This window comes from Elaeis guineensis, chromosome 6, assembly GCF_000442705.2.
Source record: "Elaeis guineensis isolate ETL-2024a chromosome 6, EG11, whole genome shotgun sequence".
Classification (NCBI taxonomy): Eukaryota; Viridiplantae; Streptophyta; class Magnoliopsida; order Arecales; family Arecaceae; genus Elaeis; species Elaeis guineensis.
Genome location: NC_025998.2, coordinates 8,242,640 through 8,314,728, shown reverse-complemented (window position 1 = coordinate 8,314,728; position 72,089 = coordinate 8,242,640). Strand labels below are relative to the sequence as shown.

General features: G+C 38.3%; 3 protein-coding genes and 1 non-coding gene across 7 annotated transcripts in view; 3 read left to right on the top strand and 1 right to left on the bottom strand.

Moving 5' to 3' along the window:
* Positions 1-4,366, top strand: part of LOC105047282 (protein KINESIN LIGHT CHAIN-RELATED 1) — a 6,964-nt gene extending 2,598 nt beyond the window's left edge. Inside the window, exons 2-3 of the mRNA XM_010926143.4 lie at positions 1-352; positions 3,863-4,366. The exon at positions 1-352 is cut by the window's left edge and continues 557 nt beyond it. Coding sequence (XP_010924445.2) covers positions 1-352; positions 3,863-4,094 — 584 coding nt within the window. The 3' untranslated portion in view covers positions 4,095-4,366. The remainder of the gene's footprint in view (positions 353-3,862) is intronic.
* A 24,511-nt stretch (positions 4,367-28,877) lies between these two features.
* Positions 28,878-41,934, top strand: LOC105047281 (hexokinase-2). Of its 4 annotated transcripts, none has more exons than XR_003801161.2 (10): positions 28,878-29,629; positions 34,696-34,846; positions 34,943-35,125; positions 36,575-36,649; positions 36,837-36,992; positions 37,282-37,380; positions 37,459-37,589; positions 40,605-40,645; positions 40,725-40,962; positions 41,093-41,160. XR_003801161.2 is itself a non-coding variant. In XM_029265192.2 (10 exons), exons 1-9 carry the CDS (start codon positions 29,358-29,360, stop codon positions 40,862-40,864), a joined length of 1,248 nt encoding a protein of 415 aa, XP_029121025.1. In that variant the 5' UTR covers positions 28,878-29,357; the 3' UTR covers positions 40,865-40,879; positions 41,093-41,161. The 4 variants fall into 4 exon arrangements, 3 of the variants coding, with proteins under 3 accessions (XP_029121025.1, XP_010924444.1, XP_010924442.1); XM_029265192.2 differs by having other exon boundaries at positions 40,725-40,879; positions 41,093-41,161; XM_010926142.4 differs by lacking the exons at positions 40,605-40,645; positions 40,725-40,962 and adding an exon at positions 41,282-41,934 and having other exon boundaries at positions 41,093-41,174.
* Positions 41,935-42,682: 748 nt separating this feature from the next.
* LOC105036648 (uncharacterized) lies at positions 42,683-46,284 on the bottom strand. The gene is given in 5 exon segments (XM_010912398.4): positions 42,683-43,177; positions 43,673-43,966; positions 43,969-44,073; positions 44,076-44,717; positions 44,720-46,284. Coding segments are annotated over 5 exon segments (2,874 nt in total). The 5' UTR covers positions 46,209-46,284; the 3' UTR covers positions 42,683-42,833.
* A 10,563-nt stretch (positions 46,285-56,847) lies between these two features.
* On the top strand, positions 56,848-56,954 carry LOC140858913 (small nucleolar RNA R71). Its single transcript, XR_012142317.1, has one exon. It is a non-coding gene; the product is annotated as a small nucleolar RNA R71 (small nucleolar RNA).
* The last annotated feature ends 15,135 nt before the right edge of the window (positions 56,955-72,089 follow it).

Genomic DNA, 72,089 nt, shown 5'->3' with positions numbered 1-72,089 from the left:
TGCAGAAGGCACTGATGCTGCTGGAGGATTCGCCGGGGCAGTGGAGCACTGTTGCAGGGATTGAGGCCCAGATGGGGGTGATGTATTACATGGCTGGGAGGTATGGAGAGTCTTGGAGCTCTTTCGAGAGTGCTGTGGCCAAGCTGAGGGCCAGTGGTGAGAAAAAATCGGCCTTCTTTGGGATTGTGGTGAATCAGATGGGGCTGGCATGTGTGCAGCTGTTTAAGATTAATGAGGCAGCAGAGTTGTTTGAGGAAGCTAGGGCAATTTTGGAACAGGAAAGTGGGTCAAGCCATCCAGATACTCTCGGGGTGTATAGCAATCTAGCTGCAACATATGATGCCCTGGGAAGGTAACATAACTTCTGCACTTATTTGATCCTCATGTTTAGTCGCTCTTTTTCTAGAAACTACATCTATGGTTCTTAATCATTACTCAACCTTCTGTATGTAGCTTGCAAGTTGATTTTTTTGTTCTGTTGCTATTTTCATGCCTTTCTCTATTTGTTCTTTAATTTTACTCTTAAGAGCTCATTTAGTTCATTTTGTAAATGGTTTGTTGTTTTAAAACAAGGAACAAATGGATGGCACATTCCTTTCAGATATAGATCCTTATTTTCTTTACGAGAAATAATTAGTTACTTCCCAGCAATTCAGTTCAAAAGGGCTATGAAATCTTAAATTTTCTGAGTCCCCATTACACTAAATTTCTTCTTGAGTCAACTATGTTATAACTTGGAAAGCCTGATATAGCATTGACATAGCCATGCTTTCCAGCAATCAACCAAAAAATTAATACTTGCTGTGTCATTCTAGGGAAATGACAAGCTCGAACCCATGTAATATCTAGAGAATTACTGAACTATTCTATTCTTATATTTCTTGTATCTTAAAAAGGCTGTTGCACTGCAATTCCACAAACTAAACTAGTCAGTACTGGTCATTAACACCTATTGCTTCCCCTAGTTTTAGCACCATAATTTGTAGTAACCTCGTCCACACTTTTTGAAGTTTTCCCTTTCTTAAAAAGGATAAAGTGTAGCTTAAGTCTTCCTGTTCCTGTATTATATTCTATTGCACCAACAGCTTATTTTGAATGTTCAACGGCATTTACATGTAGATCTGCATAGTGGGTCAATCATTACATCATTAACTGTAAATAAAGAATTTTAAAAAACATAATTAATTGGTTTTTTAATAGAAAAAAACTTAGGCTTTACATGAGTCAAATGCCATGCATTTTATGTGATTCTTAAGTTATGCATGTCATCTGTTTTTCATTTCAAATATATAGATGCCCATGTTTCTAGTTGAATGATATATATATATATATAAGAGCCACTCAAGGAGCATGTAGTGACTCCTCAAAATATGGAATCAACTTGGGGAACAATCGACCATGGAGAATGGGGTTAACCAATTGCAGACTTAAGACAAGCCCCAACAAACTTGATCCTTGCTTGTTGTTCTGAAAGATTTTTCTTGGTCAGATATATGGGACACGATAGTTTATTAAAGTTGGATTTAGTTATTTCTAATAAGATGTGGTTATATTGCAAGGTGAAAAGCATAATTTTTAGCTTTCTTGATTGTGAGGTTAATGGAGAACAGATTTCATGAAGAACACAATGTTTTTTCCTATTGGTCTTTTATATGGACAACTTACTTCTTGCATGACCTTTTGGGTTTCATCTTTGGAATTGCGTTCAATATTTTATTTGAATAGGGTCCTGACTTCTAAGGTCCAAAAGTCACTTTGTACCCCTACAAATGAATTTGGAGGAGATGGAGTGTTTTATTTTATTTTATTTTATTTTATTTTATTTATGCAATTTCTTGTTTGGGTGTTGGTTTGTGGGGATTGGAGTTGTGGTAGGTGCATGGCCTGCTATAATTTCATGAGCTGTGAGTGGTAGCCCTTTGTTCGATAAACAGAGTCTAAATTTAAGCTATTTGGTGGTTGGTTGATTTAATGTGAGTTTGAGGGCTTAGATAAAATGTGTCCTATGTAAAGAATGTTAGTTTGGGAAGTCATCTTTAGAAGATTTTGGACATCCCCTTGAGTTGTAATATATGCTGATATGCCTAGATGCCCAACATTTATTATATATTGCAAGCTTTGAGAATCTTCTACATTGTTTTAGCTTTATTCTCTCAAAATTCCTTCAAATATTTTAATGCCAAAGGCTCCAACAGCTTCCATGATTGCTCAGATTTATTTCTTTCTCTTGGTAATAATTATCCTCCGTCATTCAGCTAGCATATTGCTTGCCAGTTCAAATTGCCTTAGCTTATCATCTTTGGCACGGTAGGGAGATATGATCTTCATCTTGAGGAAATACAAGAAACATGTGCTTGCCAACTCTGGTTATGTCCTATAGGAGTTCTTTTTCTTTTGAGTGCTTCTTCATGACATGATGTCTGAAGGATATCTTGCTAGTTTAAAGCAAAAATAGGGATACCAAATCCTACCATCTTTCTTGTACAAGAAGGAGGAGCTCATCAAATTGCCCTTACTTTTGCACTTGCATTACCTTGTTCCTCAGCAATCTATCAGATATATCATCAAGATGATTTTGACTTTTCAAGGTTTCTCCTCATAGCTGCATTCCATATTATTATTCTACTTCAGACCCTGCTACCAAGTTCCTTCAGTGAAGCCATGGAAGGAAAACATTTGGTCAGCAGAGCATCCAAATGCAACAAGCTACCTCTGGATGCAGGTAACTTTTTTAAAATAGCATGTTGCTGGTTGAACTTAGTATGTAGTAAAGGACCTCCTTGAACAGTATGTCACCTAAGCTATCGGTAATCAAACTTATCATGTTGTCCTTTGTGGTCAATTGGAAACTCATAGAAAAAAATTTCTAATTTCGAGGAGATGGTATGTAAGCTCGTATAATAATTAAAGAAAATTCTGGCAAATCTGGAGAGAGGTGATCATGGCAAGATGAGTTTGTTAATTTTCTTCTGACACAAATGCAAAAAAAAAAAAAAAAAAAAAAAAGGAAGAAAAAATCGCTTGGTTCTTTGCCTTCGTCAGTCAGAAATGGTGCTATGCTTGTTATCTCATATTTGACAATATAATATAATTTCTATCAGGGCCAGGTAAGTGATGTGACCGGTCCAACGCCATTTATTTTGGATGCATAAGTTCATCTGTTGTGACCTTGATCTTCACAACAATGGTCTCAATTTATCTAACAGATTGATCAACACAAGCCGGGGTAAACCAGCTGAGCTGGCGCAAGCTAGCATAACTCATGTTAAACTAATTTTATTTCGAGCTGACCTAGATGCGTTTATGAATTTTCAAGATATCTGGTGAAAGCTGAGCTGAGCTAGCTACTAGCCAAGTGTCAATCTAGCTCGAACTGTTTACTAATTGAGCGTCAAATTCTAGCAGAATTTCAAGCTGAACACAACCTGCTTATTAACAACAGCTCTTCCATTTGAAAGCCCTGGCTGCAATATAGCACGTCACTTTCGTCTTTCTTCTATTCATTGTTGTCATCAGATATTGCATATATTGCATCTTTACGGTTAATAATGGAACTTATTCTTCACATTAGTGAAGAGAATTTTTGGTAGATTTACTGTTTTGGGCCTTGGTGGCATCTTAATTATGAGAATATGCATTCCTATACTATTGCATCACCGTTATGATTCAGGTATTGTGATAAACATGTTCTGGCTTAACCAATCGCAATTCCATAGAGTTGGAAGCTTGGAATTGTCAAGCCTACTGATGATCCAGATGAAGCCTCTAAGCATATGAGCTGTTTAGCACAAAATATAATATGTTATAACTCAGGATCAAAAATGTTTATGTCATGCACCCTTTTGCGCTTGTTTTATGACAGGGCCGAAAATGCAATTGAAATCCTCGAATATGTACTTAAGGTGAGGGAGGAGAAACTTGGAACAGCAAACCCTGATGTTGAAGATGAGAGGAAAAGGCTCGCTGAGCTCTTAAAAGAAGCAGGTAGAGTCAGAAATAGGGAGCCAAAGTCCCTAGAAAATCTTATGGTTACTAATTCGCAGAGGGTCAAGGAGGGCACAAAGAGGTGGTCAGGCCTGGGTTTCAAGACTTGATGGAGAACCGTGTAACATCAGAATGCATGTGTGAAGAGATCAAAATAGGAATTCGGTGGTTTCTTGTTGTTTGAACTCTTTAGTTTTCCATTTTTTGTTATTTTCTGTTTCTTGAAATGTTTACGTCTTCCTACTGTTGATTTACTGTGTATTTATGATGTGAGTGAAGCTGTCTGATGTTGGGCTTCTTGCATGATGGTGAATATATACGAGTGTTGTAAATGATATCCAATATTTTTTGATATTATATATAAATTTTTTTCTTACAATTATTTACAAATCGATTAAGATAAATTTCATCTCTTCTATAGTGAATACCTTGAGTTAATTTTACCATGACACATTGATGGATGACCGTTTGTTTAAGCATTTGGGCAGGGCTGTTGCAAGTCAGAGGATGAAGTTACTCTTGGCTCTTCCCTCGGCTCTCTCGATCGTCTAGAGCACCTTGAGCCTGGAACACCCTGCGGCCATTCATGCTCTCCTCTACCACATAATAATATGCAAGAACAAGTTTAGAGCAGGGTGGAGGATCTTGTGGGATTAGAGACTCCCCATTGCTAGTGATGGAACTGGAATTGATCACATGGGAAGCAGGTCTCTATCATGATTTGAAGTGAAGCAAATAAGAGAAAGAGTGAACAGGCTGTTTATATCTACCTGAAAGGCTGCTTGATGAGATGTGTTCTCAAATCGATATGCAAAATACGTTCAAGGTTTGGCTTTTAGAAGGGAAGAGAAACAAGCCATCTGACATAGCCAGCTCATGCAACGTCCTCCCTCTAGAGGTGGATGGTGAAAACCAAGCTAAGTTGGCCTGCCAAGATCCCAGCTAAGTTTGGACGTGTTGATGGGCTAAGTTGGGTCTAGGCCTAAGTTTAGCCTCCTGTTGAAGAGAAATTTTTTGTTCACCATCCTGATAGAGAAAAAGTATACTACTTCACCGAATTGACCTATATAGTGCAATAATGCGGCAGATAGTTAATGTAGCTAATTTTTTTTTTGAAAAAAATATATTTTTTTTAAAATACTGAAAGTTATAATAATCAACAGAATATCATTTAGTAAGCCATATATATATATATATATATATAGTTTAGAATATCATAGGATGTCATACTATTCTTATGATGTATTGTTATTTTTTATGACATCCAGTTGATTGCTATAATGTTCTATTATTATTTATAATATCTTGGCCAAATATGAACAACATAGAGTAGAAGATGGCGTTTTTGAAGGAAAGAGCATTTTGGTCAGAAAAAATTTGAGAAAGAAGCTGAATTATATTAAATACCTACTCCGTTATTAATTACACTATATGGTTTAATTGGATGAAGTGGTATACTTTTTCTCCACCAGAGACAGTGGACAAAGAATTTCTCTTTGTTGAAAGGCTGGTCTAGCCCAACTGAGACCCACATTTGCTTTCTCAACGTGTTGGAATAGAGTAATTCTTTGTGCACCACCTGCGGTATAGAAAATCCAACATAGAGTGCACTGCTTCTTTCAATTGGATCATATAGTCATCGCTTTCCGATGTATATTTAATACCTGCAGATTACTTTTTTTATTTAAAAATTTTATATGATGAAAATATCTCTGTCCAAAATTATGACATTTCTTCGTAAAAAGCCCTTTATGACTTTCTGATTCTTTGTATGGCTTCCTGTGAGTGATTTCTTATGAATATATATGACTTCTTGTGAATATATATGATTTTCTGTGACTTTCTGTGATTTTCTATAAACGAATATGATTTTCTGTGAATATATATGACTTCTTATGAATATATATAACTTTTTGTGAATATATATGACTTCCTGTGACTTCCTGTGAATATATATGACTTCCTGTGAACATATATGATTTTCTATGAATATATATAACTTTCTGTTAACATATATGACTTCCTATGAATATATATATATATGTTCACAAGGACTCATATATATTCACAGAAAGTCATATATATTGACAGAAAGTCACAGAAAGTCATATATATTCATAGGAAGTCATATATATTGACAGTAAGTCATATATATTCACAGGAAGTTATATATATTCATAGAAAGTCATATATGTTCACAAAAAGTCATATATATTCACACAAAGTCATATGACAGGAAGTTATATATATTCACAGGAAGTCATACAAGGTATCAGAAAATTATGAAGGATATTTTTGTCATATAAAATTTTTAAATGAAAAAACTAACCTGCAGGCATTAAATATGCGTCGGAAAGCGGTGGCTACGTAGTCCAATTGGAGAAAGCGGTGCACTCCACATCGGATTTTCTATACCATAGGCGGTGCACAAAGAATTTCTCCATTGGAATAAGTAGAACCAAGCTTGCTTCGATTGGCTCACGTGCGGAGTTGGAAGATAAAAAAATATTTTTTTTTACATATCGTGTCTCGGTCCCATGTATGAGCCAATCACTGCGGGCAGTGCATGCATTCTGCACCGCCCGCGGTGCACAAAGAATTTCTCCCCTAGCTTAGGCATGGACTTTCAGGTCTGGCCCATCCAGATCCTAGGCTAAGATAGTTGAATTGTTTAAAGTTCAAATAAACACTGGTGACACTAAAAAGGAGTACGAAATCAAATTTAACCAAAACAAAGCCAACAATAAACAGTGTATGTATGGGTCCAAATGTTATACTTGATATGAGGTTTAAGTCATGTAAGTTTGAGCTAAGACTTCACCAGTAGCCTTAAAAGAGTGTTTGTTCCAGAAGAACATAAATAATACATATATATAATTATAATGAAACATAGTATATGTTTTTTGTTAGTTTGAATGAGAATTTTTTCGTTTTTCTTTTATGTCACATATTTTTGTTGTTTCTACCTCCCGGTCTCGATCGTTTCCACCTTGCTGGAGGAATGGCCCTTCAAGGGATGTGATGTATGAGGTTAAAACATCCTTGGATGACTCCTCGGTATGTTTGTGCACTTTTCTTCCTTTGTGCATGCATTCTTACAGCAAGGTTTTGTGCAGAATCCAGAGACATCGATCATTAGACCGGTTTGGAAGTTCAAAACTTCATGGTGACACGCACAGCAAGAAGGGAGCCATGGAAATCATAGAAATTTAGACTCTCCACTTGGAAACTATCTTGTTCCTGTAATACCAACTCATGCCGACTTGTTTGATTAGAAAATTAACTATTACTTCTTGGTTAGTATATATATTTTTTTAATGGAATATGAAGCAAGGTACTTCCCCCACTCAAATTAATTAATTTAAAGTAAATATGTGCGCAAAAGAAAGAAACCTGAAGAGATACATAGGAAAAGAAAAAAAATTAAGGTGAAGATAAAGAGGATACACGAGTCCACATTTAACGATATCTTTCAATCATTTTTCTCACCACCAAATATTCCCATAGCGGAGGATCTTTTATAGAACTGAAAAAATGGATACTTGCCGATAGCAGAAACTTTTTTTATTCCTTTTAAGCCGAATATGCTAAAATATAGATAACAACTGGCCCATGCATGCTTTTCTTAAGGTTAGTTAAATATGTCTTTTTCTCCAAGATGGCCGCAAAGAGCAAAGATTAGGTGGTCATCCTATAACATTTAGATAAGATTTTAAAGTAGTCCAATACTTCTAGTGAATAGATATTTAATGAGAAAATGAGAAATAGATTCCACCTTACAACCATAATGAGGGCATCCTGTACTCATAGCCCATTCCTTCTTGGCAAGGATCTTGTCTGTACGAAGTTTGTTCTTCAAATCTAGCCAAAGAAACATCTTGACTTTCTCCGGCACTGCTGCTGCTTGCATTGGTTTTGAATGGGAAAATGCATTGCCAATAGTTCTGCTGATTCTGCATCAGATTTCTTTATCCAAAGCTGGGGCAGAAACCAACTACTCTTATTGCATTGCTTCCAAAATGCTATTAAATTTAATTAGTAGTTGGGTAGTCTTGCAAAGTAATCATTTTCAAACGGCTAAACCTGGAGGTAGGATAAATAAGGGATCTCGTCGACTAAAAGTAACGTTTGAATAGGATGCTTTGAGAAAAGTTATAGTCTATATAATCCTGATAAGTTTTTTATGATTCTATAGGTTTCATATGGCAGCTATTAGTTTGTTTCTTCCAGGCAATGGTTGAATTGAGATTCAAAATGAAGCTTTACCTGTCTCCAATGTCTATGCAGTCTAAATGGAAGCATTTTGACTACCACTTAAGCATCAGATGTAAAAAGCTGATTGATCTAAAAGAAAAACCCTTTTTTGTGCCTCCAACATGACAGATTGAGTGGTAATCTACTGAGGGAGACAAAAAATAAGAATGACTCCGGAGATAAACCTTTCAAATACTCAAGCTTTAACAAAGAGCCTAAAAATATTACACCTTCAATTAATGGCTTAAAATTTATATCAATTATACAATTTTGTGGGTTGTATTTGATCTAATTATAATTAGCTTCTGCGGTTTTCTTTTGGTAAGATTTCTTTTTTTTTTTTCCCACCTGACTTTTAGTTATGAAAAGTATCCTATCACAGCATAAACAAAGCTTTAATACAGCTTTCCAGATAGCTTGGTTTTGGTACTTTGTCCAGAAATGCCTACATTGTTTACAACTTCGTCATCAGAATACTTGCGAAGTACATATGATGTATCTTTACTAAAAATACGAAGAACCTTCGAACTACTTTCTTCGAGTTGTATTTATTGCATAGGATCCGATACCACTCAGTGTAATAGAAAAAAAGAAGAAATAAAATAAAAAATATAATATAAATACATAAATCGGTCTCAAACTACCTCCACGGGATATGCAAGCTTCACTATGAGAGAATAAAACAAAACCAATATAAGAGGAACTCACCACTCAATCTTTGTATAAGAGTCTCTCAACAAGAAGCTTCAAAATTTTTACAAAATCTCTTTGAAACCTCTCTCAAAGCCTTTTTCCATCTCCAAAACGTCACCAGCTCTCCAACACAATAAATGGCTCGTCAATCGGAGCTATATAGACTCCAGAATCTCAAAAATACAGAAGGAATACAAAGTTTAAATCAACTCAAGAACCATCCATGGCCGTCCGATCGTGATCACTCGCACCAGAGCCATCCGATCGTACAAAATAGCCTTTGATCATGCCTGATCACGTCCGAAATCATCCTCAGCCATCTGATCATGATCGACTGCGATTTGGACAGTCGGATCGTGCAAAAACTCTCCTAGATCGTGCGTGGACCACGTGTTCAGTCCATGCGGCCCCATGGACCACCCAGCACCCTGCGATGCATGGTGGATCACGCAGGGTGCTGGGCCTAGGCATCTGTGCGTGCTGGGCCGGCCCACATGCTCGCCCATGCTGGGCCCACCCACGCGCTCGGTCGTGCGTGCCTGCATGCAAGCGTCTCTGTTAGGCTCGACCGCGTCGTGCATATCTTCACCATCTGAATTCCGTTTGGACTGTTTTTGGGCTCTGTGGACTTCGTTTGTCATCTTGGACCTCACTGTAGGCTCAATATGGATCGAATCTTGAGACATCAAATCTCAACAATTTTTACCTCGACTAGATATTCGACCTCCACCTATCTCTGAGAGTCTATAATCCGTCTCACCCCCACACCCTGGGGTATGCTTGCTGTCTCATGGATGGCAAATATGGGAGTCGAGTCAAACTGCTTAATCCCACTTCCGTCATGGTCTGTGTCCACTCTGACCAAAGATCTGTTCGGGGGATCATCCTGCGGTAATAGGAACTTCACTCTGCGATGTTGCCTCTCGTCCTCCCGAGTCTTCCGTCTAGTGCTCGATCCACCTTTATTTCGCTCTGGGCTCCTTCTGGCTCTTGAAGCTCCATCTCGCATTGGGCTCCTTCTGGCTCCTAAAGCTTTACCTCGCACTAGGCTCCTTGCTAAGTAGTAATGTTCTCTCGTCTTCTTCTTCTCCTCCAGAATAATCCTATCGCCATGCAACACCTTCAAGATTTCTCCATTAGCTACTGTCCTATAGCATCTCGAATTCAGTCTGCTCAATGAGATAAGATTCCGTCTGAAATCAAGTATGTATCGAACCTCCCCGAATCTTTTCACTATACCATCATGTATCCTCCAGCTGATCGTCCCGATGCCTCTGATCGCACAGCTCGATCCATCCGTGGTGCGGACACCAGAGCCATCAAAAATCAGCAACATAATTTAAGTTCGATTTGGATCGAAGAAGCCTCATTAAATTGATTCTACTTCAGTTATTTATTTTAATGCATTTGGCTTTGGGTCCATAGGGCCATACTTGGATTTGTCCACGTCACCTTTGGAGCCACCACTCTCCACATGCCAAGAGAAGAAATATGCATGCCAGCATGTGCCGTGCTCATGCCAAGTTGTGTCAAGCATCAAGCACCCACATGGAGTTCATTTCTTCCTTAGAATTCTTAAGAGTTCTTGGCTACTTACTTATTTTGTTGAAGGCTGATTTCTTTCCTATGGTAGATTATAATGCTTTACTTTTTTGTGGAGGGTTGATTTCTTTCTTGTAAAGATAAGAGATTCTTAAACAAATATGACCCTTAGAGTCCTATATAAATCCTTGTATCTTTCATGAAAAAAAACAATGAATGATTTTACAAACTCCACAAATACTTGTGTCAATCGCTCCGAGAGGGAGAGGGTGTGAGACCCAAAATTGCCCCACAAGGGGAGGGTGTGAGGCCCACTTTCTATCCTATTCCTTCTACTTAAGATTCAGTGTTCCTACGACTTTGATCGACTCCACCATCTACCCACGCAAGCCTATTCCGTCAAGAAAAGATCTGTCTCCTCCAGAATTTTCATCTGTCGTGCTGAGAGAAGGAGTGATTTCTTATTCTACAGATCATATGCTGTCAAGGACCTTCGTTCCTTAACAGTTGATCTTTGATTTTTTTTTTTAATCCGATGTTGGTAAAGACCTAGTTCTTTATCGATGGATCTGTTTGGTTAAAAGATTAAGAGCCCTAATCAGAGTAGTTTCTTAACTACCACGATCCGGATTCTTATCATCTTCTTGGATTTTCTCACGGGTTTAATATTTTATTTTCTCTCGTTCCATTCTTATTTCTTTTTTTGCATTTACTCGTGAGCATGTTTAATTTCTGCTATCTGTTTATGAAATTTTTATTGCTAATTGTTTACTGATCTCTCGAATGGCATTCGTCTGTATCATTTAGATTGATCTCGCTTTAGTCTCGTATCAATCAATCACGCCTCCTGAGCAGAGTATAGGCAACTATACGTCTGTCCTGAGAATAATGAGCCCCTGGCCGGACGTGATTTGTTGTTGATGAACAGAAGAGAGCTTGATTATTAGGATTGATTTTCTTTTTAGGATTGTCTCGCATCAATTTGGTATCAGAGCCAGGTTGATTAGGGCTTTAGTTTAAATTCAGCAATTTAAATTTTCGCAAGTTAAATTTTGCACTCTAAATTTCGTACTTTACTTTCAAGCATTTTAATTTTTTATTGCACCTTATTTCTGCATCTTAGAGTTGCATGACCACTAAATCAGGTACCTGGTACCAACATCCTACTTCCCCACCCAACACCAATATGGATCCCAATATAGCAGCCATCATTAATGCTCAGACTGAAAAGTTTGATGACATGAAAAATTTTATGAAAGCCATGGATGAGAGAATAGTGGTATTAGAAGAAGCTAGGCAGAAACAACCTGAACCTGAGTCTCCCCGACTACCTATAGGACAAAGAGGTAGGAATCTAGAACTTGATCGACCTATAGGGGCACGTCCGTACCATAACCAGTTCGATCAAGATGAGCATATTCTTAGGAATGTGAAAGTCGAAGCCCCAAGTTTTGATGGTTGTCTAGATCCGAGAGAGTACCTAGATTGAAAATCAGGTATGGACCACTATTTTGGATGGTACGAAATATCTGAAGCAAGGAGAGTTAGGTTTGCTAGGATGAAATTGGTGAGGCAAGCCCGACTTTATTGAGAAAGTGTTGAGTATCTTCTCAATCAGAGAAGACAAGATCCGATAGAAACCTGGGATGAGATGAAAGAAAAACTCAGAGAGAAGTACCTCCCCACCTCTTACCAACAAAGACTTTTAGATCAATGGCAGAGGCTTACTCAAGGGAATAGATCAGTCACCGAGTATATCACGAGATTTGATGAATACCTCATGAGATGTGGAGTAGCCGAAGATAGAGTTGTTACCTTATCTAGATTTAGAGCTGGATTACGAGAGGATATTCAGCGTGAGCTCTTTCTGCGAGAGGTAACCACGTTGGAACAAGCTTATCAACTTGCCTTAGATTTTGAAAAATTTTTTAATATTCGACTCCCCATCGTCCTGAACCCAACCGAGTAACCCCTTCTGGATCGAGATCTAATATTAATCAAACTCCTAGTAACAGACCTCCACTTACAAATCCTATTGGGAGAAAAGAAGATAAAGAAAAGGAGCTATAGGAGAGTTATCAAAAGGAAGTAGTTCTCGATCTCATTGCTTCAAGTGCCATGGTTACGGTCACTTTGCTACACAATGCCCCAACCGATCATTATTCGTAGAAGAATTAGAAGGAGAAACTCTAGAAAATATTGAGGAGAAAGTTTATGAAGCTGATCCAGATTTAGCCGAGCAATTTGAGAGTACTGAGGACATCCTAGGTTATGCCACACCTGAGTCAGACCTTAGGCTTGGAGTCGTTAGGTATGTCCTAGCCAAACTAAGAAAAGTGAAGACTGGCGTAGGACCTCTATTTTCCATACCTTCATAAAATTTGGCGATAAAATTTGTAAGGTGATCATTGATAGCGGTAGCTGTATCAACGCCATCTCCACCGACACGGTTAAGCGATTAGAATTAACTCCTGTAGATCATCCTAGTCCATACCGTGTGTCTTGGATTGATTCCTCCTCTATTCCCATCAAATTTAGATGCCGTGTGCCCATCCAGCTTCATTCCTATCAGGATCATGTGTGGTGCGATGTTTTACCCATGGAAGTCGGAAGTATCATATTAGGTCGCCTTGGCTATTCGACAATGATGTTACATTTATGGCCATACCAACTCCTGCAGCTTTACTCATCAGGGTAAGAAGATCACGATTAATCCTTCCCCACCTAAGGCTACTAATAGAAAGATAGGCGATGGACCAAAAGAAAATCTTAAGAAGAAAAGTCTCAATCTGATAGGTGCTAAAGAATTAGAGACGATCATGAGTGAAGGATCACCAGTTTGGATGCTTGTTGCTAGAGAAGTTCGTGAGGATTCTAAGGTGGATTATCCTAAGGAAGTAGCTAGCCTTCTTACTGAGTTTCATGATGTCTTTCCTGAGGATCTTCCAGATTACTTACCGCCTATGAGAAACATTCAACATGCCATTGATTTAGTTCCTGAATCTACCCTACCAACTTGCCCCACTATAGGTTGAACCCTAATGAGCATGCCGAGCTACAAAGACAAGTTGGAGCGTTGATAAAAAAAGATTTGTGAGGGAGAGTTTGAGTCCTTGCGCAGTTCCTGCACTACTGACTCCAAAGAAGGATGGTACATGGAGGATGTGCATAGATAGTCGTGCCATTAATAAGATCATCATTAAGTACCGCTTTCCCATCCCTAGTTAGATGACATGTTAGATATGATGGTCGGATCCACTATCTTTTCTAAGATCGATCTTAAGAGTGGTTACCATCAAGTAAGAATTAGACCGGAAGATGAGTGGAAAACTGCTTTCAAGACAAAAAATAATTTATATGAGTGGATGGTGATGCCATTTGGATTATCTAATGCCCTTAGTACCTTCATGAGATTGATGACCCAAGTACTATGACCATTTATAGGAGTATTTGTAGTCGTATATTTTGATGACATTTTGATCTATAGTCGAACTAGGGAAGACCATTTAGATCACCTCCAAAGAGTGTGTCAAGTTCTTAAAACAGAAAGCTTGTATGCTAATCCTAAGAAGTGCGCTTTTATGACAGACCATATCATCTTTTTAGGTTTTGTTGTTATCCCCAATGGTGTATCTGTTGATCCTGAAAAGATTAGAGCAATAGTTGAGTGGCCGGTGCCCAAGAGTGTGCATGACGTGTGGAGTTTTCATGGATTAGCAACCTTTTATCGTAGGTTCATAAAAGGGTTTAGCACCATAATCGCTCCCATCACTGACTGCATTAGAAAGAAAAATTTTGAATGGACTAGGGCAGCCAATAGAGCCTTTCTAGACATTAAGGACAAGATGACTCATGCCCCAATCTTACGTCTCCCTGATTTTTCTAAGATTTTTGAAGTAGCGTGCGATGCGTCAGGAGTTGGGATTGGTGGTGTCCTTAGTCAAGAAGGTCATCGGTAGCATACTTTAGCGAGAAACTTAACGATTCTAAACTCAAGTATTCTACCTATGATAAGGAGTTTTATGCGGTAATTCAAGCTTTAAGATATTGGAGGCATTACCTACTACCACAAGAATTTATTTTGTACTCTGACCATGAGGCCCTTAGATTCCTGAATTCTCAAAAAAATTGAATCATAGACACGGTAGGTGGGTCGAGATTTTGCAAGCCTATACTTTTATTTTGAAACACCGTGCAGGTGTAGAGAATCGTGTTGCTGATGTCCTGAGTCGTCATCATACTTTGCTGTCCATCGTTAGTATAGAAGCTGTTGGTTTTGATAAGGTTAAAGAAAATTATGAGGAGTATCCAGATTTTGGTGACATACTTACCGCTTTACGTAAGGGGCCATTTAGAGAACGTAGTGAATATACCCTTCAGGATGGTTACCTATTTAGAGAAACTAGGCTGTGTATCCCCCGTACATCTTTGAGAAATTTTTTAGTTTGGAAATTACATGCTGGAGGATTAGCTGGACACTTTGGTAGGAATAAAACTATAGAGTTGGTAGAAGCCCAGTTCTTTTGGCCAAGCTTGAAAAGAGATGTCGTCCGAATTGTTGCCCAATGTAGAACATGTGCCGTGGCCAAGCAGAGAAAACAAAACACCGATTTATATACACCCTTACCTATACCAGACTGTCCTTGGCAAGATGTTAGTATGGATTTTATTTTGGGATTATTTAGGACAGCTAGGAAGCATGATTCTATTCTAGTGGTTGTAGATAGATTTTCAAAAATGGCCATTTCTTGCCCTGTTGCCAAACGTCTGATGCGTCGAAAGTTGTAAGGATATACTTTGATGAGATTGTTAGACTACATGGATTGCCTAAAATCATTGTTTCTGATAGGGATGTCAGATTTATGAGCTACTTTTGGAAAACCCTATGGCATCTTTTAGGCACAAAACTAAAGTTTTCTTCTGCCTATCATCCGCAAACAGACGGTCAGACCGAAGTGGTTAATAAGAATCTTGAAAATCTTTTGTGTTGCTTGATTGGGGAACATATGGGTTACTGGGATCTTTTGCTGTCCCGAGCCGAATTTGCATATAATAGCTCTGTTAATAGATCCATTGACATGAGTCCTTTTGAAGTAGTTCATGGATATCAACCTAGAAAACCAATAGACCTCATCCCACTACCCATGCATGCTAGGATTTTCGAATCTGCAGAGTCATTTGCACAGCATGTCAAGAGTCTGCATAAAGAGATCAGTAAAAAAATTAGTATGAGTAATAAAGTTTATAAACAAAATGCAGATTCTCATCGACGTGTTCAAGAGTTTGCAGAGGAAGACTATATGATGGTTCGATTGAGGCCTGAACGGTTTCCCCCGGAACCGTGAAGAAGTTACATGCCCGAGGAGCAGGTCCGTTTAAGATCATAAAGAAAATCGGATCAAATGCGTATGTTGTGGACCTACCTTCTGATTTTGGAATTAGCTCTACTTTTAACATTACAGATCTTGTCGCCTATAAAAAACTAACTCGGATACCTAGTGAGCCATTTGAGCTTGAACCAACATTTGAGAGCGAACCTATCCCTGAGTGTCCACCAGCCAAAATGTCAGCAAAACACTTTCAGATTGAGAGAATTTTGGATGAGCAGATCCTTTCCACCCGGAGTCGAGGCTATCAGCGGTATCTGGTCAGATGGTGAGGTCGATCGGAGTCTGAAGATATCTGGATCACTCGAGAAGAGCTACAACGCAGTGATCCTGATCTACTTGAGCGTCACCAGAGCAGAATCGATCCACACTCGACAGGGTCGATTTTTTCCCCCCTCGGGAGAATTGGTGCGGACACCAGAGCCATCAAAAATCGACAACATAATTTAAGTTCGATTTGGATCGAAGAAGCCTCATTAAATTGATTCTACTTCAGTTTTTTATTTTAATGCATTTGACTTTGGGTCCATAGGGCCATACTTGGATTTGTCCACGTCACCTTTGGAGCCACCACTCTCCACATGCCAAGAGAAGAAATATGCATGCCAGCATGTGCCGTGCTCATGCCAAGTTGTGTCAAGCATCAAGCACCCACATGGAGTTCCATTTCTTCCTTAGAATTCCTTAAGAGTTCTTGGCTACTTACTTATTTTGTTGAAGGCTGATTTCTTTCCTATGGTAGATTATAATGCTTTACTTTTTTGTGGAGGGTTGATTTCTTTCTTGTAAAGATAAGAGATTCCTAAACAAATAGGACCCTTAGAGTCCTATATAAATCCTTGTATCTTTCATGAAAAAAAATAATGAATGATTTTACAAATTCTACAAATACTTGTGTCAATCGCTCCGAGAGGGAGAGGGTGTGAGACCCAAAATTGCCCCACAAGGGGAGGGTGTGAGGCCCACTTTCTATCCTATTCCTTCTACTTAAGATTCAGTGTTCCTACGACTTTGATCGACTCCACCATCTACCCACGCAAGCCTATTCCGTCAAGAGAAGATCTGTCTCCTCCAGAATTTTCATCTGTCGTGCTGAGAGAAGGAGTGATTTCTTATTCTACAGATCATATGCTGTCAAGGACCTTCGTTCCTTAACAGTTGATCTTTGATTTTTTTTTTTTAATCCGATGTTGGTAAAGACCTAGTTCTTTATCGATGGATCTGTTTGGTTAAAAGATTAAGAGCCCTAATCAGAGTAGTTTCTTAACTACCATGATCCGGATTCTTATCATCTTCTTGGATTTTCTCACGGTTTAATGTTTTATTTTCTATCATTCCATTCTTATTTTTTTTTTGCATTTACTCGTGAGCATGTTTAATTTCTGCTATCTGTTTATGAAATTTTCTATTACTAATTGTTTACTGATCTCTCGAATGGCATTCGTCTGTATCATTTAGATTGATCTCGCTTTAGTCTCGTATCAATCAATCACGCCTCCTGAGCAGAGTATAGGCAACTATACTGTCTGTCCTGGGAATAATGAGCCCCTGGTCGGACGTGATTTGTTGTTGATGAACAGAAGAGAGCTTGATTATTAGGATTGATTTTCTTTTAGGATTGTCTCGCATCAATTTGGTATCAGAGCCAGGTTGATTAGGGCTTTAGTTTAAATTCAGCAATTTAAATTTTCGCAAGTTAAATTTTCGCACTCTAAATTTCGTACTTTACTTTCAAGCATTTTAATTTTTTATTGCACCTTATTTCTGCATCTTAGAATTGCATGACCACTAGATCAGGTACCTGGTACCAACATCCTACTTCCCCACCCAACACCAATATGGATCCCAATATAGCAGCCATCATTAATGCTCAGATTGAAAAGTTTGATGACATGAAAAATTTTATGAAAGTCATGGATGAGAGAATAGTGGTATTAGAAGAAGCTAGACAGAAACAACCTGAACCTGAGTCTCTCCGACTACCTATAGGACAAAGAGGTAGGAATCTAGAACTTGATCGACCTATAGGGGCACGTCCGTACCATAACCAGTTCGATCAAGATGAGCATATTCTTAGGAATGTGAAAGTCGAAGCCCCAAGTTTTGATGGTTGTCTAGATCCGAGAGAGTACCTAGATTGGAAATCAGGTATGGACCACTATTTTGGATGGTACGAAATGTCTGAAGCAAGGAGAGTTAGGTTTGCTAGGATGAAATTGGTGAGGCAAGCCCGATTTTATTGAGAAAGTGTTGAGTATCTTCTCAATCAGAGAAGACAAGATCCGATAGAAACCTGGGATGAGATGAAAGAAAAACTCAGAGAGAAGTACCTCCCTACCTCTTACCAACAAAGACTTTTAGATCAATGGCAGAGGCTTACTCAAGGGAATAGATCAGTCACCGAGTATATCACGAGATTTGATGAATACCTCATGAGATGTGGAGTAGCCGAAGATAGAGTTGTTACCTTATCTAGATTTAGAGCTGGATTACGAGAGGATATTCAGCGTGAGCTCTTTCTGCGAGAGGTAACCACGTTGGAACAAGCTTATCAACTTGCCTTAGATTTTGAAAAATTTTCTAGATATTCGACTCCCCGTCGTCCTGAACCCAACCGAGTAACCCCTTCTGGATTGAGACCTAATATTAATCAAACTCCTAGTAACAGACCTCCACTTACAAATCCTATTGGGAGAAAAGAAGATAAAGGAAAAGGAGCTATAGGAGAGTTATTAAAAGGAAGTAGTTCTCGATCTCATTGCTTCAAGTGCCATGGTTACGGTCACTTTGCTACACAATGCCCCAACCGGTCATTATTCGTAGAAGAATTAGAAGGAGAAACTCTAGAAAATATTGAGGAGGAAGTTTATGAAGCTGATCCAGATTTAGCCGAGCAATTTGAGAGTACTGAGGACATCCTAGGTTATGCCACACCTGAGTCAGACCTTAGGCTTGGAGTCGTTAGGTATGTCCTAGCCCAAACTAAGAAAAGTGAAGACTGACGTAGGACCTCTATTTTCCATACCTTCATAAAATTTGGCGATAAAATTTGTAAGGTGATCATTGATAGCGGTAGCTGTATCAACGCCATCTCCACCGACATGGTTAAGCGATTAGAATTAACTCCTGTAGATCATCCTAGTCCATACCGTGTGTCTTGGATTGATTCCTCCTCTATTCCCATCAAATTTAGATGCCGTGTGCCCATCCAGCTTCATTCCTATCAGGATCATGTGTGGTGTGATGTTTTATCCATGAAAGTCGGAAGTATCATATTAGGTCGGCCTTGACTATTCGACAATGATGTTACGATTTATGGCCATACCAACTCCTGCAGCTTTACTCATCAGGGTAAGAAGATCACGATTAATCCTTCCCCACCTAAGGCTACTAATAGAAAGATAGGCGATGGACCAAAAGAAAATCTTAAGAAGAAAAGCCTCAATCTGATAGGTGCTAAAGAATTAGTGACGATCATGAGTGAAGGATCACCAGTTTGGATGCTTGTTGCTAGAGAAGTTCGTGAGGATTCTAAGGTGGATTATCCTAAGGAAGTAGCTAGCCTTCTTACTGAGTTTCATGATGTCTTTCCTGAGGATCTTCTAGATTACTTACCGTCTATGAGAAACATTCAATATGCCATTGATTTAGTTCCTGAATCTACCCTACCCAACTTGCCCCACTATAGGTTGAACCCTAATGAGCATGTCGAGCTACAAAGACAAGTTGGAGCGCTGATAAAAAAAAGATTTGTGAGGGAGAGTTTGAGTCCTTGCGCAGTTCCTGCACTACTGACTCCAAAGAAGGATGGTACATGGAGGATGTGCATAGATAGCCATGCCATTAATAAGATCACCATTAAGTACCGCTTTTCCATTCTAGGTTAGATGACATGTTAGATATGATGGCCGGATCCACTATCTTTTCTAAGATCAATCTTAAGAGTGGTTACCATCAAGTAAGGATTAGATCGGAAGATGAGTGAAAAACTGCTTTCAAGACAAAAAATAATTTATATGAGTGGATGGTGATGCCATTTGGATTATCTAATGCCCCTAGTACCTTCATGAGGTTGATGACCCAGGTACTATGACCATTTATAAGAGTATTTGTAGTCGTATATTTTGATAACATTTTGATCTATAGTTGAATTAGGGAAGACCATTTAGATCACCTCCAAAGAGTGTGTCAAGTTCTTAAAACAGAAAGCTTGTATGCTAATCCTAAGAAGTACGCTTTTATGACAGACCATATCATCTTTTTAGGTTTTGTTGTTATCTCAATGGTGTATCTACTGATCCTGAAAAGATTAGAGCAATAGTTGAGTGGCCGGTGCCCAAGAGTGTGCATGACGTGCGGAGTTTTCATGGATTAGCAACTTTTATCGTAGGTTCATAAAAGGGTTTAGCACCATAATCGCTCCAATCACTGACTGCATTAGAAAGAAAAATTTTGAATGGACTAGGGCAGCCAATAGAGCCTTTCTAGACATTAAGGACAAGATGACTCATGTCCCAATCTTACGTCTCCCTGATTTTTCTAAGATTTTTGAAGTAACGTGCGATGCGTCAGGAGTTGGGATTGGTGGTGTCCTTAGTCAAGAAGGTCATCCGGTAGCATACTTTAGCGAGAAACTTAACGATTCTAAACTCAAGTATTCTACCTATGATAAGGAGTTTTATGCGGTAATTCAAGCTTTAAGATATTGGAGGCATTACCTACTACCACAAGAATTTATTTTGTACTCTGACCATGAGGCCCTTAGATTCCTGAATTCTCAAAAGAAATTGAATCATAGACGCGGTAGGTGGGTCGAGTTTTTGCAAGCCTATACTTTTGTTTTGAAACACCGTGCAGGTGTAGAGAATCGTGCTGCTGATGCCCTGAGTCATCATCATACTTTGCTGTCCATCGTTAGTATAGAAGTTGTTGGTTTTGATAAGGTTAAAGAAAATTATGAGGAGTATCCAAATTTTGGTGACATACTTACCGCTTTACGTAAGGGGCCATCTAGAGAACGTAGTGAATATACCCTTCAGGATGGTTACCTATTTAGAGAAACTAGGCTGTGTATCCCCCGTACATCTTTGAGAGATTTTTTAGTTTAAAATTACATGCTGGAGGATTAGCTGGACACTTTGGTAGGAATAAAACTATAGAGTTGGTAGAAGCCCAGTTTTTTTGGCCAAGCTTGAAAAGAGATGTCGCCCGAATTGTTGCCCAATATAGAACATGTACCGTGGCCAAGCAGAGAAAACAAAACACCGACTTATATACACCCTTACCTATACCAGACTGTCCTTGGCAAGATGTTAGTATGGATTTTATTTTGGATTATTTAGGACAGCTAGGAAGCATGATTCTATTCTAGTGGTTGTAGATAGATTTTAAAAATGGCCCATTTCTTACCCTGTTGCCAAACGTCTGATGCGTCGAAAGTTGCAGGGATATACTTTGATGAGATTGTTAGACTACAGGATTGCCTAAAATCATTGTTTCTGATAGGGATGTTAGATTTATGAGCTACTTTTGGAAAATCCTATGGCATCTTTTAGGCACAAAACTAAAGTTTTCTTCTGCCTATCATCCGCAAACAGACGGTCAGACCGAAGTGGTTAATAAGAATCTTGGAAATCTTTTGTGTTGCTTGATTGGGGAACATATGGGTTACTGGGATCTTTTGCTGTCCCGAGCTGAATTTGCATATAATAGCTCTGTTAATAGATCCATTGGCATGAGTCCTTTTGAAGTAGTTCATGGATATCAACCTAGAAAATCAATAGACGTCATCCCACTACCCATGCATGCTAGGATTTTCGAATCTGCAGAGTCATTTGCACAGCATGTCAAGAGTCTGCATAAAGAGATCAGTAAAAAAATTAGTATGAGCAATAAAGTTTAAAACAGAATGCAGATTCTCATCGACGTGTTCAAGAGTTTGCAGAGGAAGACTATATGATGGTTCGATTGAGGCCTGAACGGTTTCCCCCGGAACTGTGAAGAAGTTACATGCCCGAGGAGCAGATCCGTTTAAGATCATAAAGAAAATCGGATCAAATGCGTATGTTGTGGATCTACCTTCTGATTTTGGAATTAGCTCTACTTTTAACATTACAGATCTTGTCGCCTATAAAAAACTAACTCGGATACCTAGTGAGCCATTTGAGTCTGAACCAACATTTGAGAGCGAACCTATCCCTGAGTGTCCACCAGCCAAAATGTCAGCAAAACACGATCAGATTGAGAGAATTTTGGATGAGCAGATCCTTTCCATCCGGAGTCGAGGCTTTCAGCGGTATCTGGTCAGATGGCGAGGTCGACCGGAGTCTGAAGATACCTGGATCACTCGAGAAGAGCTGCAACGCATTGATCCTGATCTACTTGAGTGTCACCAGAGCGGAATCGATCCACACTCGACAGGGTCGAGTTTTTTCCCCCTCGGGAGAATTGGTGCGGACACCAGAGCCATCAAAAATCGACAACATAATTTAAGTTCGATTTGGATCGAAGAAGCCTCATTAAATTGATTCTACTTCAGTTTTTATTTTAATGCATTTGACTTTGGGTCCATAGGGCCATACTTGGATTTATCCACGTTACCTTTGGAGCCACCACTCTCCACATGCCAAGAGAAGAAATATGCATGCCAGCATGTGCCGTGCTCATGCCAAGTTGTGTCAAGCATCAAGCACCCACATGGAGTTCTATTTCTTCCTTAGAATTCCTTAAGAGTTCTTGGCTACTTATTTTGTTGAAGGCTGATTTCTTTCCTATGGTAGATTATAATGCTTTACTTTTTTGTGGAAGTTGATTTCTTCCTTGTAAAGATAAGAGATTCTTAAACAAATAGGACCCTTAGAGTCCTATATAAATCTTGTATCTTTCATGAAAAAAAATAATGAATGATTTTACAAACTCCACAAATACTTGTGTCAATCGCTCCGAGAGGGAGAGGGTGTGAGACCCAAAATCGCCCCACAAGGGGAGGGTGTGAGGCCCACTTTCTATCCTATTTCTTCTACTTAAGATTCAGTGTTCCTACGACTTTGATCACTCCACCATCTACCCACGCAAGCATATTCCGTCAAAAGAAGATCTGTCTCCTCCAGAATTTTATCTGTCGTGCTGAGAGAAGGAGTGATTTCTTATTCTACAGATCATATGCTGTCAAGGACCTTCGTTCCTTAACAGTTGATCTTTGATTTTTTTTTTTTTAATCCGATGTTGGTAAAGACTTAGTTCTTTATCGATGGATCTGTTTGGTTAAAAGATTAAGAGCCCTAATCAGAGTAGTTTCTTAACTACCACGATCCGGATTCTTATCATCTTCTTGGATTTTCTCACGGGTTTAATGTTTTATTTTCTCTCGTTCCATTCTTATTTCTTTTTTTGCATTTACTCATGAGCATGTTTAATTTCTGCTATCTGTTTATGAAATTTTCTATTGCTAATTGTTTACTGATCTCTCGAATGGTATTCGTCTGTATCATTTAGATTGATCTCGCTTTAGTCTCGTATCAATCAATCACGCTCCTGAGCAGAGTATAGACAACTATACTGTCTGTCCTGGAATAATGAGCCCCTGGCCGGACGTGATTTGTTGTTGATGAATAGAAGAGAGCTTGATTATTAGGATTGATTTTTTTTTAGGATTGTCCCGCATCAATCCGGCAGATAAATAGTATCCTCACTGCTCTTCGAGGAGTCAAACTACTGCTCTCTGCAATATACATGATAGGTGCATATAGAATCTAAAATTCACTGTTGGAAAGAAGTAGATATCTCATTAGATATCTCTAGGACATCATTCTTTGACTCGCTACTGATCGTCGCTGCAGTAGTCCTCGTTCGATCCTTGAGTTGAGGATAATCTTTGGCTAGATGCCCCAACTCATCACACTAGTAACATCTGATCTTGCTGAAGTCTCTCATTTTGGACTTGGACCGCCCTCGGTACGATCTTTAGTCGCTCTATCTGTCGCCTCCTGCTCCTTCAAAAACTACCAAAGTGGAGTTGCCGCCTGAGCTTGAAGCTGGGTCTCCCTCCTGAGAACCTCCTTCTAGACAATCATCGTGGTGACCTCGTTCATCTTGATGGTGCTCTTCCCCACTAGAAGAGTAGTTATCAAGGACTCATACGAAGAGAAAAATGATGCTAGCAAGATCAGCGTCCTGGTCTTCTTCTCAACTTTCTCGCCAACGCTAAGGAGGTCAGTAAGGATCTTCTAGAAGTGGTTGAGATGATCTTGCACACTCTGTTTCTCAGTCATTCACAACTGGTAGAACTGCCTTCAGAGGAAGAGGATGTTGGTGAGAGACTTCGCCATGTACAACTCCTCGAGCTTCGACCACAGTATCATCGAAAAAGTCTCGCCAAGCATATGGATCACCACCTTATCCCTAGGTACAAGTGGATTGTACTCACCGCCTGCATCTGGAGCTGCCTCCAATCCTGTATCTCCATGGTAGTCAGCGTCTCCCCATACAAAAGAGCATCGATCAATTCTTGCTGGATGAGCACGTCTTTCACCCTTGCCTGCCACAAGAAGAAATTGATCTTTCCATCAAACCTGTTGATTTTCATCTTAATTGTGCTTGTCTTCTCCATCTTCTATCTCGATCACCACCACCATAACCGATGCTCTGGTACAACTTGCTTTGATACCAATTGTTGCATAGGATCCGGTACCACACGGTGCAATAGTAAGAAAGAAAAAATAAAATAAAAAATATAATACAAATACGTGGATCGACATCAAGCCTATTTTCACGGAACGTGCAAGTTTCACTATGAGAGAATAAAACAAAATCAATATAAGAGGAACTCACCACTCAACATTTGTATAAGAGTTTTTCAATAAGAAGCTCCAAAATTCTTACAAAAGCTCTTTGAAACCTCTCTTGAAGCCTTTCTGTACCTCTAGAACGTCACTAGCTCTTCAACATAATAAACGGCTCGTCAATCGGAGCTATATAGGCTCCAAAATATCAAAAAAACTGTTTTAGTAGGAATACAGAGTCCCAATCAATCTAGAACTATCTGTGACCGTCCGATCGTGATCGGCTCGCATCAGAATCGTCCGATAGCGCAAAATAGCTTCTGACCACGTCTAGAATCATTCTCAATCGTCCGATCGTGATCGGCTGTGATCTGGAGCATCGGATTGCGCAAAAACTTCTTTGGACAGTGCGTGGACCGCGTGTTCAGTCCACGCAACCCCATGGACCGCGTAGCACCCTACGGTCCACGGTGGACCGCGCAGGGGCACTGGGCCTGGGGCCTGCGCTGGGCCCGCCCGTGTGCTGGGCCGCATGTGCCTGCATGCGCGTCTTCACCAGGCCCGATCACACCGTCGCTGGCCCGCCGCCGCCTCGTGCACTATGTCATCTTCTCCGATTTTCTTTCGCGTGTTTCTTCGCCGTCTGGACTTCGTTTGGGCTGTTCTTAAGTTCATTGGACTCCATTCATCGTCTTGACCTCGTTATGGGCTCAATATGGATCAAATATCGAGGCATCAAATTTCAACAGCGTTTACCAACTTTTTTCAGTAGATTAGAAACTTTTTCTGCTTGGTTAACTAGCAACATAGGTTTAGATTGCGAGTGTTGGAATCCCTTCTTGTCTGCATGCTGTTAAACAGTTGAAACAGCGAATTTGTTCAACCTCATTGGCCCATTACGGGGCAAACTGGCACTAAAACGGGCTTCCATTGTTCCTGTGATTGCTGTGCCAGATTATTTGATGAGAGTGATGGAATGAAACAGGTTCCATATCTGGAGGCCATAAATCCTTGCCAACTTTCCTCAAAAAAAAAAAAAAAGGGAAAAAAAAAAAGGGTCCTTGTCAACTGAGCTGTTAGAAAAGGACCCAACAACCTTTTTTTTTGGAGCCATTAGTGTCCACTGATCTATTATCAGCCAAAAGGACCTTCCCCTGTATATTTCTGGCTCAATTTTTTTCTTTTTTGGAAAGACTAATTTCCATGTTCATAATCCTTTGGAGATCTTTTGTTTCTTTTGTTGAGAATGAAATCCAATTTGATCTTGTTACAAGTAGCAAATGCATAAATATTAGTCATATATAACAAACCACTGAGATGTGGATTGTAACTATAAAATATAATTTTGAAGAATCACTTGCATTAAATTAGTCCTTTTTTGCATCATAACCATCAATATGACTTTACCTGGTGTGCCACGTTTCCCAGACGTATATGCTGTCACCATGCTACAAAGAACTCGAAGCACATGGCAACAAATCATATTAGCATCTAAGTAATCCAAATTAACAACATGCGATCACCGGTTTAACTGGTTCGAATGCATTAAGTCGTGAATTATCATAGCATTACCACATAATTATACCTTTATCGTTTTCATCATGCCACTCAAAAGTGGTTGGCAAAAGCTTTTGCTAGATTCTCTTTTCTAGTACGTGCCATGCCCACATAGCTGGAGTTCTGGCAGCTAACTTTATTTCAGAACCAGATTCCTGAGTTAAGAAGGGTTGCATCAAAGGATGGTCATTGCCTTTCATTGATTTGTTGAGGCATGGAGAAGAGGAAACAAGCGGCAGACCACTCTGATAGAAGGCACTGCCTCCAAATGCGACGTGAAACCATTCACGTGTCCTTCCCTTGTGACCGTGAGTCTCTCTTCCAAGGAAGAACCAAAGAAGAAGCCTAAGATTCCTCCATGATGGAAGTGTGGTAACGATGGTGAAAGATACCATCCTTTTTGGATCGTTTCTCTTGTCAGTGCCTTCCACGCGGTGCTGCGTCTGCTTCGCGGTGTCCCGAACGCCTTCAGCTTTGAGGGGGTCCAGTGGTGCAGTTAAAGTTTTACCAGAGAAGAGAGAGAGAGAGCAGCAAATAGCAATGGGAGTGATATGGTGCTACTAGAAGTGCAAATAGGTTAGGTTGGATTTGGTATAGTAATTTGAATACTCTTTTGGTATAGATTCAAGCTGGATTGAGCTTATTTCCAGACAGGTCTAATGTTAAGAGACTATAATTTTTTGTTTGTGCCAAATTAAATCTGCTCAACTTTAATCAAATCAGTATCAATATCACGAAATTTGCATTCAACTCTGTTGGTGATTGTCATTTTTGCTGTCATTTTGCTTGCTGCTTAGGCGGTAGTCAATTTGGGAATAATGTAGATCTGGACATCTTGACGTCTGGTGTCCTAAACATTACTCTTGTAATAAAATGAGAGTGAGAAAAGGTGCCATTGATTTGAATAGATAATATGGTGAAAATGAAGGAAGATACATATATTGCGTATGATGATTTGGATCTAGTGGCATACATATCAGTCTAAGTTTTTAAATTTAAAACATATATTTACTTTTTATATAATTTTATATCCTTTTATATATGATAATGTTTTAGAGAGGGGGAAGTGCATCTACTGAGAAATGAAGATGTGCATTAATCAAATTCCCTAGGTAGATAGTGTGCTTGATCTGTTGTGATTTAGATAGGATTCTAAAGGCTTAGCTATGTAAGGTTCTACTTTCATTGAATTTTAATGGCTTACCTGCTCCAACATTATTCAAATATTTTGCTTTATATGTGATAAAAATTTAGCTATTGTAAACATTCATTATAATTTATTATATTATTATATGATATTTCAAGGATAGATAGAAAGAGAAGAATAGACTATATTCCAACAACATGCGGCCAATATTAGTAACATTGGTATTAATGATGAGAGTTTATCTAAAATTATCCATCCGATATTAATGATACATAATAATGACGAAAATTCCTACTCCATCATAATTAAAATTAATTATTTAATATGCAACTATTAAAGTAATTTAGTTATTATAATTTATTATGTTGGTGTATTAGATTTGAAGAATAATTTGAGAAAATAAGAAAAATCATATCTTATACATTGCACAGGTTATATGCTAGTTTGTAAAAATATTTATGTTCTGCATCCATGCCACGTGGAACAAGTTCAGGGCAAGTTCATGCCAGGATCCATGAAATTTACAAAGATGGTAGGCTAGAGCATGTTAGCTGGCAGCCATTTTGGTGATACTATTAGATCTTGTGTATTATGTACTTTGTGCTTAACAAGGTTTAAAAAAAATATCGAAGAATTAAAAAAAAAAATTGTTGATGTATAATATGATAAATTATCAATTACCAACAATGCACTACGAGAATAAATGGAAATGAAATGCTCATCGCAATTCAAGCATATAATGCATGAGATCTACGAGAATCGAGATGGGTGATTGATGTAGTCACCGCCATATGCTAAGTGTGCGCGGAATACAACTCCTTGCCCTGGCTTCGCGGTGGGCCCACAGATGACATTTGCTCATCCGTGGACACGAACTCATAGAGAGGTTTGCCATCGGTTGTTTACGTTGATGTCATCGTATTCATTATCGTAAACTAAAAGCATTGCATTGGGAGCGGCTTCTAACTTTTTTGTAACGTTTTTACACCCCGCTCGAAAAAAAAAAAAAAAAACTTTTTGAAACATTCGCGTCGGCTGTCACCTCTTCGTAGCTACCAGATCGTCGCCACGTAGACTATCACCATCGTGAGATACACGTGTCGCGATCTCCAACGTGCTGACGCTGACTTCCGGGAGATAACGTGGCTCCTTAATCTTGGGGTTTGACATATCCAATCAAAATTACCTAAAACCCCATGTCCTATGCAGTAATTTTCTAGTCACCCGTTCCCTGGGCTTAAGCGTCTAATAACCAAAAACACTATCATTAATTCGCGGTCTACGCCTATTAGCTGGAAAATGCCGGCCGTTCGACCGGTAATCTCTTATGTCAAGCGCCAGAACGGTTCTCATTGGAGAATTTAGGGTCCACGTGGCAGAACGGCGCTAATCAATAATTTTTCCTTACATCAACCGTACGCGGACAGCGTGACTTTCTCGTAATTTAGTGCAAAAATCAAGGGCATTCTGACAATAAAAAAGTTCAGAAAAGTTTTCTTGAAATTAAACTTCTACATAATAGAAAGAGAGATGGGGGAAGATTCCGAAATCTCGGCTATGTTCTTCGTCACCCTTCGCAAAGCTCTCTCTCGCTCAAATCGTCCGCATCCCTAAGAATCGGAAACCACGGTCCCGAGATCTCTTCGTGTCTCTCTCCACCTCACTCCCAAGTACTTGGCGCTGCCTTTCTCGATCCCCCACTTCCTCTGGACCCATCTCCATTGGATCTGTTTGTCTCCGGTGATCCCTTCCTCTCAGATCGCCGGCGATCGGCGGAGGGAAGAAGAAATTCTCTATTGAAAGAACGAAAGCAAAAATCCCCGATCCGATCTAGGGTTTCTTGTCTTCTTCCGATCAAAAAATAACGCGCGGAGGAGAAGAAAGAAGAGAAAGAATTCGAGGCCCTGGTTTCTTGGACCGAGTGGAAAGCTTGGATTTTGTTAGATCTTATTAGCATTTGGCTTAAAACTTTCTTTCCTTCTTTTGTTTTGGGTGATTTGGGGAGAGGCGGTGATGGGGAAGGTGGCGGTGGGAGCGGCGGTGGTGTGCGCCGCGGCGGCGTGCGCGGTGGCGGCCCTGGTGGTGCGGCACAGGATGCGGAGCTCCGGGCGGTGGGCGCGGGCGATGGAGATACTAAAGGAGCTGGAGGAGAATTGCGCCACGCCGATCGGGAAGCTGAGGCAGGTGGCGGATGCGATGACGGTGGAGATGCTCGCCGGGCTCGCTTCGGAGGGCGGGAGCAAGCTCAAGATGCTCATTAGCTACGTTGATAACCTCCCTAAAGGGTACCGCCTATTGTTTCTTTGCTCACATATTCTCTTTTTCAGTTACGGATGTGCATGTAGATCGAGTTCTATGATTAGATACGCTCGGGCTATGACTTTGGTTCTTGAGATGCTCTTCCCTTTACCATTACTTTAGCTAGAAATTTGTTTTCTTTTGATTTGTTTTCCTTCCTTCTTTATGTTAAAGATTTTTCTTTATAGCTTGCGGATGGTTCTTTTCTCTTTCTCATAGTTGTTTATTACTGTACTTCAAGAAGGTTTCTCACGTGGATTTCTTGTCTTTTGGTTTCTTCTGTCGGAATTTACCTTTTCTATTTTGGAGTCCCTACTTTGATGATTCTTTCTTTAGAATACTTGTTCTTCGGGAAAACGTTCTCCGGATCTGGGACTCTTATTTTCCTCCAGGCTCGATGGCCCTTGTTTTATGTGATATTATGGGCATCAGCTTTGTGAGGGGCTGGGGAAGGATGTTACATATACTCCCTTTCAATAAGAAAACAAGATGAAGAAAGTGTTTTCTCTTTATCATAGTCCGCAACTAACTTGAAGTTATGTTTGCAGCCAGTAATGAATTGGTAGCCATAAAAGATATGACTGTTTTTTGACTTCTCTATGACTATCAAATGAGCTTATATGGTTGTCATGTCTCACTTTGCTTCTTCGCTGGTTGTGGATAAGTTCAGTAACTTCAGTTTATATGTTAATAGATTGGCCCAATTCTGTTACGAAAATATATCTTGTTTGCTGGCTATAATCCAGATTTGGCTAGTGGGACAATAATTCTTGAACTTCGATGTATTTTAGAATTTAGGGCAACAGGTTGGTTGTTAATCTTCTTCTCATATTTTGCCTGACCTTTGCTTTATATAATCAGCTTTATGATTAGCTCCTGGTTCATAACACTTAATTTTTTAGGACAGCTTCCAAGACATATTAATCATGTCCTTTTAATTCAGTGGCTAGATATGGAACAGAATCTTGTTGAGATAGAATTTTGTTTCCAGACCATGAATCACAAATTTTCTCTTGTACAAATAGTTGTGAGCTGGTATAACAGAACAAATATCTGGAGTCAATTAACAGATGCAATATAGAGATAGGTAAATGGCAATATCAAAACTAAATATTTGCACCTAAAACCTCAATATGCAAGCTCTTTAAAATATGAAGCCTTGTCTTAAATTGTCAGGTCCATGAACAATGGTTTCTCTGCTTTCGATCTTGCCATCATCACCTCTTCTACATCCACTTGATAATTTATTGCAATCGGCCTTTTGATGTTTGAAGTAAATGTCCATAATGCTTAAGAGTATTTTGTAGTTTTATGAGAGAAAGGGGCATGCCATGTAACAATAAGATGATGCTTTACATGCTTGTAATATTACTTTTGCAATGTTTTTCTTTCTAAAATATTTTTTCTTGTTACCCAAGTGATTTATATTTTATATGTGTTAATGTTGATATGGTCTTTGGCTTAAAAAATGTTTTAGAGATTATTTAATTCCTTGAGTCAAATAGTGTGTTTTTCCTCTCTTCATCTAGACTCTTCATATCTAGGATAACTTTGAGCGTTAGAACCTTAGTTTCGTAATCTTAAACTTTATAATCAGCAGTATGGGTCTCCATTCTTGCCAGATGGCATTTTAGTATAGAGTTCAAGTGCCCTCTTATTCAATAACAGCCATAACCATAACCATAAACATAAACATGGGAATAACAATGAAGCCTTCTCCAACTTTTTGGGGCTGGCTTTATGGATTCCCATTTTCCAAATCCCTATGCAGGGTGATATCTGTGCTTATTTCAAGCTTTTCTACATCCTTCTTCATAGCTTCCATACGTAAACATAGAAATAACAACGAAGCCCTGTCCAACTTTTGGGGGCTGGCTTTATGGATTCCCATTTTCCAAATCCCTATGCGGGGCTATCTCTATGCTCATTTCAAGCTTTTCTATATCCTTCTTCATAGCTTACATTCATTTTACATTACATTTTCTGCATCTTTTCCTACATCATTCAAGACAAATAAAGTATACCTCTTTTCTAGAACTCTCTTAGATCTTCATTGTACATGTTTGTATCATCCCAATAAATTCTCCATCACTTTGTCCTTAATTTGTACAATTCTTTACTCATTTCAGCTCTATTATTTCTAGTTTCACTATGCATCTATCTCAATGTAGTCATTTCTATCACATTCTAAGACATAAATATGTAGGTCTTGCTATTATATAAATTTTTTCTTAAAGTCATGAAAATTCATCATCATTTTAGAGAGGTGATCTTCTCGTCAAGATTCTACCATAACACCTTTAACAGCTTATGCCTGATTCCAAAAAAATGGGATAAGACTTGTTGGTTAAGTATTTGCATATGGTTTAACTTGAGCAACTTAATTCATGCCGTCATGTTTAATGCAAAAGCCATATGTATCTATTATTCCACTATCTGCCTGTTGCTCATTTATGTTCTTTCCAGCCACTAGACATACCCTTATTTTTAATCTAATCTTGGGAACAGCATCTCAAGTAAAATTGACATTTTTTGATCAATCCATAGTTATTTTTTCATAGTCTAATTGGAAAATGATTGCAAAATAGCTTTTTCTTTTTCCCAATTTGAATGCTTTCCTTGTATTGCTTGTCTTTTTAATATTTTGAAGCAATACAAGGGCCTAGCATGTACTCAGCTAGGTCCAATGAGTTTTGGGCTAATTCAGTCCACTTAATTAGTAAACTATGCTGACATAACCTAATTTGATGCATTGACTGCTCGGATTGTACCTGGAACCATCGTTATAAAGAACTTATCTGTGACCAACTGGGATTTGCAATGGTACAGGATATAATTCTGATTAAATTTCAACAAATGGGTCAAGTTGAGTTGGCAAAGCAGTTAATACAAACCTGGCAGGTCGAGTTGGCAAAGTGCCTAATACAAACCTGGTAGATCGCATTAAGCTGGCGAAAGCCGTTAATAAAATCCTGGCTTAACCTGGTCAGATTGAAGTTTTCCAACTTAAACCCGAGTTAGGTGTTGGCCTAGCTTGGTCAAAGCTATGGCGGCTAAGTTGAATTGTTTCCTGGTTGAGTAGATCAAAGTCACATAATCCTTATTAGGAATTTATTTTATGATATTCTGAGGTCAATGGAACTGCAATTTGTTTTTTTACTATGATCCGAATGTGTATTTTTGCTTTATCATCTGCATATATGCCATGCTCCCATTAGTCTAGCATATCTCTGCACCAACCTGATCCATGATATTCCAAGGAGATAAGTTGGTTTGCTTCAAAATTTGGACCATTGAAATGGATATGAATTATGCGACATGAAAGGTTGAGTAGTTGTGCATCAAGTATTTATACTGATCAACAATGAAAATCTTTCCTCATTCGTAAATTAATAAGTTGGAAGAATATGAGCTAATGGTGGTCCGATGGATGTTGGGATGTTAATCATATGTTTAGATCCAAGAGGGATATGGTATAGATGTATTCAGTCTGTACATTAAGTTTATTTTTTTTGGTGAATTGATGTCTCGTATCTTCCTATCAGTTATGAAAACAAGTTATGCTATGTTAAGCCTTTCACTTTGGGGCTATGGAGAACTTTGGATTTTTTGTGAGAATTCTGTTATCTTACCTATGTAAGAATCAGACTCTATTAAATTTGCTAGGTTGACATGTTATATGGTGTTGTTACCGTTAGGATCTACATAAGTAAAAGAAAGAACAGCGTTAGGCTGTAACATGGATAAAGAAAAAGATTTCTAATGAAGTCTTCTACTTGTTGGACCTGTAATAGGACTTTCATCTTCAGAAAACAAAGAAAACAAGCAAAAAGAGCATCAAACATCATCTCACAAGTAAATCCTTGTCAATGTATTAAGCTATTCTTTTAAGTGGGGGCCACTTAAGTTGGGGAACAATGGCTGGACCTAGAGGAATGGTTATCAGATCTATATCTCAATGTACCATTCGGGCCCCCCAAAGTTCTATTCAATTTGTGCCTCAATTGATATTGTATTGGCAAACTTTGGCTTCTCGGTTTAGTTTGTTGAACCTTTGTAATTTCCAAAGGAGGTTGATAAAAACTATAAAGATTCCAGACCTGTATCATAGCCCAATGTAATAGTACAGACATTGACTTGAATCTTATTATCATTCCATCTAAGATGATTCTGAGAATTGTGCTCGAACCAATTATTATTGTTTTTTCAAAAAAAAAAAAAAACAACTATTATGGTTCTGTTTCCAGCTAGCTTACATGAGAGTTTTCTCCAACTGTCTCATGTTCTTATGTCCTTCTATGTGAAGCCTCCTTTTGGATCATTTTAGGAATTACCGGCCTATGGTTTATAGTGTGTTTGCTAGCATAGTCACTGATGAGTGTTAGTTTAATCTGTTTACATGTGAGGCCGCTACTTATTTAAGAAGGCGTGTTTGAAGGTCCCTGATAAAGTCATGTATTGCGTATCTGGTAATATAAAAATAAAGGGGATCTACATAACTTTAGCATGTAGAGAGTGATTGAGATGGAGTCTTCCATTTTCCTCCTTTTGAACACTTATATCCATAGCTGTTTGTACACTGGTCTTCATATCACATGAAAGCAGCTCAACAGAGGACCTATAATTTAGTTTGCTCAGGAGGACGGATAATTAATATGCTAATAATGTTAGAAATGTTGGTTTTTCGTGGATGCCTTGGATGTGCCTCTCACCTAACATTGTTCCAAAAAAACTATTTCCATGAAACTAAACACATCATTGGCTGAGAGATAATGGTTCGAAGTAGGAGGATGAGGAGAGTAAACTCTAGTACGGACTGTAGCAGAGTTGAACGTTTGAATTCACATCTGATATTTCTAGGGTCTATATATGTGTATGTGCATGTGTCATAAACATGCACTATTTGTTTCTTTTAGCAAGTAGATTGCATTAATAATTGTTGGCCTGCATCAAACGCACCCGTACAGCATGACTAGTATCATGGATGTGTTGCTAAAAAATATTATGAACCAATTTTTGTTTCATCAAGTATTTAAAAGTAGTATATTTACAGGGATGAGACAGGATTGTTTTATGCGTTGGACCTTGGTGGAACCAACTTCCGTGTACTACGTGTACAATTGGGAGGAAAGGGAGGGCGTGTTGTCAAGCAAGAATTTGAAGAAGTTTCCATTCCACCAAATTTGATGGTTGGAAGCTCCAGTGTAAGTGAAGGGCCTGGTGTTGTATGTTTGACTCTTCTTTATTTGGAAATATCTAAATCTGCTTCTAAGCTTGCTCAACTTCAATTATGCTTTCAGGAACTATTTGACTTCATTGCTGCAGCATTGGCAAAGTTTGTTGCTTCAGAAGGTGAAGAATTTCACCTTCCTGTGGGCAGGCAGAGAGAACTTGGTTTTACTTTCTCTTTCCCAGTGAAGCAAACCTCAATCTCATCAGGCACTCTTATTAAGTGGACAAAGGGTTTCGCTATTAATGGCACGGTAAATTCTGGTGGCTCTTTTCCTTTGAACTAAATGAGATTATGATTTAGTTTTTCTAGGTGAATGAACTTGAAGCTATACAAGAAAATTCTTGGATATGATTAATGCTAGAGGTTGTCTATCAGGGTGTCCATGCATGGAATAGATCATTCTATATCTTATCTACAAATTGTATTCCTGGATTTGGATTTAAGAAGTTTGTTGTTTGGCCTTTTTGGAGCTTAAGATGTTTTCCTCTGGCAAAATGGGATATCCTGCATTCCTTTGACATCCTCCAACTAGTTCTTTTTAATCCTATTCGATATTTTTTTTGACCCTTCATGTGGATCACAGTTGTTAATGTTTCTTTATTATAGTTTCATTTGGTCTCTTTTTTGGTATATGGCACAATCATCTAAATAGATGCAGTGCAATTTCTTCTGCTTCCTTGATTGTTAACATATACTCTCTGTTTTGTATTCCATTTTTCTGGCATCAACAAGAATTATCTCATTAAAGATAGGGTTAATGAGTATTATTTAATTTTTCTCCATTATTTTTTAAAAAAATAATCCTTCTTAGTTTGCCAGTTTTCTTGTCCTTCAAGATTTTGTCCCTAGTGCTCCTATTATTTCCAGTTTCTTCTATGCTTATTTTTTTGACTAGTCACTTTTCCTGTTGCTTTCTCAGTTAAGTGATTTTTTTTCTAGCATTTTGAAATTTTAGTACACATGTTCATCAGAATTTTATTTTTTTGCTTATTTCGAGATCTTTGCACTTCCTTTATTGCTTAAAATTTCATTGTCAACTTTATTTATGTATTGCTAGGTTTTTCTTTTACTTGAGATGGACATACAAGTTGCCTTTGCTTACTACATGCAGCACTGCATTAAATGTGTTGCTTGGGATTGGTTCTATGAGTAGGAATTTATGGTTCAAAGGTTAATTTTTATGTCTTGTAATGTTTTTTTGATGTTTCTTTTTATTGCTTTTACTAGATTGTAAGGAAAATTAGTTTATTGGCAAATTCTTTGTTTACCAATCATTGAATGAACTATAGAATAGAAATGACGTAATATGCCTTCCATGCAATCACTTTTTGTTTTGGGGTTGATCCATACATGCACTTTTGAATAGTTGGTTTGCATCACTATCTAAATGATCTTTCTATCAAGCTTATTAGACATGCTCTAGTTTGATATGTGCCATCTTCTTAGTTGTGGTTTATGACAAAATTTCATGCTCCATGCCAGTTCTTTTTCTTTCCTTAGGGTTGCCTTAAGTTATTACGGATCAGGCCAATGAAGAATATCACTCCGTAAAGCTTAAATGTTTCATTCAATTTGTGTAAAAGGTAGCAAAGGCTCATAGAATCCCACAATCACGTTGGCCAGATATCATCATTCTTGCTGAAGTTCCTTGTAGACCATAATATGTTTTGATGGACCTTTTTCATTCCTCCAAAGCCAGGTTGGGGAAGATGTGGTGGCTGAGTTGACCAAGGCCATTGAAAGACAAGGTCTTGATATGCGAGTTACAGCATTGGTAAGTTCCTTTATTCATACTGCTTTCAAATTTAAGAATGAGAAACTTTGGAATTGAGCCATTTTTTTTCTTTTCTTTTTAGACATTTTCCAAAAGAAAAACATATTCTTCAAATTGTTGGTTTCTTTCTTCATCTCAAAGGTGAAGATAGTGCAAATATAGGGCAGAACTGATGGTCTTATTTTAGGTAAATGACACAATTGGGACATTGGCTGGGGGAAGATATTATGATAATGACGTGGTTGCTGCTGTCATACTGGGTACTGGAACGAATGCAGCATATGTAGAGCATGCACAAGCAATTCCTAAATGGCATGGGCTTTTACCAAAATCAGGAAAGATGGTAAGCAAAACTTTTTTTGCCTGGAACTTGTGGAACTTAAGTATGAGAGGTCGTAAACAAAATCGAGTAATTTTAAACTTCTGATCAAACCAATAGCAAGAAAAATCTCTTTTGCATCTTGTTAATGGGGCAGGGCATGTTACATTATCAACCATGAGGGAAGCCTTTTTGTTTTTTTTTTTTTTTTTTTACTTTTATTTTTAGGTGAAGGGAGGTTGAAACCACCCAGCTTTTATTAAAATAAAAGAGAAGTGCTTACAGAGAGTGAGGCATTTTTCTTGCCCTGTAGGTTATCAACATGGAATGGGGAAATTTCAGGTCATCTCATCTTCCTATAACAGAATATGATCAAGCATTAGATGCTGAAAGTTTGAATCCTGGTGAACAGGTATTTTCTTCATCCACTTCTTTGAGTACAAAAAATTGGTTGTTCAGATTGATTTGTAACTTATTTTTTTATTCCCAGATCTTTGAGAAGTTAATTTCTGGAATGTACTTGGGAGAAATTGTACGAAGAGTCCTGTTGAAAATGGCTGAGGAAGCTGCCTTGTTTGGAGACAGCATTCCGCCAAAACTTGAGGTTCAATTTATACTACGGTATGCTTTTAGTGGTCAATGACCACTGTTAGAATCCTGTTGTATTTTGTTTACCATCATTTAAGCATGTTTTATTGATTGCCACTGTAAATTAGATTATAACAGAAGCATCTTAAAGCATGGTCAGGTCTAGTTCTATATTCTTATCGATATCTGACAGGAAAATGCCTTCTTCTGCTTTATTCTTTTTCTTGTCCATATCAAAGAAGAGATATAGTGTCATTTAGGCCCTTTTTGGCATGGCTTTTGGAGGGCAAAAAATTACTTCTAGGAGGGCCAAAAGCTCTTTTGGATAGTTTTGAGGTGTTTGGTAAAAATTTTGAAATAGTATTCTAGCTCTTCTAAAAGTTGAAAAAGGTTTAGTAGAAAAAACTCCATTTTGGAGCTATAGGGCAAAAGGTCAGCTTGAGACGCATCGGGAAGCTATCTTTTTTAGACGGGTTTTGAATCTTAATAACAATTTTTTTAAAAAATAGTTTAAAAATAACTAGTTAACAATACTTTATATTAATAGTTTTTGATAGTGCAATATAATAATAATATAATATACAAAATAATATTATAAAACTATATGATATTATAATAATATTATATCATCATTATCATCATTATTATGATATAGCAATATAATAATAATATTATATATAAAATAATATTATGAAACTATATGATATTATAATAATATTATATCATCATCATCATCATCATTATGACATAGCAATCATACTATAACAATATAATATTGTTATACTATAATAATATTGTAGTATAGTACTTTATAATATACTAAAATAATAAGATCGTATTCTTATATTATAATAATAATATTATGGTAAGATAATATTTTAAAGTGCTCTATTCTATAATAAATTTAAAAATACATTATTTAGCTTAAATATCAAAAGAAATAATTTATTAATTAAGAATACTTAATGATATACTAACAATTAGACAATTAAGGTATTATGTAATATCCTCTATTATTATTTTGCGGTACTAAAAGCACTTCCTCAGTTTAGTTGCTAAATAGATGTTAAAGTTCTACAATATTTAAGAAATATGGTTACCAAATACCAAATAGTTTTTTATTAAAAGCTTAACTAATGGAAGCTCTACTACATACCATATTGCCAAATAGTGCCTTAGATAGTGACGTCTAATGAAATAATAATCGACTTCAATGTGCTTAGTTCATTTATGAGATATAGGTTTACATGCAATCTGAACAACACTCATATTATTAGGATAAAGGGGGGGTTGGAGTAGAGAGAGCAAAACTAAGATCTGAAAGGAGTCCTCAAAGCGATACAAATCTCACTACAAAAAGAGAATGATACTCAGCTTCAGCACTAGATTTTGAGACATTAAGCTGTTTCTTACACTTCCAAGCTACTAAAGAGGCTCCAAGGAAGACAATCGTGTAGTGGAACATCTAGTATCTGGACAATCAACCCAATCAGCATCAGTGTATGCTATAAGCTACTTGTTAAAAATGAAGAAAAGAACAACATACTGCCTGTGGTTTCCTTAAATATGTAATAATCGAAGAACATCACTCATATGACAATAAAGAGGGTCAAGCACAAATTGACTTGAAATATGCATCGTATGAGATATGTAGGATGTGTCATGGTCAAATAAATAAGGTTCCCACCAGGTTGCTGATGCATAGTAGCATCCTTTAGTCATTTAGCATCACTGCATCAGTCTCAGAATACTTAACATTCAACTTCTGGGAGCCAATATTAATTAACCATGATTGCTTCATGTAGGTTGTTTGGTTACATCATCATTTCCCTCTGTAAGTATGATATGCTAGCATAAAATTCATGATATTAATTAACTCAATTATTTCTCTAATTGATAAAAGCCTAGCATGATTGTTTTGCTAAAATATCTTCGTCAGAAAGTCCCACATCTCAGTTGCCATAGAGAATTGGGTTAGATTGGTTGCAATTGTTGGGTTGATGGATTCTAACATCCACATGATAGTTTTTGAATTATTAATCGACCATTCTTCAGCATCCTTCGGGTGACTTGGTATCATTGTTGACCCATCAATCATTCCTGAGAGCCTTCTCCCCATAATTCCAAAAATGGAAAAACCCACAAACTATAATTTTGCCATCTAGCTTGACTGAAATTGAAGATGATGGATCTTGTGAGGAAGATGAAGTCATCTGCAACCGAAAAAACCTGAAATATTCAAGAACTAAAGTATGCTTCTTGACAACCTAGATTCAGTAAGCAAGATTTCAGCTCAATTAATTGTTATATGAATCCAAGAGATGTTAATCAACCATATAAACAAATCTGTGCATATGTATCATCACATCAAAATTCAGGAATATTAAAATCTGATGTGGTGACTATAGGAAGCTTGTAAATACCACCCATCAAAAAGCCCACCACCTAATCCTCAAAGAAGAGACCACACTTCTAGTGTAGATCCTTGTCTCCAAAAGCTGGGCCCTTCCAAAGATCGCCAAGAAAGCCCCTCCACAAGGCGCAGAGCAGAGGCAAGGGGATTTTGAAGAACTATAGCAAATCTAGCTTTCAACCCTGCTAGGCCCTCCAAAGACTTGAAAGTGAAGTCATTAGTGGGACCTTTAAGAGAAGAAGGTGATCACAAGTTGCAGGATTTGGCTCTGATGCAATATCAAAATAGAATGAGGGTTATAAGCAAGACACAATGTTTTGAAGGAGCTAGAGTGAAAACCCTGTCCTTCTCACTATATATACATGGTCACGTTACAATACTGCCCTTAACAATAATATATAAACACGACATAGTTTTATGTTCTATGTAGGATGCTTCCCACATTATTGGATTAGAGACTTCGCATGAATATTGTGATGCACACAGGCCATAATGGTTGGGTCGAAAACTTATCCACAAAAATGCCTTCACCATCTGTAGATTGTGACCTGCCTCCTTTAAATGAACTTTTTTATTTTTTCCTCATTTGCTTATGACTCTTGTTTAATATGCTAATATGTAGCATCTTCATGAAGGTTCGACATTTGGAACATGTTACCTGTAGAGGACACTAAAGGTACTAATAGTAGTTTGAAGTTTTGTTCTTGAATATAGAATTGGAAGCTGGTAGTTTGAAGTTTTGTTTTTGAATATAGAATTGGAAGCTGAGATGGATACATACTGCCAAGTTACGTATTTGTATACATGCCATGCTGTGGTATGTTTGGTTTTGGAAGAGGACGTGGTAACCCTTGCACTGTGTCAGTTTGATCCCGCCGCTAAAAGGAACAATTAAAAATTTATCTGCATGGTATGAATTGAAAGTTGGTACATATGGTGGTCGTACATGTGCGGTTATTTAGTCATTTCTTGACATTCAGAGTGAACCCTTTGGTTGGTAGAGTTTATCCACCTATTCCTGTAATTCTGACAATATCTTTTATTGTGATTCAGTGGACATTTATGTCAAATGTTGTTACAGTATTGGCTTATCGTAAACAAAATTGGGACTTGATATGTGCAGGACTCCAGACATGTCAGCCATGCATCATGACACATCATCCGATCTCAGAGTTGTTGGGACTAAACTAAAGGACATTTTAGGGGTATGTTACCTTTACTTTTTCTCTATAATTTAAATTCCTCCTAATAGTACAAATCATTAGAATGTAGCTGTTCTGTCACAAAATCTTTGTTTTTCTTTAAATTCCAGATCTCTAATACCTCCTTGAAAACAAGAAAGCTGGTTGTCAAGGTCTGTGATATCATAGCCAAGCGTGGGGCTCGTCTGGCTGCTGCTGGAATACTGGGCGTCTTGAAGAAGCAGGGCCGTGATACTGCATTGAGGGATGGAAGTGACATGCAGAGGACAGTTATTGCTATGGATGGTGGGCTTTATGAACATTACACTATATTTAGCAATTGTTTGGAAACCACACTTAGAGAGATGCTCGGAGAAGAAGCCACAGCTTCTATTGTCATCAAGCTTGCCAGTGACGGATCAGGCATTGGAGCAGCTCTCCTTGCTGCATCTCACTCTCAGTATCTTGAGCTTGAAGAATCCTAAAGTGTCTCCTTTCAAACCTAGGAGTCATTCCTCACAACCTTCCTCTGTCTTCTGTGAAGGAATGCTTAATTTAACACCCGTGCGGCAGCATAGAGAACCAGGAGAAATCTTGCAAGTGTATAAATTCAGGGTCTAGCAGTCAGTGTGCGGATGATGCTGCTCCAGACCTGCCATTCTTTCTTTCCTCTTTCTGCGAATTGGCCGAACGGTCAACCTTCTTTTATCTATTTTTCAGATTTTTTTTTTCTGGGTTTCTCCTGGCAGTTTAACAATAAAAGAGGGGGATTATTGAAGTCCTATTTTTCTTGGAGTGAATATGATGTCTTTATGCAGCTGTTGCACGTTGTTTTAGAAGCCCTATGTAGAGAGGGGAAAACCCTCTATTACCGGATGATGCTGTTTTGTGTTCTGTGAACAAGCCTGTATGTGTTCAAAATCATCTCCAACAAATCTGTACCAAAAAAAAAAGAAAGAAAAGTCATCTTCAACAGACGAGAATGCTAAAATAATAGGCTATTCTCTCAGATGACTGAAAAATCAGGGTTTACGCATGTTTAGTGGTGGAGGGTTGCTTGGCTCGACCGCAGCCTTCCTGTGAGAAGATTCTGAGGTACTTTAATTGTCTAGGTGTTGTTGCAAGGGTCTTGTTTTAGCATTGTTCTTGAGCAAACGACAAGGCATCTGGGAAGGAGAGGTATGATTATTACCCACCCTTCCACTTCGCAGAAATATTGGTAATACACTGTTTTATTTGGTAGATTTAAATGGCGTCTTTCCTTTTATCTGATTTTGTATCAGCCAAAGTTGCTTTTATGGGTTTGCAGTGATTCTACCACTGCATGCGGCTTGGTCCATGGAGTAGGGAAAATGCTTGGCTTATCTCCGACCTCCTTTTCGCGCTAGTCTTTGAGAGAAGTCAAATACAAATGTTACGGATACCTTAAAATATATCTTTTTAGTGTTGAAAAGGGATAGAGGTTTGGACCCTCCCCTCTTTTATCAGGGGGAATAATTGGCACGGACGATAGCGTGCTCATATACAAATCCTTACTTAAAAAAGTTGCTTTATCGTGCATGCTTCCATAATACATTGCCATGTCAGCATACAAAAGAACTGTTCATGGGTACAATAGCCTGCAGTTGGTCCGGATGAGATGCTCACAATCAGCTATAGTGGTAGGAGCTCTAGTGCTATGTTTCATTCACACCATAGTATCATTTCAACAGCTTGTTGACGTCGACGTTTTAATAAGATTTGGAGTACATCCTTCATTGTAGGTCTTGATGAAGGCAATGGATCAGTGCACATGACTCCTAATTTAAAGACAAATGCAATCTCCTTTACATATGTCGGATCCTTGATGTCTTGATCCATAGCATCGATCATCTTGTCAGTCTCCTGCAAGTAGCGCCAAGCCCACTCTGCTAGATTACCATATTCTTCACCATCATTTGCTTTTTTTCCGGTGGTTAGTTCTAAAAGAATCACTCCAAAACTGTACACATCCATCTTTTCATTTATTTTTCTCGAATATGCGCATTCTGCAATTCAAGTAATAACCATAAAAATACACATTAACTATATAGTAATGCACTAAAGAACAAATGTGGTATTTATTGTTGCCCTTCTCCTCATCGAATGTTGGGAGGCAATAGATACAATCGAAGTGCATGCAAGTGTGAGGTATATGTGCGGCCACTGTGGCAGCATATGCTGACACCTCCTATATACATATTTGCATATTGATTTTCAACCTTGATAGCCTAGACATGTCCCTTAACTTGTAGTTTTTTTTTTTTTGGCAGAACTCTAAATTGTAGTTAATTGCTAACACTCTCCTAACTCACAGGAGATATGAATACTAACCTGATTGATGCTCATGTGATATACGGATCGCATCTAAACGTGTATGTACATATCTTAATTTTTAAATGATTCGACAATTTTAATAAATTTTGATGACTATTGTGAGAAAGCACATTAGCCTCTTTTTATATCAAAATAAATAGATTTGAACAAATGACAAAATCACTCACCAGGGGCCATGTAACCGAATGTTCCCGCTACAGCCGACACCGTGTTGTCCTCTCCAAACTTGACGAGCATTCTAGCCAGACCGAAATCAGCCACCTTGGCTCTAAATTCGGAGTCTAATAATATGTTACTCGACTTCACGTCTCGGTGCACGATAGGCGGGGAGCAACCGTGGTGCATGTAGCATAATCCTCGTGCCACATCGACAGCAATCCGCAACCTGGTGGACCAATCTAATAAAGGCATGTGATCAGAGTTCATCTCTTCGATTTGCTCCCCCACCCTCCGCTTCTGCGAAGCCACCGATCCAGGCTCCCGTTCTCCATGTACTCGTACACCAGCAGTTTCATATCGATGCTCCAGACGCAGCAAAGTAGTTTAACAATATTAGCATGCCGGATGAGCCTAGGATTTGGACCTCAGATTGGAACTCCTTCTCCAATAGGGAATCAAGCTTCCTACTGTTCCAGATCTTTTTAACGGCCACGATCTGTGCGACTGGTTCTCGAGCACGATCCGATACACTTTTCCGCCCCCCCACTCCCGATAAGGTGTCCTCCGTGAGCCCACTCAGGATGGTGGACTCCGTAAAATCCAACGGATAGAAAGACATCATCTTCCACGTGGGTAGAACTCTGCCATTGCTTCTCCTATGGCGCGCTCTTCTGACGAACACAGCGAAGACGATTGCCATCAAGGAGACGAGTGAAGCAAGAACGATGAGCATCATACGGAGCTTCCATTGCAAGCCATGTTTGCAGATGGGGACGTTCAAGAGTTCACTGGAAGCGCAGAGGCTGGGGTTGGAGAGGAAGCTTCGATTGTAGGCTGCGTCCTGTAATGAGATCGGGATCTCGCCAGAGAGCCGGTTGGACGAGAGGTTGAGCGTCTTGAGCTTGAGGTCTCCGATCTCCGGCGGAATTGAGTGGGACAGTTGGTTAATCGATAGGTCGAGTGAGATGAGTTGCTGTAAGGACCCAATTGCTGCAGGAATCTCACCAACAAGATGGTTGCTGCTAAGATTAAGAACACACAGAAATTTCAGTCTGATATCCCTGGCGGGATTTGGCCAGAGATCTGGTTCCCTCCGAGATGTAGCTCCGATAGTACGGAGATTTCAGTCAAGACAGCTGGAATTTTACCGGATAATAAGTTGTTGGCCGCTTTAAGGACCCGCAAACTTTCGGCCGTTGATGGAATGTTGCCGGAGAATTGGTTGTTCTCTATGTCCAGCAATGAAAGTTTTGATGGCAATTTGTCCGGTAGGGTGCCGGAGAATCGGTTGTTCTTGATGTCCAGCCACGCAAGCTCTGATGGCAACCTGCTCGGTAGGGTGCCGGAGAATCGGTTGTTGTGGATATTCAGCCGGGTAAGTTGTGATGGCAATATGTCCGGTAGGACCCCAGTCAGACCGTTGTTGAAGAGCCAGAGATAGGTCAGCGCCGGGAGGAGGCCGATGCTCGCCGGAATCTCGCCGGAAAACCGGTTGTTGACCATGTAAAGAAAAGAGAGGTTCTGAAGTTTGCCGAATTCCTCCGGGATGGATCCATTTAATTGATTCATCGAGACGTCGATACCTTCCAGCCCCAAGGCGCCAATTGGTTCGTCGATGTTGATCGGTCCAGTTAGGTTGTTTGCATATAAATAAAGGTACCGCAACTTCTTTAGACTCCAGATTCCGGCTGGTATGCTTCCACTGAGGGAGTTCTCTGATAGAACCAAAAAGGTCATCTCCGTCAACGCTCCGATGAATTCTGGGATCTCGCCCTTCAAATTAGTTTGGTGCATCCACAGCTCGCTCAGGTGAGTCAAATTGCGAAAAGTTGGAGGGATCGTTGCCGGAGAGAAGGGATTATACGCCAACCAGAGGGTTTGGAGGTTTGAGAGGTTGCCGAGCTCGGCTGGGAAGGAGATGTTGAAGAGGTTGAAACTGAGATCAAGATATTCGATAGCCAAGAGCCGGCCGATGGAGGGGGGAATGTCTCCGGTGAAGTTATTGCCTGAGAGGATGAGGTCAGTGAGATGGGGAGAGAGACGGTAGATATCGGACGGGATCACGCCGACGAAGTTGTTCCCGGAAAGGTCGAGGTGCAGGAGGTTAGAGCAGTTGTAGAGGGATGTGGGAAAGGAGCCGGTGATGTCGTTGTCACCGAGGTCGAGGATGGAGAGATTTTTCAGCTTGCATACGGCGGCGGGAATGGGTTGGGTGATGTTTTGGTCGACGAGTGCGATGTTCGTCACAAAGCCATCAGCGGAGCATTCGATTCCGGTCCAGTTGCAGTGGCTGGTTGGGGTGGAGTCGTTCCAAGAGCTGAGAACCGAGGGGTTTCTCCAATCCTCCTTGATTCGGAGGAGAGTTTGCCTTTCTCCATCCTCTGTTGTCATTTGGGATGCTGCTAGCGAAGAGAAGTAGAAGATGATGAGCAGAAGGAGAGAAGAAGAGATCGTTTCGGCCACCATTTTGGGGGCTTGAGCTGGAGGCCACCCAGAAGGGTTGAGTTTGCGAGCTTTTATGGACAGCAATAGCGGCACGGGCATTCCTCAAAGACCGTGTGGCGTGGCATCGCTTCCATCGGGGCTCTAGATGAGTACGGTGGAGGTGGGAGATGGAGAAATTATGCTGGGTAATTTTTCAGTGGTTGGTTTATCGATGGGGACCCTCCTCACCCGGGACTCATATCTTTTTAAAAATAGAATAAAATAAAAAAACGAACGTGGTCGTAATTAGTTTTGCCATGATAGGTCCTTCTGCGGTAACAGAGGCAGCAGTGAGAGGAAAAAAAAAAAAAAAAAAAAACGAGAAGGAAAAGAAAAGATTAAAAAAATATTATTTTATTAGATGATCCAATAATTAAACGTATATTAATTTTAATAAAATTTTAAAATACCATTATTAGTACCGAGAGTTATAAATTGAATGATTTTGATTTTTAATTTTTTATTAATTATTTTAAACATTCACACTTAGTCAAACCTGTTATTATAATCCGTTCTAATGGTGATAATTATTTTTATTATAAAAAATAAAATTTAATATTGACGATATATTTGTATAATTTTTAGTTGATCTAGAATAGATCTACAATAATTTTATTATTTTAAATAGTAAAAAAATATATTGAAAGAATTATCATTTTAAAGATTATAGTGTCTCTCATTTGTGGATTGCTTGATTATTTTTACTTATTAATTATTTGAATAAATCATAGAGATTATTGTTATTTGGTGAATTGTACTAATATCCTATTTAATTACGTAAAGAGGAAAAAAAATTATGATATTACTATTTCATAATTATAATTTTTTTCAATAAAATGGTATTAGAGTAAGATTGTTAGTAGCTGTATTTTTTTTGTATTGATTAAATGGAAGAATATATAGATAGAAATATATTTAAACTTATTCTTTCAATTATTAAATTTGGAAGTCTCAAATAGAATATTTATTATTTTGTAAAAATTTGTATGAACTCATTGAAGAAGATAGTGCCAAACCAAGTGACAAAACTCAATAAAAATAGAAAAAATAAATAGAAAGGTAGTTGAATAAATCAAACAATAGATAGAAGATAATATTTTTTATCATATTACCATGAAAACCAATACCTATAGTTTATAAAAGAAATTGGAGTCTTTATGAGTGGAAGAGTATATATAAAATGAAGTCTATGATAGATTTCAGGATGTAGTATATCAGTTGGCTGCTATGATAATGATACTAGAGGATAAGTTACAAGTATTGTTGTTGCTCAATTTCTTGTATGACAGTTAGGAAATTTTGATTGTATCACTTAGTGTATATAATTTATCTCCTAATAGTATGGTAATATTAGGAATGGTAAAGAATATTATGCTTAATGAGGAGATCAAAACAAAAGAATTAGGTATAATGACTATACAGTTAGAGGCACTGGCTATAGAAAGGCGAAAAAGGGGTAAATCTATATAGTTAGAGGCACTGGCTATAGAAAGGCAGAAGAGGAGTAAAACTAGAAACTCACAAAATTATAACAACCATAATAAGTCAAAAGAAATATCCAGTTTAGAAAGAGAATATTTTTATTGTGGCAAGTCGGGGCATATAAAAAAAAAAGTGCAGAAGATCTAAAAGAGAGCATTCAAGCAAGAGAGAGGAGGAAAAGAAGAAAGAAAAGAATGCAGGAGCGGTTGCATTTGATGGTGATTTAAGTATATATTATATATGATGATGATTCTATGAACTTATATGTCATGATTAATTGCATGTACTTGGATTATTGACTCGGGTGCTTCTTTTCATATTATTTTTTGGATAACCACTTCACATCTTACACCAATGGTGATTTTAGTAGTGTTAGGATGGAAAATGGTAGAATAATTAGGATTATAAAAATGGAAGATGTTTGCTTAAAAACTAACATTAGATATTAAGTGTTGTAGAAAAATATGAGATATATTGCAGATATCCACTTGATCTCTATTGGAGTAGATGATGAATGTTAGCAAAACTACTTAGGTGAAGAAAAATGAAAGCTCATCCGAAGTTCTTTAGTCGTGCTTTCTTGCTTGGAATATTAAACTTAGAGGATCCCTTAATTTGATACAAACAAGGTAGTTGGAGATTATGCGGAACAGCCTTACTTGTATGAAACCTATCCAAGCTCTTGGCACTTCAGCATTGAAACTTATTCATCATGATAGCTTCGCCATCAATTCTTATAATGGCTTCATTAATAATGGAGGTCTAGTTTACTCTTATCACAAAGTCATCTAGAAGGCACCAATCCTAAAGAAAGCGAAAGTTTTCCTTGGTTAGCTCTATGGAATAAACTGCATACAGATTAAATTCTTGCAAACAAAGGGTCGATGGCAATTGAGTTCTAGATGTGTTGTTTGCAGCATAAGGATGGAGTCCATTTACCACATTCTCATTAGATGCCCTTATACAAGAAGCATATAGTTTGGCACTAAAAAGCAGCTTGGGTTAAAGGTTGGCTTGACATCTTGCACAATCTATAGACAGAAGGGAGGAAGTCAAGATTTCAGGTTGCTGCAGATGCCTAGTCGATCAACTCATTGCAGCCCTTTGTTGCGAGGTATGGTGAGAAAAAAATGGGAGAATCTTCATGAAAAGTGTTGCGGCAGATTCCTAGTTCTGGTCGAAGTCGTTGGAGTCGATTGGAAATCGCAGGAGTGGCAAGAGCTACAAAATAAGTTCGAGTCAGAGTCGACTCCAGCAGAGATCCTCCGACGATCAAGTCAGAAAGCTGGAACAGATGAGGAGTGCAAGGGTGAGAGAGGGCATGAATCTGCATACCTGAGGGGTCCTTTTTTGACATCTATTTATAAAAGGGTGAGTCATAAGAGAAAAAATAGTGGGAGGCCATTCCAACCTCTCCACCTATACCATTCCATGATGTCCTGTCTGATTTGTGACAATGGACGTCACCTTATCTAGTGCGCAGCTAGCTATTCTCAGGGGTGGCGTGATTTGACGTGATCTTATTCGACGTGCAGCCAGCCGTTGGAGTGGCATGGTCCAACATGGAATGACGTGACTTAATGAGACTGTATGGGGGTGATCTTCCCAAATATAACAGCCAACAATAATTGAAAGAAATGCAGCCTACGGCTAGAGAGGAGGATCAGTGAGGGATCATTTGGTCGAAAATGATGTTGGGGTCATGACCTTTCTTAGATCAATGTTCGATGTCTAGGTGTCGCTCTGATGTCAGTAGTTAAGGACCTACGATCGAAACTAAAATCACAGCTAAAATCTAGATTAGCGATCAAAGTTAAGATTGACTGTCAAAGCTTGGGTTAGCGACCAAAGTTAGGATCAACGACCGAAGCAGGATCGGCAGAGTTTTCCACTAGGAAGCTTTGTTCGAAAGGATTAGTTAGAGAGTAAGGATTGGTGATGTTCGAAGTGAAATCCTCTACTACTTCATTACGTACTGAACAACTTTCTTCAATGTAGCTTTTTCATAATTTTGAGACGACATATTTATCATTGAGATTGTATTCATTTATCTCTGATCGGTACTGTGGCGATGATTTTATACACTTTGTCATGGATCCTCCCCTAATGTATGTCTTCGACATGGGTGACATATTGATGTGCAAATCTTAAAATTTATAAATAAAACCGCAAGCGCACGGTGTACAGAGTAGCACAACCAGCGAGTACGGATTGATCCCACAGAGACTTGGTTTAAAAACGATTTTCAAATCTATGCTCAAGCAAGCTTTAACAAAAATCAAAAGTCGAAAGTTGTTTGCTAAAGACAATAAGACTAAGGATCTAGGGTTTTTGAATCCACTAGATCTAGATTAGAAAATTCTACCTAGAATTTTTCTTATTGATCCCAACGACTACTCCTCTTGTCTTTTCCAAGCATAGATTATGAAGGGATTAAGGCCCAACGATAACCCATCAAGATTCTTTACAGGGGAGTAGTAACTAGGACCCCTTAGGGTTTTCTCCTCCTATGCACTGAATCAAGCATGAACTATGAAGGGACTCTGACCCAACTGTAGTTCATCAAAAATTCTTGACAAAAGAGGAAGAAAAAGAAACCCTAAGAAAAAGAAAGAACCCTATGTAAAATCCCTACTCATGATCTAGCTTCATCGCAAACCCTAGAAGGGATGCTTAGCTAGACATGATCTAAATCTACTTGCAAAATTTAAATGCAGAAAAATAAACTACCCTAATTTCATAAATTAAACTATCCTAATTGCATAAATTTAAACTGCATAATTTAAACTAACCTAATTGCATAAAATTAAATTGCATAAATTAAACTATCCTAATTGCAAGAAAAATAAATTGCATAATGTAAAGAGATGAAATTGCATAAAAATAAGATTTTATATAAAAAAAAAATTATTATAAAAATCTCAAAGCTCGAGGCTTGAGAAGAGAGCTAAAAACCCCACTATCTAGGGTTACAAGCTTGATCGAAAGGAAGAATACATAAAACAAGGGCCTTTGGGGGCTTTTTATAGGCATTTGGGGGTTATAAGGTTTTCAAAACTTTAGATGTGGGACTAAGAGGTTTTAGAGGATTGTTAGGGGGGTTTATGGTGCGCCGATGGGTCCATGGTCCATGCGCCTGTTGCTGTGGACCAGGCGGCTAACCAGATCATCAAATCAGTTGATTTTTGACCAATTTTGATCTGATTTGACTCGGGTTTGACCCAATTGAATTTTCTTTCTTCATTCTTCAATTCCTGGGTCAATTTAACTCCGTTTTGTATAAAATTTACGCCGTTGGAATCTTCTTTCCTTGTTCTTTCTATTGATGATCTCTTCTTCTACAAAATATAATAACAAGTATCAATTTCTTAATAAAGTTAGATAATTTAGATATTAATTGATACTTTTTATGTAATATTGTGACATAAATCACACCCCCCAACTTAATCATTGCTAGTCCCTTAGCAATGTACCAAAATAAGATCATAATTCAAAAAGATCCTTCCTTTGCAAATTAATTTAAGATCGAAATTCAAGAAGTTTTCTAGTATTACTAAGTAATGAGCTTCGAATTAGAATCGGTAGTCAGTCTACTTAGAAGCTTTCTTAGAGTACACTTAAAGTTTTATAGCACTTGTGTGAGTGATAACTAATTTAGTATTTCAGTATTAACTTGTACAGGCCAATTGTATCATTTTTCATAACTTAGTTCGATTAATTTTCTATACACCCCAGATTAAACAAAGAACTAAGATAGCTTTCACACTGTTTTTTTTTTTTTTTTTTTTTTTTGCTGAGCATCCTGGCCTTCCCACCACCATTTGATGCGAATCTCAACACTTGACTTAGGTGAAGAGACCCGGTTACTAGGCTTAGGGCAATCCACATTTACTCTGTGTTTTGCATTTTATTTCAGGCAGGTAGCTCTTTCCTTAAATTCAAATTTCTTCAATTGGAGTGTAGAGAAAATTATTTAATTTAAATAATACTCAAATCCTTAATTGACCTTACAATTAACACCTACTTTACCTTGTTAGTGTGCATGTGCAATTGGAAGTGCTAATAGTCTTTAAATGACCTAAGCCACCAAGAGTCTAACCAGCTAATCTTCTCCGTGACTCACTACATTAGCAAATACTTTCTAACTTACTCTTATTTCTTTTATAGATTAATTTATTTCATATAGATATATATATATATTTTTTTTATTTTTTATTTTTTTTACATAATATATTAAATGCAAGAAATAACTCATAGTGGAAGGAAAAGGAAATGATAACACCTGATTTTGTTCAAGCTCTCCCCCAACTTGACCGACATTGTCCCCAATGGAGTTTATCTAATTTAATTGTCCTAAGCAAACTGAAAATAAAGAAAGCATTAGAAATTAAATAAGCTGGGTTGCCTCCCAGAAACGCTAAGTTTTATGTCTTCAGCCAGACCAAATCTCGAAGCAACTTAATCAGAATAAGTTGGTTCATAAAGAACCATGGCATCTTCAATAGTCTTGACAGGTAATTCCAAGAATGGTTTTAATCGTTGACCATTAACTTTAAAGATAACACCATTACTTGGGTTTTCAATCTCAACAGCTCCGTGTGAGAAGACTTCCTTTACTAAAAATGATCCTGTCCATCTAGACCTAAGCTTTCCTGGAAACAGATGTAATCTAGAGTTATATAAGAGTACCTTTTGCCCGATATTGAAAGTTTTTCTCATAATTGATTGTTCATGAAATGCTTTGGTTCGTTCCTTGTATATCTTTGCATTTTCATAGGCTTCATTTCTAAGTTCTTCTAATTCATTCAACTGAAGCTTTCTATGGTTTCCAGCGTCGTTCAAATTTGTATTTAGTTGTTTGATGGCCCACATGGCTTTGTGTTCTATCTCAATAGGCAAGTGACATGGTTTACCAAACACAATCCTATAAGGAGACATTTCTAGATTGGTCTTGAAAGTGGTTCGGTATGCCCAAAGTGCATCAATTAATTTCAAAGACCAATCCTTTCTATTGGCACTAACAGTTTTTTTCAGGATTTGTTTGATTTGTCGGTTTGACACTTCAACTTGTCCACTAGTTTGAGGATGATATGGTGTGGCCAATTTATGGGTGACATTATACTTTTTCATCAATGTTGCAAAAGGTCGGTTACAAAAATGGGTTCCCCGATCACTAATGATTGCCCTAGGAATACCGAAACGGGAGAGAATATTTTTTTTAAGAAACTTAATGACCATTTTGCTATCGGATGTTCTACATACAATTGCTTCTACCCACTTTGAAACATAATCAACTGCTACTAGAATATATTTATTTCCAAAGGAATTTGGAAATGGTCCCATGAAATCGATTCCCCAAACATCAAAAACTTCAACTACCAAGATTGGGTTGAGTGGCATCATGTGTCGCTTGGTGATTCGACCCATTTTCTGACATTGAGCACAACTTTTACAATATTCATGAGCATCCTTAAACAAATTGGGCCAATAAAAACCACATTGGAGAACCTTAGCAGCAGTTTTCTTAGACGCGAAGTGACCCCCACATGCTTGATCATGACAAAAAGATAAAATATTCATGACTTCGTTATCTGGGATACACCTTCTAATAATTTGATCAAGACATTGTTTAAAAAGATAAGGATCATCCCAAATGAAATACTTCACTTGGGTAAAGAATTTATATTTATCCTGCTTAGTCCAATGAGAAGGTATCTTACCTATGGCTAAATAATTTACAATATCAGCAAACCAAGGTTCAGTAGACACAGACATGAGTTGCTCATCTGGAAAAGATTCATTGATGGGTGGTTCACTAGATGGTGTGACTGGAATTCGGGACAAATGATCTGCTACAACGTTCTCAGTGCCTTTCTTGTCCCTAATTTCTAGATCAAATTCTTGAAGGAGCAAAATCCATCTGATTAAACGTGCCTTGGCATCCTTCTTTGCTAGGAGATGTCTAATGGCTGAGTGATCGGTGTAAACAATGGTGTGGGTCCCAACCAAATAAGATCTAAATTTCTCTAAAGCAAAGACAACGGCAAGGAACTCCTTCTCAGTTGTGGTGTAGTTAAGCTGCGCATCATTTAAGATTTTACTTGCATAATATATCACTCTAGGCAGCTTATTTATTCGTTGACCTAAGATTGCGCCCACAACATGATCGGACGCATCACACATTAATTCAAATGGTTCAGACCAGACAGGAGGATGAATGATTGGAGCTGATACAAGTATATTTTTTAGAAATTCAAAAGATTCCAAGCACTCATGAGTAAATTCAAATTTGGTATCCTTTGCCAAAAGATTAGTCAGTGGACGTGCTACTTTGCTAAAGTTGGCAATAAACCTTCTATAGAATCCAGCATGACCTAAAAATAAACGTATTTCTTTCACAGATTTAGGTGGTGGAAGACTTGCAATTAGATCTATTTTGGCCTTGTCCACTTCAATCCCCTTTTTAGAAATGACATGGCCAAGAACTATTCCCTGTTTGACCATAAACTGATATTTTTCCCAGTTGAGAACTAGGTGCTTCTCCTTACATCGTTCTAGAACTAATTGCAGGTGATTCAGACACTCGGAGAAGGTTAGGCCAAAAACAGAAAAGTCATCCATAAAAATTTCTAGAAATCATTCTATCATATCTGAAAACATGCTGATCATGCATCTCTGAAAGGTTGCCGGTGCATTACATAGTCCAAAGGGCATTCGTCTATAGGCAAAAGTACCAAATGGATAGGTGAATGTAGTCTTTTCTTGATCTTCAGCGGCTATGGGGATCTGGTTGTAACCGGAGTATCCATCAAGAAAATAGTAAAACTCTTGTCCGGCTAGTCTTTCCAACATTTGATCAATAAATGGTAAAGGAAAGTGATCTTTCCTTGTCGCAGCATTCAACTTTCTATAGTCTATACAGACCCTCCATCCCGTTTGGGTCCTAGTTGGGATAAGTTCGTTTGCATCATTTTGGACCACTGTTACCCTAGATTTTTTGGGTACTACTTGAACTGGGCTTACCCAAGAGCTATCAGAAATAGGATAAATTATTCCACTATCTAGGAGTTTCAGAATCTCCTTTTTAACTACATCCTTCATAACTGGATTAAGCCTTCTTTGGGCTTCTCTTGTTAGTTTAGCCTCTTCCTCTAAGTATATTCTATGTTGAACTATAGAAGGGCTTATTCCTTTGATATCTGCTATGGTCCAACCTATTGCTTCTTGATTTGCTTTTAGAACTGACACTAACTCCTCCTCTTGCTTGGGATCTAGGTCTGATGCAATAATTACAGGCAAAGTTTCTTTGGGTCCTAGATATGCATACTTGAGATATTCTGGGAGGGGTTTCAGTTCTAAAATGGGTGCTTCCTCTATCGATGGTTTAGGTGATGATTTCACCATCTCAATGATTGGTTCAGTAGGAAGTATCGATTCCTGATTAATCTGATTTTTTTTAAGTATTTCATTGACATCCTCAGACTCATGGATTAACCAGGGGTTAGACTCTAGGTCGATTTCATCATCACTAATGTCAATGGATTCATAAATACCATCTTGGACTACATTGACATCAGCATGAGAAGAGGATTCCTGTTCTAAGTTAAAAACATTAAGCTCAATGGTCATATTCCCAAAGGATAACTTCATTAGACCATTTCGACAATTGATTTCAGCATTGGCCGTAGCTAAGAATGGTCTTCCTAAAATGACAGGTATATGTCCTTTAGGATTCGCAACTGGCTCAGTCTCTAAAACAATAAAATCTATAGGAAAAATAAAATTTTCAACCTTTATCAGAACATCCTCGACCATTCCCTTAGGGATCCTGAGAGATCTATCGGCTAACTGTAATGTGATCCCAGTAGGTTGAAGTTTTTCTAATCCTAGTTGTTCATACACCGAATATGGAAGGATATTCACACTAGCTCCTAGATCTAGCAAGGCCTTTTTTATATTGGTTTTTCCAATAACACAAGAAATTGTTGGAGCTCCAGGGTCCTTATATTTAATTGGCACATGGCTAGATAGGTATGAACTGACACTTGCAGCCAAAAATACTTTCTTTGGTACATTAGTGGTCCTTTTCCTAGTGCAAAGATCTTTTAAAAATTTGGCATAAGTTGGAACCTGATGGATTATATCTAAAAGAGGAATATTAACTTGGACTTGTTTAAATACCTCTAAAATTTTATCTAAATGTTCAGATTTATTGGATTTCAGTTTGTTTGAAAAAAGAGCTCTATGACTTTTAAGTACTGGACTAGGTGAATTTTCAGTTTCTGATGCTTGAGGTTGAAAGGTAGTAGTTTTAGAAGGTGACTCGGCAGATGAGTCATCTATATCATCAAGTGCAACTACCTTATTGTCTATTTGTTTTCCTGATCTTAAGGTATGAATGGCATTTACACCATTAACTTGGTTTCCTTGTTGGGGTCGTGGACCATTTTGGTTCCTAGGATTTGGCTCATGTTGGCTAGGTAACCTACCATGTTCTCGTTCACTAATGGTCGAAGCCAGCTGACTTACTTGCATTTTCAGACGGGCTATAGCTTGGGTGTTATTATTTATGAGTTGACCCATGGTTTGCATAAAGCTGGTATGTGTTTTCATCATGGCTTCTAGGCTTTTCTCTAAAGAGGTAATTTTCTTGTCATTATCATGGAAGCCTGGCGGGTTGTTCATCACTGGGTTAGACCTTAGATTTTGCTGATTGAAATTTGGATTACCTACATTAGGATTCTGGGACCATGAGAAATTCGGGTGATTCCTCCAACCTAGGTTATATGTGGGTGCATAAGGATTGTTCAATGGTCCTTGATAGGTGGCATTCACCTGTGCACACCCATTCGAGTAGGAACATTCTTCTAAGACATGGTCTGGTGCATTGCACCCTTTACACATGGGTGCAGATATTTGATTTACATTGGCTGGTCTCTATAATTCTAAGACTTCCAATCTACGTGTTAAGGTTGCAATCTTGGCCTCTGATGCTAGGGTTGGTTGAATTTGATGCATTCCTCCTCTTGAAGGTGTAGCTTTATCAGGTTCCCTAGTTGTTTTCCACTGTAAATTTTTCTCGGCTAGGTCTTCTAAGAATTGCCAAGCTTCAGTAGTTTCTTTGTCCATAAATTGGCCTTGGCACATGGACTCTAGCATGGTTCTTGAGTTTGAATCTAACCCCTCATAGATGATCTGGCATAGTCTCCAAGTTTCTATTCCATGGTGTGGGCATTGGGTCAAAAGATTCTTGAAACGATCAAAGTACTTCCAAAATGATTCACCAGCTAGTTGGTAAAATTGATTTATTTCATTCCTAATCCTAGCTGTTTTATGATGGGGGAAATATTTTTTTAAAAATATTCTCACAAAGCCCTCCCAGGTAGTGACAGAATAGTTTGGCAGACTATAAAACCACTTCTTAGCATTGTCCTTAAGGGCAAAGTTGATTAATCTAAGTTTGACCTCATCCTCTGTTAATTACAGTTTTATGGTTGCACATACCTCCTCAAATTCTCTAATAAATATATAAGCATCCTCTAATCCTGTGAATTTTGGAAGCATATTTATGATTTGAGATTTGATTTCAAAATTGTTAGCTGTGGGTTGTGGCAACCTGATACAAGATGGTTGGATGGAGCCAACTGGATAACACAAATCCTTAAGGGTCATGGGTTGGATTGGTTCAGCCATTGGAACAACAGGAATTGACTCAATTCTAACTAGACGACCCGACACTTTTCTCCACACACGAGGTGTACGGTTCTCGATGTTTATACAATTTTTTTTTTTATAAAATTTTTATGTATAAGGAAAAGAAAGAAAAGAGAAAAAGTTCTAAAGAGAAGATCCTAAGGAGTCCTAAATCTAAAGAAAAGTAACCAAATTAATTTAAATTTTAAATTTTTTTTTTTCAAACAAGTGAATCAATAAATTAAACTCAATCTATCCTAGGGTTAACCTAAATCTAGACAGCTCCTAACTGTTCCAAGATGACCCTTCAAGCCTTTCAAGTGGAGATTGATCAACTAGTTAGCCAGGTAAGTATAAGAGGTGGGAGGTTCACTCATCGTTGCCTTTCTAGACACCAAACGAGTTGGCCAGGTCAGCAACTGAACCAATTTAACAAACCACCCTCAGGGACTTGCCTAGACACCAACTAATCAAACAACTCAAACTTGGTAGAACTCTTAGGGTTTCTTGTCCTATTGAGCTCGAATTCCTTAAGGTTGACGTCTAATTGATTTTAAGATTAAAAGTCTAGGTAATGCAATATGATGGAGATGGTTTTTGGGCTAAGAAAGGGTAATAAAATCCCCACCTTATCTTGTTAATGGGTTGATGCCCTTAGATTAATTATGAAAATGCAAATGCAAATAAACAAGATGACCAAGAATGTAAAAGATTTTAATTTAGAATTTTTTTTTTATTTTGATATTTTATTTCACGATTATGAAATGTCTTTTGTTTTGTTTTATATTTTTTTTTGTGATTAAGTAAATTCAAATGATTAGGTCTAAAAGCAAAAGTAATTAACTAAAAATAATAAAAGAGAAATTAGAAGCGTACCTGAGTTTTCCAACAATCACCAACTAAATATAGAAACCTAAAGGAAAAAGAAAGAGAGTTATAACGCATGAAGAACAAATATTTGAAAATAATTTAAAATGCCAAATCTCCGGCAACGGTGCCAAAAACTTGATGTGCAAATCTTAAAATTTGTAAATAAAACCGCAAGCGCACGGTGTGCAGAGTAGCACGACCAGCGAGTACGGATCGATCCCACAGAGACTTGGTTTAAAAATAATTTTCAAATCTATGCTCAAGCGAGCTTTAACAAAAATCGAAAGTCGAAAGTTGTTTGCTAAAGATAATAAGACTAAGGATCTAGGATTTTTGAATCCACTAGATCTAGATTAGGAAATTCTACCTAGAATTTTTCTTATTGATTCTAACGACTACTCCTCTTGTCTTTCCCAAGCATAGATTATGAAGGGACTAAGGCCCAACGATAACCCATCAAGATTCTTTACAGGGGAGTAGTAACTAGGATCCCTTAGGGTTTTCTCCTCCTATGCACTGAATCAAGCATGAACTATGAAGGGACTCTGACCCAACTGTAGTTCATCAAAAATTCTTGGCAAAAGAGGAAGAAAAAGAAATCCTAAGAAAAAGAAAGAACCCTATGTAAAATTTCTACTCATGATCTAGCTTCATCGCAAACCTTAGAAGGGATGCTTAGCTAGATATGATCTAAATCTACTTGCAAAATTTAAATGCAGAAAAATAAACTACCCTAATTTCATAAATTAAACTATCCTAATTGCATAAATTTAAACTGCATAATTTAAACTAACCTAATTGCATAAATTAAAGTATCTTAATTGCAAGAAAAATAAATTGCATAATGTAAAGAGATGAAATTGCATAAAAATAATATTTTATATAAAAAAAATTTATTACAAAAACTTCAAAGCTCGAGGCTTGAGAAGAGAGCTAAAAACCCCACTATCTAGGGTTACAAGCTTGATCGGAAGGAAGAATACATAAAACAAGGGCCTTTGGGGGCTTTTTATAGGCATTTGGGGTTATAAGGTTTTCAAAACTTTAGATGTGGGACTAAAAAGTTTTAGAGGGTTGTTAGGGGGGTTTATGGTGCGTCGATGGGTCCATGATCCATGCGCCTGTTGCTGTGGACCAGGCGGCTAACCAGATCACCAAATCAGTTAATTTTTTATCAATTTTGATCTGATTTGACTCGGGTTTGACCCAATTGAGTCTTCTTTCTTCATTCTTCAATTCCTGGGTCAATTTAACTCTGTTTTGTATAAAATTTGCGCCGTTGGAATTCTCTTTCCTTGTTCTTTCTATTGATGATCTCTTCTTCTATAAAATATAATAACAAATATTAATTTTTTAATAAAATTAGATAATTTAGATATTAATTGATACTTTTTATGTAACATTGTGACATAAATCACATATCATGCCCCCAACAGAAAGGAAATGTCCTTGGCTAGTTTTGTGAAAAGTCCTTCAATCCTTTCAATTTTGGAAGCATTTCTGTGCTGAGGAAAAAGTGTTGATAGTTGTAGGAGCTTTTGGAACACTTTGGCATCTTTGGCACAGCACTTATCGTATGCATAACATTGCTCAATTGACATGTGTTCTTGAAATAGAAGGAATGCTCCATTTGGAAGATATTTGCCACATAAAGTCTCTATTCATTCATTGACATCAATTATTTTTGATAACTATTTTTAAGATATCCTATTTATGCGGTTTTAATCGGTATTTGTTGTTTTAGTCCTCTATTTGTGGGGATAAAATTGTAGATGTTTGTTATTTGCTTTGTTTTCCTTTCTGTAGTTGATTAGCAACTGAAGTTCTCAACTTTCCTTATAGGTATTTCTATGTTTCTTCCCAAGAAAGCAGGGTGGCACTTGCTGCTTTCTTTTTCTTAAAAAAAAAAAAAAGAAAGGTCTTGGATAGAGAAATCATACTCTAGATCCACATACGAATTAGAGATGATAATTTTAGCTGACCTATCAGATATCTAACCGATCCGATCTAAATAAGACGGATTTGAAATTTGGGGTGAGTATGGATTTTAGAAAAAATATCCGAAGAGGGTTTGGATCAGATATGGTTATGGTATGTCCCATTTCAAATCTGATCCGATATAATTTTGATTTATATCCCATTTCAAAATTATAATAATTTTATATTATTTATATATATCCGATTTGATGTGATCTGACCAACCCCTCTTATCTATTTGTCTTGATTCTTTCTGCATCTCTATTTGACTCGACTCGAGATAGGTATAGGATGAGCATGGGCATAAAATTTTTATTTATGGAACAGATACAGAAATGGATCAACTCAATTCATATCCAATCTATCGCCATCCATAATACAAACTATTTATGTGTAAGCAGACCTATACTCGGTAGAGAGAGTGCAACGTATCAGCCATTTGTGTATTAGTGGGGTCCATCAGGCACCGGATGACCTGCATGCTTATAGATAAAATATTTTTTTTTGGGTAAGAAAGCCAATTTTATTGATGATAAAGTATAGAACAGTGTACGACACCTTCAACAGACTGAATACAGAAAAAATACATAAAATAAAAGAGGACTCAAATGAACCAAAATAAACAGTTATATGTACAGCATCACCGGAATGAGTAATCCATAACATATGCAGATACATGAAGTATTAAAGTTGAAAGTAAATGCTCACGAAAGATGAAAAGCAACATTAAAGAATGATGAAGCTTCTCCATACGATGATACCAACATAGCAGTAGCAAACTATTGAAATCATTCTAACAAAGTGGAATGCAGTAGTTGGTGCAAAAGAGCAGTGTCACACTTCTAACCTAAAATCGCAAGCTGGAGGTTGTGGCAACCGCTGCATACTCATGAAGAACTCTCTCCATAAGCATGCAAAGTATCTTATTATAATATCGTAAAGTAATACTGAAATAAAGTTCAATAATATAATGTTCAATCAAATATCTTACAAAAATAAAATTTCATAGTTTCCATCAACTTCAATAAATCCTAATTTCAAATAAAATATCAAAGTTTGCCTTTAATTCGCTCTCCCATATAGAACTATCAAGTCAAGCTAGTCCTCTAAATCTATAAAAATAGTAAAATATAGAGTAATGAGCTAGACAGTCAATAAGCAATGTATTCTTTGGCTAGATAAATTTAACAATAATAATATACTGAAAATAAATGTGCAAGGTGCGTCAATTTAAACATACAATACTAATAAAAATAAGATCATTCAAATTTAATCTTTTCAAAATTTATTTTTAAATCTATTAATTAATTTCTTTCAAAATATTCAGTTCACCTCGAGAGCCATAAACTAATCACAGTACCAGCACATAATCTCCATTGGGAGGGTGTCGATATACCAATGCATAACCTCTCTGGTAGGATATTGATATACCAATGCATAACCCTCACTGGTAGAGTGTTGATATATTAACGCACAATCCTCATTGACAAGATATCAATGAACTAACAGATAATCTTCACTGATAGAATATCAATGAATCAGCACATAATCTCTACTGGCACGATGTCAATATGCCAACATATAATCTCCATTGTCAAAGTTTCAATACATAGTCAAGCTGCAAGTTAAAATACATTTTGATTCAAATCTTTTTTTTCGATAATTCAATTTCATATTTCAATCAAATAAGTACACAAAACCATCCAAAATCAAAGTCAATCGATCACAATCGATGCTTTCGTTAATGCATTAATAGTATCTATAATAAATTTAACCAATAAATATCATGCTTCATATTCACAAAACACAAATAATACGATTCAAAATTTAATGATGTAAATGCTATATAATTTATCGATAAATCTAGAAAAAGAGTTGCATTACTTACCTCATACGTATTCCAACAAATCCACATATTTTTATAACTTTTTTTTTAAAATCTTCAATTCATAGATTATATCGCAGTATCCTACTGCTAGATATTTTCTTATTGATACTACTATACCTTATACATAATTAAGTTCAATAATCAGAAAGGATATGAATAATCAAGAAAGATGGGATGAATGATAGTTGCATCCTACAATGTGGGTTGGTCCAAATCAAGTTAACTTTATCTGATCAAAGATGATCCAATCAGTAAGGTTTAATGAAAGTCAAGATGGAGGCTAATATGGTGCTTGGCGATCAAAGATCAGTTTGATCAAATAACTTTATATAATCAAAATTAGATTTAAGATATAACTGGCTCTATAAAAATCAAATAGTTCAAATCTGATGGTATTCGGATCCGACTAAGATGGATGTCGATATGCTATCCAGCGACCATGGTCAAGACTTTTTTCTCTCAAATTAGATCAGAATCATTGAAAAAAAATCTTTTAACTGAATCAATCATAGAGAGAGGAATCCATGGGAAGAAAGAAATGATATAGAGAAAGAAAATTTTAGAGAGAGAAAGTGAAACTTATAAAGAGAGAAAGGCAGGATTCAAACTCAAAAGTAAGGAGAGAGGGAAGAGAAAGAATTTTTTTTTCTTTTCTCTTTTCTTTTCTTTTTTTTTCTTTTTTTCCATGAAAAATAGAGGAACCGCGCATCCTCTCCCCTTTCTTCTTTCATGGAACAGAGGGGGCTATCTTCCCCTTGTTCTCAAACTATCCCCATCGATGACCCTTGTGGCGGAGAAGCAGTCCCAGCGGTGCCAACCAGCTTAGTTCGGTGATCGATGGTGGCCAATCGAGACGACAATGAAAGTTTGAGCATAAAAACAGAGTATTCGATAAAACTAGTAATTTGCAAAAAAAATTGGCAAAATTTATTTTGAGGGCTTATAGAAGATTAAGAAAGAGATGTGGAAGAGATTTATCTGCTCCTTGGCTAAGATGATTTGGATTTTTGACAACCAAAGTGAAAATGAGTAGCGATAAACGGGAAGAAATAAAAAAATTTTATGGCGATTTTTGTGAGTACAAGCCTAAGAGATCGAGGCACTTAAATAGACCTCTAATAGGAATGAATTTGAGTTTGATTTGAGCTTTGATTTTTAGTATTTTTAGGATTTTAGATTGGAAAAGAAGAGAACTCTTTGGGACTCCAGCCCATGCAACACGTGTGCTGGCCTTTTTTTTTTTTTAAATCCTACTCACAGGCTGCAGCAAAGACAATTGCAAAAAATCACGACAGAGTTGGTAAGCTTCTAATGTTGCACTCCGTGATGGGTGGATGTCCAAACCCTCGAGAGATTGTCTTATGAGTTATGAGCAATCCATCGCTACTGCCATCATGCATTTGTATCATATGCCATACATCCACGACTGCTGTCACAAAACGCACTTTTGTAGTATGCGATATATATTCAACTTAATGATTTTTCCTATTTATGAAGTCAGAATTATTTTATTGTGTTAATAAGATCTAAGAGTAGATATATTAATGTTTTACATATAATCCTCATTTACGGCAAATGTTCTAATTAATAAGAATAAAATTTAATCATAATAGTGGAAAAATTATACATTGACGAGAAATTTGAGAGCCCCCATGCTTGATGTTGGAAATTAATTTTAATTTACTTTCTAAAAAAATTAAATTTTTTAATAAAATTTATTTTGTTTCCTTTTCTAAAGGGTTCAAATTAAAAAAAAAAATCAATATGAGATATTTAAATTACTGTAAATTTATTTGCATTTATTGATGTTCAGTTGTTTCAGATTTAATTAGTTGGATTTTGAAGATGATGGGCTGGCAACTATGCATGCACGCAATGGCTTGTTTGACTAGGCTCGGCTGGCCATGTCGCATACGTGATGAGATGAGACATATACCATCCAGTGTAGAGTTTATATTCTGTCCCTGCCATTGCACCAATTGGCATCTTTTTGAACGATAGATAGCATTGTTATATGGCTGCATCAACATGGAATGCTAAAATCACCATATAAATATTGTTAGTCTATCGATCGTCAACCCATTGAAGGTGGGCAAGACTTGGAATCATTCGATGACTGTTCTGCCTTGCAGCGACAAAAATGCTGATATGATGAATATTTGTCAACCTAACCTTGGAGTGAACCGAAGTGCCTGATCTCAGTATCATCGCACTATTTTACCTCAGTGTTAGCCATAGTACCATTCTGTCTGGCAAAGCAATGAAAAAATTTTATGTGTCTCGTGAAAGACAGTTTGAGGTCAGGTAATATCCATCAAGAATATGGCCATGATCTCTACGATGGTTGTTGTGGACCGTCACCTCAGCCTCGGCCGACTATATGGTCAAGGTAAGTAAGAGTCCGTCATAATCATCTAAGAGTCAGTTCGAACCTCGACCAGAATAGTGATACTCTCACGTCGGCTCAGGCCGATCTCCAGCTATGATGTACAGTAGTCTTCGTTGACTAATCCCATGCCTTCTTCAAATTAGAAAAGTTCAGATAAGGAAGAATATCTCCATGATCGGATCATATTCCGAATGAAAATGACTCTCTGCCAGCCTAATCTACATACAATAATTGAAAACTGGCTAAATTTCATGGCGTTTATGACTCTAACTCTCCGTCTATAAATAAAAAAGCACAAAAACTCCCAAGGTAAGCTCTCGAAAGGCCTCGAAATGCTCTCTCTTACTGTTGTTCTCCCATTCCAAGCGAACTTGAGCATCGGAGGGTCTCCATCAAAAAATCTTTCGGTCAGAGACTTATTTTGCAGGTCTAGCTCTGACATCCAAGAAGGCTCACTTCATCTCCAACTGAGGATTTCACCTCATCCCCAACTGAGGATACTTCTGCCTCATCTTGAGCTGAGGACACTTTCACATCATCTCCAGCGAAGATACTTCCACCACATCTCCAACCGAGGATCCTTTACCTTATCTCCATCTGAGGACACTTCCATCTCATCTCTAGCCGAAGACTCCACCTCATCTTCTGACAAAGATCCTTTCATTGCACCTTTCGAGGAGACAAAGTCCGACCACATTGGTTGGGTTTTGGCCACAATAGGTTGGCACTAGAGGAGGGCCCCAATTCTTACTTGGGGCTTATTTCAAGAGAGTATTTCATCATGAGGCCATGAAGAGGAGCATCACATGCATCTCGCCACTCAAATGGTGTACAATCTAATAATGTTCAGCAGGAAGCTGTGGTACTTGTATCAGTTCAGGCACCGCCACCACCTCTGCAGCCTACACCCGCAGTCGTAAATGACCAATTGTTTAGCAGGTGTAGGCCTGGACCACTGCAATATAATGTACGTAGCAAGCTGCTATAGCTCAACCTACACCGAATCCTCCACCTCCCATAGAGTCCAAATTAGACCAGTGATCCAACAGTCACCTCCTCATATTTCTACAACTCAAAAGCTAGCATGGTAAGAGCTTTTAAGCCCTCATCTATCATTTTAGTTTCTTCTCCTTACAGGTCGATAGGTCCATGGGCACCTCAGACCGAGGCCGAACTAGCAAGCCAAAGGTCGAGGTAAAAATTAAGACTGATCCAAGATGAAGATCGAGGCTAAGCTATCAAGCCAAAAGTTGAGATGAAGATCAAAATCGAGGTTGAGTTACTAAGATAAGAATTGAGTTGAAGATCAAGATTGATCTGAGGTGAAGATCGAGATTGAGCTATCAAGCTCAAGGCACTTCACCAAGTCGAGGAGAAGATCAAAATCAAGGCCAAGCTATCAAGCCAAATGTCGAAGTGAAGATCAAGACCGAGACTAAGCTATCAAGCTAAAGGTCGAAGTGACAATCAAGATTGATCCGAGGTGAAGACCAAGGTCGAGCTACCAAGCCAAAGATCAAGGTAAAAATCAAGTACTGATCTGAGATGAAGAAAGAGGCTGAGCTATCAAGCCCAACGTACCTCACCAAGCCGAGGTGAAGATCAAAACTGAGGCTGACCTCCAAAAGGCCGAGCTTCCAAAGACTGACCTCCAAAAGACCGAACCTCCAAAAGATCGAGCTTCCAAAGCCGAGATCTCCATACAGTTCTCTAACATGCGCTCCTCATCTATGGATGAGCTGAGTGAAATGCATCTCCATACGATTTTTCAATGCGTGCTCCTTTTCTATGGATGAGCTGTACAGAATGTGTCTCCATATTATTCTCCAACATGCGCTTCTCATCCACAGATGAGCTGAGTGGAATACATCTCTATGCGGTTCTCCAACGTGCACTCCTTATCTATGGATGAGTTGAGCAGAATACGAAGAGCTAAATGGAACGTATCTCTATGCGGTTCTCCAAATGTGCTCCTCATCCACAGATGAGCTGAATGAAATTCGATGAGCTAAGTGGAATATATCTCCATGTGGTTCTCTAATGCATGTTTCTCATCTATGGACGAGCTGAGAGGAATGCATCTCCATGCTGTTCTCCAACGTGCGCTCCTTATCCACGGACGAGCTAAATAGAATACATCTCTAAGCAGTTCTCCAATGCGTGCTCTTCATCCACGGATGAGCTGAGCAGAACACGTTATCTCCAAAATTTTAATGCGTGCTCCTAGTCCACAAACGAGCTGAGCAAAATATGACGTCTTCGAAATTCTTCAAAATGTGCTTCTCATCCATAAACAAGCTAAGTGAAATGCATTGTTAGGAGCGATCTGGAATGGACTGGTGATGTATGAAGATTTAAGCCTATTATGACCCATCGGGTCCATATTAGGACCCCTCAAGCGACCTAATTGTTGTGGTTTGCCTGACCCATAGTCGGCAAATATCTATCTCGACCCTTGATCTGAGGCTATTCTCTTCGATCTCTCATCAGCATGTTCTTGATTCAATTTCTGATCTAAAAGAGCTGATCGAAGTGTACACCTTATGTAGCATAGTCACATGATTGATTATGACTAATCCGACCCCTAGTCGGTCAGTTTCTGATCCGACCTCTAGTCGAATGATTCTTTATCTAAATCCTGGATGAAAAAATTTGGTCTGACCTTTGGTCGAAGAATCAGCTGGTCGATCTCTTGTTGCATCCAATTCTTATTCGGCTTGCATATCGGAACAATCTTTGATAAGTATAACAGTTGTGGATTGGCTAGACTTTCGGATCAACCCATATTATCGAGTCTTGGTCAGAAAATTATCAATCCCAACTCTTAGTCGGTACACCACACTCTTTGATCTTTTCTCGAAAGTAGATCGATCAGGCTCAAGTTCAAAAGGAATGTACCAACTGGCCACAGCTGTCAGTCCTATCTGAGTGCAATTGCTTGATTCAGAGAATCTTACCGGTATAACCGTTTGATCTGAAGAATAGCAACCTAACAACTACACCAGATTTAGCCAATCTATCTTTCAAAAATGATTACACAACCGTCTCCTCTATAAATATTCAAACCCCAAGGACCCAGATAAGTAATCTATTTTCATTGAGCTCAAAACTCTGCTTCTCTATTTGTGTATTTTGACTTGAATCGGAGGATCCTTGTCGGAGTACAATCCTCTAGCCCGAATTTTTTTGCAGGTTGTTCCAGCACGGTATTTTCTTGTCTTCTGGTGTTAACCAGAAACATGCCGCAACAGATAGAGGAAGGGCCGAATCTTCGATCCTATAAAAGAAGCAGAAAAGTTAGAAACTCTTGATGATGGCTCCATGCAGTTCTTGCTGATGAACTAACACCACCTCCCAATAGGTGCTGAATGAAGTAAACCATTTTGCCCTTTACCTCTGACAGCGGCAGAAGTTCCTGCACCGGTACAGCAACCTATGGTGGTGACTGTGAAGCAATTCAACCTGCTTTTTCAGTAGGTGCAATAATTTATGACTGTCGTTCAGGCAGCAATCCAACCTCCACCGGTACCATAGCTGATGAATCAAACCCAAATCCCTCCAGCCCAGCAACTGACGGTAGATCAAACCTAAGAACCAAAGAGATGGTGGTCTTCGAGTCCTTAGTTAGGGCATGATTCAACCTCCATCCGATGATCTCCTCCATGCTCTGAAGCGCATACCAACCGAGATGTAGAAGTTGAGCAAAGACTTCAAGAAATGGATCGAAAGATTCAGTAGATTTGCAACAATCCATCAGCACCATCCGATGGGTTCGATTCCGAATCATTTTTTGTGTGAGTATTCTCCAGGAGCCTATCCCACCAAACTTTAAGATTTCTTAGCTAGAGAGCTACGATGGGACCACAAACTCTATCGATCATGTCAACTACTTTCGAGCAGTTATGCTTCTTCAGGATGCTTTTGATGCTATCCTGTGTCGGGTCCTCCCCTCTACTTTGATGGGGTGGCCCGATATTGGTATTCCAGTCTGAAGCCGACTTCTATTCACTCTTTTCGATAGCTGAGCCTAGCTTTTGCTGCCCATTTCATCACTGATCGACGACAACTGAAGTATTCAGACTACCTCTAGACCATCAAACAAAAGGAGGGTTAGCCCATTCGATTTTACATAGCTCAGTTTAATAGAGCTACATTGGAAGTCAGTGCTTTAGATCACTCGATCGCAATGTCCATCCTAAAGGATGGATTATTGATGGACGACTTCAAAAAGTCACTGTTGAAGATCTTTTCTCGAGATTTTTCAGAAATGCTAGCTTGGGTAGAGAAATATGCCCGATTGAAAGATTCTCTGATGGAAAAAACTGTCCGAGTAACCCCAACTATGGGAAATCAAGAGCAGAGTGAGGCTCGCTTGCCTAAGAGAAATGGTGGAAATCACCACCATTCCAGGTCCCTATCGAGGAGAAGAAATATTTTATCGAGGAGAAATCATTCACCTTCAAGGTGATTGGACGATCTACTCTTTTGAATGCTTTTAGGAGAGAGATTTTGATGGAAGTGCGAATCGAGCTGCCTTCACCCTTAAAGATACAGACACATCCAGAACACTGCGATCCAGACAAGTATTGCTTTTATCATCATGACCACGGTCATGATACCGAAGATTCTTACCAGCTCAAAGAGAAAATTGAGTGTTTGATCCGAGAAGGGAGGCTGGATCAGTTCATCCGATGGCAAGGTCCTCCACGCCGATATCCTCCAAAGGCTGGACAGCAGCAGCAGAGACATCCCGCACTTCAATAGCAACAGCATCAGCCCCTCAGCCTCAACCTTAACTGGCTCCAGTGCAACCATAGGTGGAGGGGCAGATGGTAGCAGAAGATCGATCCCTACGGGTGAAATTCACATGATAACTAAGAGATCGTCTGGATCTGTGGAGCCACATGCAGCGAAGAAGCCTTGGCTCGAGGAGCCAATAATCTTCACCAAACAAGATGCTGAAGGTGTACAAACCATGTATAATGATACGATGGATATTACTGCTAATATCACTGACTACAATGTACACCGTATTTTTATAGATAATAAAAGTTCAATCGATGTTCTGTACTTTACTACCTTCACTGCAATGGGATTTGTTCCAGAACAGCTAAGTAAATTCAATACTCTGATCCAAGATTTCTTCAGGAGTTTGGTAATTCTAGAGAAAACTATAAGACTGCCTCTTACGGTGGGAACCAGACCCAGATAAGTGACCATCCATATTGAATTTCTTGTGCTTAACCTACCATCAACCTACAATGCAATACTTGGCCGACCAAGTCTAGGGGCGCTGAAGGCAATGGTGTTGAGCTACCACTTGATGATGAAGTTTCCAACAAAAGCTGGAGTAGGGCAAGTTTGAGGCAATCAAGTTGTGGCCCGATAGTGTTTTGCTGCTAAGCTACGGACAGAGAAACAGCCGACGGCACCCCAACCTGGACTCCTAATAGGTTTGGATGCCCGCAATGATCTGATTGGGGAGCATGCTCGACCGTCTGAGGATCTAGTGGAGGTCTCTCTGAAGAAAGAAAATCTTCATCAAATTGTGAAAATCGGATCATCCATAGATCCAATAACTAAAAATCGACTAACTGCTATTTATAGAAAAATGTGGATCTGTTCGCTTGAACGATGATAAATATGCCTGGCATAGACCTAGAAGTGATGACCCATTACTTGAGAGTGGATCCGACCTTCCACCTTAGAAAGCAGAGGAGAAGAAGCTTTGCCCTAGAGCACCAAAAAGCAATTGCTAAGGAAGTGGACAAGCTGGTCAAAACTAGCTTCGTTCGAGTAGCAATGTACCCTGACTGGCTCACCAACATGATGCTAGTCAAGAAGATGAATGGGAAATGGTACATGTGCATCGATTTGACTGACCTAAATAAAGTCTACCCCAAAGACAGCTATCCTCTCCCTCGGATAGATCAATTGGTGGATGCTTTCTCCGATTATAACCAAATCCAGATGGCATCTGAAGATGAAGAGAAAATGACTTTTATTACTGACTTTGGGCTCTACTGTTATAGGGTGATGCCCTTTGAGTTAAAGAATATCGGGGCAACATACCAGCGACTAGTGAATAAAGTATGTAAAGATCAAATTGGTCACAACATAGAGGTCTATGTGGATAACATATTGGTAAAAAGCCGAGCCACCTCGGATCACATAGCCGACCTCCAAAACCCTTCAGCACCCTGTGCCTATTTTAGATGCAGTTGAATCCCATAAAATGTACCTTCAGAGTTAGCTCTAGAAAGTTTTTTAGATTTATGGTCTTCTGATGAGAAATTGAGGTGAATCCAAAGAAGATTAAGGTGAGTCTGGAGATGTCCCCATCAAGAAATGTAAAGGAAGTCCAGTGCCTCACTTGAAGGATCACTTCACTCAATCGTTTCATCTCAGATCGGCTGAGAGATGCTTGCCTTTTTTCCAAACCCTCAAGCAACTGAAGAATTTTCAATGAATGATTGAGTGTCAGAAAGTATTTGAGGAGTTGAAGCAATACCTCAGCTCGGCACTCTTGCTTACAAAGCCCAAATCAGGAGAAGAATTGTTACTCTATCTTACCGTATTTTTGGTAGCAATTAGTTTGGTCCTTATTCAGAAAGAAGGATGAATCCAAAAACTAGTGTATTACTCAAGTAAGATCCTTCAAGATGCAGAGATCAGATACACAAAGTTGAAAAAATTAATATTTTCTTTAGTCATCATGGTAAAGAAGCTCCAGCTCTATTTTCAAGCTCATATAATAGTATTGCTCACGGATTAGCCGATTAAAGCAGTCCTCCATTATCCGGATACATCGGGATGGGTTGCAAAATGAGCCTTACAACTCTCTGAGTTCGACATTAAGTTCCGTCCAAGGTCTTTAATTAAAGCTCAGATCTTGACAGACTTCATCCTTGAGTGCACCGTCCCTGACGAAGACAACTCGAAAGCTGTAGAAGGTAGCTCAATGGCGCTAGAAGAATAAATAAATAAGAATCCTGATCCTGAAGACTAGTGGATTCTTCATGTGGATGGATCTTTCAATTCATCGAAAGCAGGAGCCAGGATCATCATAACTGGGCCAAAAGGTGATGTGGTGGAGTACGCTCTGCGGTTTGAATTTTCAGCCACTAATAATGAAGCAGAATATGAGACTTTAATTGTTGGGCTCAGACTTGCAAAAGATATAAGAGCCAAACATTTAAGGTCTTCAAAGACTCTCAACTGATGACGGAACAAGTCAAAGATGAATATAAAGCTCGAAAGGAAAAGATGAAGAGATACCTTGAAAAAGTAAAAGAACTAACCACATCTTTTCTAAGCTTTGATATCCAACAGATATCTCGGACACAAAATATATGGATGGATGCACTATCAAAACTAGCAACCTTTCTACCGTCCGAATTCTAAAAAAAATCTTATGTCGAGATATTGGAAACCTCAAGTCTGGAAGAATCTCTCACTGTCCAGCAAATTGATGAAGAGCCTTGCTGGATTGACCTCTTACTAAAGTACCTCTGGTTGGATGAATTACCACCTGACAGTCAGAAAGCTCGAAAAATCCGCAAGTAGGCTATCTGCTATATGCTTTATGACGATAAGCTATACAAGCGGTCTTTTTTTCTTCCACTTCTGAGGTGTCTACGAC

Bases quoted from the DNA above. Each gene is read 5' to 3' on its own strand.
- LOC105047281 (XM_010926140.4), top strand. From the start codon at position 29,358: ATGGGGAAGGTGGCGGTGGGAGCGGCGGTGGTGTGCGCCGCGGCGGCG. The intron at 36,650-36,836 runs GTAAGTTCCTTT...GTCTTATTTTAG, and splicing joins ATATGCGAGTTACAGCATTG to GTAAATGACACAATTGGGAC. The intron at 36,993-37,281 runs GTAAGCAAAACT...CTTGCCCTGTAG, and splicing joins TACCAAAATCAGGAAAGATG to GTTATCAACATGGAATGGGG.